At 38.6% G+C, this 70025-nt stretch overlaps 3 protein-coding genes across 6 annotated transcripts in view; 2 read left to right on the top strand and 1 right to left on the bottom strand.

The window, feature by feature from the left end:
• ABCB11 (ATP binding cassette subfamily B member 11) overlaps positions 1–172 on the top strand; it is a 99170-nt gene extending 98998 nt beyond the window's left edge. For all 3 annotated transcript variants that reach the window (XM_056110226.1, XM_056110227.1, XM_056110225.1), the window contains one exon: positions 1–172. This exon is cut by the window's left edge and continues 231 nt beyond it. The gene's annotated coding sequence lies outside the window, so the exon portion shown is untranslated.
• Positions 173–21712: 21540 nt separating this feature from the next.
• G6PC2 (glucose-6-phosphatase catalytic subunit 2) lies at positions 21713–28278 on the bottom strand. 2 transcript variants are annotated; one of them, XM_056110229.1, is made up of 5 exons: positions 28061–28278; positions 27412–27521; positions 25693–25804; positions 23078–23193; positions 21713–22221 (listed from the first exon to the last, which is right to left on the bottom strand). In XM_056110229.1, exons 1-5 carry the CDS (start codon positions 28276–28278, stop codon positions 21713–21715), a joined length of 1065 nt encoding a protein of 354 aa, XP_055966204.1. The 2 variants fall into 2 exon arrangements, with proteins under 2 accessions (XP_055966204.1, XP_055966205.1); XM_056110230.1 differs by lacking the exon at positions 23078–23193 and having other exon boundaries at positions 22197–22221.
• Positions 28279–49833: 21555 nt separating this feature from the next.
• Positions 49834–66603, top strand: SPC25 (SPC25 component of NDC80 kinetochore complex). Its single transcript, XM_056110233.1, has 6 exons — positions 49834–49972; positions 50062–50127; positions 54467–54613; positions 55646–55750; positions 62830–62928; positions 66479–66603. The coding sequence occupies exons 1-6, from the start codon at positions 49834–49836 to the stop codon at positions 66601–66603; spliced, it is 681 nt and encodes a 226-aa protein (XP_055966208.1).
• The last annotated feature ends 3422 nt before the right edge of the window (positions 66604–70025 follow it).

The raw sequence follows: 70025 nt of genomic DNA, 5'->3' as shown, positions 1-70025 counted from the left end.
GTTCCAATTATATGAGTGCTTTCAGTTGTTTTTCTTGAAGTATTGATATTTTGCTTTTAAAGGCATTGTTATATGTTGGAAACAAACTAATTTCTAATGATCCTCAATAAAAACTTAGTTTTAGATTTCTCTATCCAGAAACATGAGCAACTAAATTCAGTGTGAGTGAAAATTTGGTGTCAAACTTGTGTTCAGCCATTGCCCAATTCTTTCTTCATGGAGGAGCCAATTTGAGTTAGTGCATGGTAACCATCAAGAAGTCATGGGGGTAATTAAGACATTGAGCATGGTAACGACAATGTACACAAAACCTGGCCTGTTAGAGATATTTGACAGATGTTTGTTGAATGGGATCAAGGTCCCATGTGAAAAATAATGAAGAGTTAAAGACCAACAGTCTTTCTTAATTTTTTTTTAAATTTTTATTAGTGAAACACCATGAGGTACAGTTGTAGACTCACAAATTTTTGTATTTGGGTTTCGATTATACAATGATCAAATACCCATCCCTCCACCAGTGCCCATTTTCCACCACCATGGATCCCAGTATCCCTCCCACCTCCATCCCCCCCATCCCACACTGCCTCTGTGGCAGGGCATTCCCCTCTGTTCTCTCTCTCCTTTTGGGTGTTGTGGTCTGCAAAAGAGGCACTGAGTGGCAATCATGTTTGGTCCATAGTCTACTTTCAACATGCGTCTCCCATCCTGGGAGGATCCTCCAAACACCCTTTATTTGGTGCTCCCTTCTCTATCTGAGCTGCCCTTTCCCCTAGAGTGCCCGGCTGGCCTCTAAGCCATGAAGTAATCCTCCTGGTACTGAACTCAGCTATTCTTGGGTATTAATCTTCTATTTTGTTACCTTATGTCCCCCAGATGAATGCAATCTTTTTAGGTCTATCCCTCTCTTTCTGACTCATTTCGCTTAGCATGATACTTTCCATGTAGTACTACTTGTATGTAAATTTCACGACTTCATCTTTTCTAACAGCTACATAGTACTCCATTGTGTAGATGTACCAAAGTTTCTTTAACCAGTCATCTGTTCTTGGGCACTCAGATTTTTTCCAGATTCTGGCTATTGTAAAGAGTGCTGCAATGAACAAACAAGTGCAGATGTCACTTCGACTGTATTTTTTTGCCTCTCTGGGATATATTCTCAGGAGTGGTATTGCTGGGTCAAATGGGAGCTCAATTTCTAATTTTTTTAGAATCGTCCATACTCTAACTGTCTTTCTTTTTTTTTAAATGGTATGTTCATATACTTCGCAATGTTTGAAGGTGACTTGAACCTGCAGTTAAGCCCAAAAGAAGAAACTACAGTTAATTTGCAGAAGTGATACTTGAATCAGAAAGGGAAGAGGATATGATTTAGAAGATACTGGGGAAATACAAAAAAAAAAAAAAGCAAGAATAATACTGGGTCAGGTCTAGAGGTACTTTGGTCCAGAGTCAATTCATTTGAGAAATCTTGTTGACCAGAATAAATCTCCAGATAATAGATCAGTTTGAGATAACAGCAGATTCACAGAGAATACCTGTGTTAGAAAAGGAATTGAAGTCTAGGGAGAATGGTTGTGTGTGTGTGTGTGTGTGTGTGTGTGGTTAACTGTGTAAGTGTGTGTGTGTTGCACTACTGTACTTTTTTTAGGTTTATATATATATATTTTATTAGTGAAACACCATGAGATACAGTTATAGACTTACAAATTTTTGTGCTTGGGTTTCAGTTATATAATGAACAAGTACCCATTTCTCCACCAGCGCCCATCCTCCACCGCCATGGGTTCCAGCATCCCTCCCACCCCTCATCCCCCCCATCTCACCCTGCCTCTGTGGCAGGGCATTCCCTTTTGTTCTCTCTCTCTCCTTTTGGGTCCTGGGGTTTGCAAGAGAGGTACTGAGTGGCAATCATGTTTGGTCTATAGTCTACTTTCAGCATGCTTCTCCCATCCTGGAAGGATCCTCCCAACATCCTTTATTTGGTGCTCTCTTCCCTATCTGAGCTTCCTTTTCCCCTAGCATGTATGACTGGCCTCCAAGTCATGGAGCAAAATTCCTGGTACTAATTTCGCCACTCCTGGGTGTTAGTCTCCCATTTTGTTGCTTTTTGTTCCCCAGAAGAATGCAATCTTTCTGTGTCTATCCTGCTTTTTCTGACTCATTTTGCTTAACATACTTTCCATGTAGTACCACTTGTATGTAAATTTCATGACTTCATCTTTTCTAACAGCTACATAGTACTTCATTGTGTAAATGTACCAAAGTATCTTTGACCAGTCATCTGTTCTCAGGCACTCAGGTTTTTTCCAGATTCTGGCTATGGTAAAGAGTACTGCAATGAACAAACAAGTGCAGATGTCACTTTGACTATACTTCTTTGCCTCTCTGGGATATATTCCCAGGAGTGGTATTGCTGGGCCAAATGGGAGATCAAATTCTAATTTTTTGAGAATTGTCCATACTGTTTTCCAAAAGGGTTGGACCAGTCAGCTTTCCCACCAGCAGTGAAGGAGGGTCCCTTTCTCGCCACATCCGCGCCAGCATCAATTGCTTTTGTTCTTTTGGATGTGGGCCAGTCTCTGTGGTGTGAAATGATATCTCATTGTTGTTTTGATCTGCATCTACCTGATGATTAGTGATGTAGAGCATTTTCTCATGTTTTCTATAAAAGAAAGAAAACATGAAGCTTCTCCATGTCCTCTTAAAATACCATTACATTATGTTAATATTTAGTGAAGGCATAAAGTAACAAGAATAAGAAAACCAAATTATAGCAACGATATTACTTGGGAAGCCAGAAGGCAAAATGGACAATAGGTAACGGGTTTCTCCTCCCCTCCCTCCCCTCCCTTCCTCTCCTGTCCCCTCCCCTCTCCTCCCCTCTCCTTCCCTTTGCTCTCCTCTCCTCCCCTCCCCCTCTCCTCACCCCTTCCTTTCCTTCCTTCCTCTCCCATCTCCTCCCCTTCCCTCCCCCCTCCTCTCCCCTCCTATCCTCTTATCTCCTCTCTTCTTTTCTTGTGGTGATGATGGGGTTAAGGCTTGGGCCACACTTAGCAGTGCTCAGGCTGGCTTACTCCTGGCTCTATGCTCAGGGATCACTCCTGGTGGTGCTCAGAGGACCATATAAGGTGCCAGGGATCAAACTGGGATTTGTCCATGTATAAGGTAATGGCAATGGGATTAGAAAACAAAAGCAAATAAAAATGTAATGTATTAGAGCAATCAATTTTTGTACCACAAATGTCCAGAAATTCTCCGATTGTACAGACATTGGGTCTTGCTGATGTGTGGGCATAGGAAAAGGGGGAGGTGAAGATAGATAGACATAAAAACAGAAGGATGGGCTAAAAGCTTATATAGAAACAGAAATATAGGATATCTCTCATGAAACATTGTGACAGCCCTTTCCCAAACACAGCAAGATGTTCCCTCTCTGGGAAAGCTTGTACTGATGGGCACAAATTACTATTGAAGGGAATGGTTAACATAGAAGACAGAAGGAATGAATGTAAAGTTACATATGAACAGAACAGTTCCAAATCCCCCCCCTCCCACCCCCGCTGTTAGAAGATTGCAGTTGGCAGTCATTGGCTTTGCAGCCTTGTCCTTGGATCACCTTGAGGGAAAAGTTAAGCATAAAAAAGCAAAACTGAAAACAAAGAGCATCCAGGAAAAATGGTAACATAAGATAATTGTAAAGATTGGAAAAATGCTTTAAAAGTGCTAATGTATTTACTCAATGAAACGTGAACATATTCCCAACTAATTAAATAAAAACAGAGTCCATCAAAATGAACATACAGAAAGATCTGAAGAGCTCTTGTTACTAAAATGACCCCCCCTTCAAGTTCTTCTTCCATCAAAATTTCTTCTCCCCACTCCATTTTCATCTCAAGCTTGCTTGGTGTATTATTATTTTTTTCTAATTCCCAAGACCAGCAAATGAAATTCTGCCTACCAGTTAAGCCTGAATATAGAATACTGTATACTTATATTCTGATCTGTTTTGTTTGTATCTCTTGTTCAGTGTTTTCTTGAAAAAAAAAACACATAGAAATTTGCAATTAGTCAATAAAGCTGATAGCTATGAAATCATGGAAAAAGAGATTAGAGAAATAAATTCTAGATATTATGAAAAGTGACAATAAGTAAGTTGCAGGATAAAGTGTTAAACTTTTCAGTAAGAATGTTCTCTTGCACACAGGGGATTGCCCTGCCACAGAGGCAGGGGGGGATGGGGGGATGGGGGTGGGGGGATATTATCCATGGTGGTGGAAAATGGGCACTGGTGGAGGGATGGGTATCTGATCATCGTATAATCAAACCCAAACACAAAAGATTGTAAATCTACAATTGTACCTCATGGTGTTTCACTAATAAAAAAAAAAAAAGAATGTTCTCTTGCTGTACTTACTAGTGAAGAAAATAAAATTCCAAAAATCTGGCAAGCTCCCTGTGACGTATGTGATATGCCAAACACAGTAACAACAAGTCTCACGATGGAGACGTTACTGAGCCCGCTCGAACAAATAGATGAACAGCGGGAGGACAGTGCTTGCTTAGGTTTTCACTTCACAGAGGAAAAGCATAAGCATTATGCTAGAAAGGCTGCCAATCCAGGAATGGGTGTATTGGGTATGACAAAGAAATGAATAGAATGAATCTTGCAAAGAATTTCCTTGAAAGTTACTGATGAGAACATGTTTGCCACTCAATGCCTCTTTTGCAGACCACAACACCCAAAAGGAGAGAGAGAACACAGGGGATTGCCCTGCCACAGAGACAGGGGGGATGGGGGGATGGGGGTGGGAGGGATATTATCCATGGTGGTGGAAAATGGGCACTGGTGGAGGGATGGGTATCTGATCATTGTATAATTGAAACCAAAGCACAAAAAATTGTAAATCTACAACTTTAAAAAAAATAAAATAAAATAAAGGGAAAAAAAAATGGCATCCCATAAAAAAAAAAATTGAGGACTGTACGAAATAATGAAGGTAATCAAAGTAGAGAGGGATTAAAGTAGGAATCATCTGCCTCACAGGCATGGGGAAGGGTGGGATGGGGTTCTTGGTGATGGAAAATATGCACTGGTGAAGGGATGGGTGTTTGATCATTGTATGACCAAGACTTAAACCTGAAAGCTTTGTAACTGTTCTCACGGTGGTTCAATAAATAAATTAAAAAAAAAAAAAAGAAAGTTACTGATGAGAAGGAAAACGTTGGCCGAACAAAGCTTGAAATTATTTGGGAAAACAATTGCTTTTTGAACCTTGGTGACAAGGGAGACAATCATACCCTTAAAAGCTTAAAAATAAAGCTGCAAATATCTGTAGCAACACCAGGGAGCGCTAATGTCTCCATTTTCACCCATATCTTGTATCACCAATAAAGATTTGATCTCCACAATTCACAATTATTTATTATAAATGCTCTTTGGATATCTTAGAGACTTATTTAATATGTCTTTCTGACAACAATCTCAAGTCTTTTTGTATCTGCTGATGATTCAGGATGCGTTTATGTTGTGATCCCACTCCCTATAACTCCAGTTAATGATAACAAATACAAAATTGAAAAACAAAATGAGGGAAGTTTTCTAGAAGTAGAAAAGCAGCTATCAGTGAAAATAAAAACAAAAAAACAATTAGAGTAGCAATTTAGAGTAGCAATCGAGGAAGTACAATAATTATCCAATAGCTGTTTATTTTTATTTTTTGAATTTACAGTTTTAGAGCTTTAGAGACACAGAGAGGAAAAAATTATTAAGTCATTCAAAAACATCTTATAATTGATAAATATATGTTTACAACTGGAAATACTTTACAAAATATCAAATCTAATAAATAAATATAGCACTGTAGCACTGTCCTATGTCCGATGTTTACAACTGGAAATACTTTACAAAATATCAAATCTAATAAATAAATATAGCACTGTAGCACTGTCCTATGTCCAATGTCGTTGTTCATTGATTTTACCTCGAGCAGGCACCAGTAATGTCTCCATAGTGAGACTTGTTGTCACTATTTTTGGCATATTGAATATGTCACAGGTAACTTGCTAGGCTCTGCCGTGTGGGCGGGATACTCTCGGTAGCTTTCTGGGCTCTCCGAGAGGAGATAATATAAATATAAATATAACATCGAATGAATCAAATATAATAAATCAAATATAATAAATAAATACTCCACCTGTATATACTATTATGTAATTTTGGAAACGGGAGAAGAGATAATAAAAATTTTCCAAGAGGAAGTAACATGCTGCATATAATAAATTAGTTTTATAAACAACTTTTTGAAAACGTCACTAGAAGTTAGAAGACATACATTTCTATTTAAAATTCTGAAGGACAATTGTTTTTATCCTGGTAGTCTGCATCCAGCTAAATATCCTCAAGAATGAGAATGAATGCTAAAGAAATTCCAAAGTCATGTAAAATCTCAAGTTCTTACTTTATCTTTTCTCAACCAACTACAGGAAGGTTTTCCCAACTACTAGAGTTGACAAAGTAGACATGGAACACAGAAAATAAGACATCAAGCTCAAAAATACAATGATGACCAAAAAAAAATACAATGATGATTTTCCAGGGTAATAGGAAGGGGATTCTAAAATAACAAGATTGATATTGCAGAGAGTCCTGAGTGAAGCAGAAATGGGGTTCCAAGAAAGCATCTTCAAGGAAAATTCGAGACACCTGACATGCCCCCATTAGCAATTTGTGTATAGGAGAGTAGGGAATAGATTCTTAGTTATTAGCTCTGAGGAAAAGAAAACTTTCAAATAAAAGGAATTTATATTATTCTGCTTGAAGCATTTAAGAATGTTATTTATAAACAACACTTGTAAACTTATCAGTATGATATTAATTTTTTGGTTTGTTTTGTTAGGCTTACACCCAACAGGCTAAGGGGTTATTCCCATCATGATGTTCTCTTCCTATCTTGGTGGTGCTCAGGGACCAGACCTGCATGCAGAGCATGTGCTTCAGCCCATAGAGCTATCTCTTAACTTCTAAATATCAGTTTAAATTAAAACTAGAGACCAGTTATGAAAGAAAGTTGGGGGGAGGATTCTGTCAGTACTTTACTTAGATGTATTACTTAGTAATATATTTTAGTTGAGTAATTATTTTGCATTTGCTGTCTTTATAACCCCCCAAAAATTAACCCATTAGGTTAGAGAAGTGACTTTAAATGGAAATATATTTATGAATCACTAATATAAACCATAGGTGTAGTTTATCGTGATAATTCACTTTATTTTATTATATTAAAATTGGATGGATTTAGATTTATTATATTAAAAATTGGATGGATTTAGAGTCATCATATTTCACTCCAGGCTGGCCACATATCAAGTTATCAGTCTCTATATGTGGCCATAGTCTACCATATGAGTTAGAGAGGGATAATGTGTGGATTTCCTGGCCTAACCTTGCACTATTTGAGGTTTACTAGACATTAGCTCAGACTCTCTCCCATAATATGTTGCCTTACACCTTATAATCAAAAACTTTGCAAAATGTCTTTTGATGAAGAACATTGTATTCATTTGAACTAATGAGCCACTTTGGTAGGATCAAACATTTTGTTGTTGTTGTTGTTTTATAGCTACACTCAATGATGCTCAGGAGCTACTACCTACTCAGGGCTCTTGAGCAGTCCTAGTGTGCTTTGAAAAACCATGCCATGCTAGATATCGAACCTGGGACTCCAGCATGCAAAGCACATGCTCCAGCCCCTTCAGCCATTTCTCCAGTTGTTTCCCTAAAAGAAAACTTTAGGTGTTACAAACTTTAAGGAAAAAATTCGTTCAATGAGAACATACTCTGATTATACTAATACATTCATGAATGCAGATAATTTTATAATTATTTTAAAATACAGCACCTGTAATATGTTGATGATGTGTTCTAAAATAAAAAAATACATTGGACCATCATAATTAAGTAACCACATACTTATTTATGAATTTAGTATGTTTTCTTATACTAAAGGAAGAAGGAAGGAAGGAAGGAAGGGAGGGAGGGAGGGAGGGAGGGAGGGAAGGAGGGAGGGAGGGAGGGAGGGAAAGAAGGAGGGAAGGAAGGAAGGAATGGAGGAAGGAAGGAAGGGAGAGAGGAAGGGAGGAAGGAAGGGAGAGAGGAAGGGAGGGAGAGAGAGAAGGAAAGAGGGAGGGAAAGAAGGAGGGGAGGAAGGAGGGGAGGAAGGAGGGAGGAAAGGAAGGAGGGAGGGATGGAAGGAAGGAGCAGGGGGAGGGAGGAAAGGAAGGAGGGAGGGATGGAGGAAGAAGGGAAGGGAGGGAGGAAGGATGGATTTGTATCAGGTTGTTTTAGTATCCCAGTTTATTTTGCCAACAAAGCGTTGGATTTATTAACATCTCTCATATACAGAGTTTCTGTAACCAGTTCATTAAGATATTCTGTCACTGTCACTGTCCTCCCGTTGTTCACTGATTTGCTCGAGTGGACCCAGCAACATTTTCATTGTGACAACTGTTATTGTGTTTGGCATATAGAATAAGTCATGGGTAGCTTGCCAGGCTTTGCTATGCGAGCGAGATACTCTCGGTAGCTTGTTGGGCTCTCCAAGAGGAGTGGAGGAATAGAACTCGGGTCGGCCATGTTGGCCTCTTGCAAGGCAAAAGCCCTATAGCAAACCTGGCTGTTGTTTCTGAACACATTTTGAGATAAATCTACATATGTGTGTGTACTACTGTAAGATAAACATTATGTTCATGTGTATTTGTTCTAAATTTCCAGATCAAGTGAATAATTTTACCTACTTCAAGAGTTAGCAGGTGAAAAGTAACTTAAAAGAAATTTCAAACTGAGTTTTAATCTTGTTCACACTCTGTTCAATTAAATGCCCAATTAATTTAAATGGATAGACTATAAAAGAAGCAGTGCACATGATTATCATCTAATTAGCACTGGGCAACATTATAATGTGCTCATTAGTAAGTTGTATGGTTTCCTAAGACTCATCATGAGTAATCAGGGTCCACATGATTGTCATGTAGCTCTCCGGATATAACTGCTAGACCCAAAAAATCAGTGCCAGGACAAAATGTGCAGCAGCTAAAAGGAAGAAGAAGATATAGCCAGCTCGTAAACTGGCAATTTCCTCCTACCTATAATACAGGTATGACTCCTACTCTCGGATATAAAGAATACCTGGAAATGGAATAGCTGGAAATGGAAAGGAAATTTTTATTCAAGGTGATCCAAAAAATGCTTAAAGAGAGAAAGAAAGTATATTCAACTTATTGATTGAGGGCCAATATTTATAATGCATCAAGTAGCACTATAGCACTATCCTTCCATTTTTCATCGATTTGAACAAGCAGGACCAGTAACATCTCCATTGTGAGATTTGTTGTTACTCTGTTTTGCCATATCGAATACTTCATGGGTAGTTTGCCAGGCTTTGCTGTGAGGGCGAGATACTCTCGGTAGCTTGCTGGGCTCTCCGAGAGAAGCAGACAAATCGAACCTGGGTGGGCCAGGTCGGCCACGTGCAAGGCAACCCACCCTGCTATCATTCCAACCCAATGCATCAAGTATGGAATCAAAATTGGAAGTGAGCAATATTTTAATAAAACTTCTTGAAAGTTGAAAATTCAATAAATTGTTCATATCATCTGATAACATTCACAAAGCATTTTCTATTTAGGAAAGCATTTATTAGTTGTTCATAATGTTCTTGTGTTTCTGTGGAATTATTTAGTAGGTTGCAGGACAGAAATGCAGCTCTAAATTGCACTCATTATTATATACATGAGGAGACACTATGGTAGATGTCCTAGGTTGACTCACCTAACACCCAATCCTTCACCCTTTTCCTTTCTCTATTGCAGAGACTGGAAAGTAAAGAATTCACCTACCTGGATTCTGTTGCAACTAGGAGAAGCCTTGTAAAACTGTTCTGGTCAATGAACTCTAGGCACAAATCCTAGTGTGTGTTGGTATAGATCCAAGGTGCATTATAGGTATAATTTGAAACTGGTTGCCATATATCAAAGGAGCCTGATCTAGTTGGTAGGTATCCATTTTTATGAACAAGGAAACTTTCAAGAAGTTTTCTTGGGTGAACATAAACCATGCCAGATATATCTCAACATTTTTAGAGGTTTCAGCTGATTTCAATAGCATATTAAACCCAAGTAACTTTAGCAATATATAACACACTTGAAGTTGTATCCTTGGAGCATCTTTTCAAGGACAAAGCTATGACAAATGGTCTGAGGGGGAGGGAGGATTACCCTAGGGGCCAGCTCACAGATGAATTCATTTTCTTCCTTTTTCTCCTTCCCCTTCACCACTGTTCCTTTCAGAATAATGTGCATATTTTCTCTCACTTTCTTCTTTACTGAGTCTCAACAGACATGCTAGGACCATTAGAACAAAACCCTAATATGAAGATAGGTTGAACCTGATTTCTGGACATACTTGAGATGCTGCTATAACCTGGTCTATCTACCTCCAATCATCCTATTACATCAGAAGAGGATAATCTCTCACTAGTTTAAGTCACTGGCATAGTTTTATGTAGCTGTTCTTAATTACAAATCAATACAGTTTTATTTATTTGTTTTTATTTAAGTCTTGGTGTTTGGGCCACCACAACTGGCAGTGCTCAGGGGCTTCTTCTGGCTGTACTCAGAGGTTGTTCATGCTGATACTCAGGGAACCATGTGCTACTAGGGACCAACCTGGGTACTAAGGACCAAACCTGTATGCAAAGCAAGTGCTTACCTGTTGAGCTATATCTCTATCCCACAATAGATGCAGTTTGATTGTATTAACAAAAAAATGAAAACATAATAATAATTAAAAATACAATGTTGATGGATGATTTATACTTAACCTTAAAACATGGTCTTTAGGGCCAAAGAGGTAGCTAAATACAATGAAGCACATGCTTTTCCTTCCTGAGACTGGGTTTGATCTTTAACCTCACTTAGTTTCTGAGAACCACCAGAAGTGATACCTGAGAACTTTGATTGTGGCCCGTAAAATAAAACAAAATAAAATATTTATGTCTACAGAATTGCAAAATCATTTATGAAAGAAGGAATTAGTCAGTCTTTTAAATATATCACGGTCACGGTCACGGTCACGGTCCTCCCGTTGTTCATCGATTTGCTCGAGCAGGCCCAGTAATGTCTCCATCATGAGACCTGTTGTTACTGTGTTTGGCATATCGAATACGTTACGGGTAGCTTGCCAGGCTCTGCCGTGCGGGCGAAATACTCTCAGTAGCTTGCCAGGCTCTCCGAGAGGGGCGGAGGAATCGAACTTGGGTCGATCATGTTGGCCACTTGTAAGGCAAACACCCTACCACTGTGCTATCGCTCCAGCCCTTAAATGCATATTATATATGTATATATGTATGTATATATATATATATATATATCACAAGGTTAGCATTCTTACAACTCATTCTAGTGGTTTTCCATCAACATACAATGTACCCTACTTCATTATACTTTAAGTGAAATTGCTTTTTAAGGGACTTGGTGGTTGTGTGTGTGTATGTGTGTGTGTGTGTGTGTGTGTATTCATGCCTTCTCCTTATCTTTCATCATCGAATTATTTTGAGAGTGGGAGTGATCTGAAGTTCATCTCTAGGATACACAATCTGAATTGGAAAAGGAAAAGTGATTCAAGAAGAGGATGAATATGAAGCAGGATGGGTTAGAAAAGTGTATGAATAATTATACCCAGCTAATTTGTAGCACTGCACTGTAGCACTGTCCTCCTGCCATTCATCGATTTGCTTGAGCAGACCCAGTAACGGCTCCATTGCAAGTCTTATTGTTACTGTGTTTGGCATATGGAATATGCCAGGGGTAGCTTGCCAGGCTCTGCCATGTGAGCGAGATACTCTTGGTAGCTTGCTGGGCTCTCGGAGAGGGGTGGAGGAATTGAACCTGGGTCGGCTGGGTCAACCGTGTACAAGGCAAATGCCCTACCACTGTGCTATCACTCATAGAATATAATCTAAATTCAAAATTTCCAAGTCCACGAGCCCTGGAATCCACTAAGTGCTACAACAGATGAGTATAGAACCAACAGGAATTTCCCCAGTGAAAGACTTATCCATATCTCCAGCAAAAGCCAGGTAGGAGGCACAATTTCCCTTTCTTTTGGAATACTCTTGGACTGAATAATCAAATTTATATCAGATAGATTACTAGGATTAAAAATACAGTTTTAATTAAATACATATGGAGAATATAAAGCAAGTGGGGGAAATAGGGTTGTAACTCAGTTAAGAAATAGGATAGAGGAGCCAGAGTGATAGCAAAGGAATTAAGTGCTTGTCTAGCTTGTGATCAACCCTGGTTCAATGCTCAACACTTCATAGAATCCCCTAAACTCTGCTAGAAGTGATCCCTAAGCATACAACTATGAGTTTCCCATTGAGGAAAGTTTCCCCTGCCAGTATTATCTAACCCTTATCCTATCCCTATCCCTGAATTTTTTTCAAAAATAGAAAAAATTGATAGAGTCTGGGACTTTATAGAGAGAGGAAGAATCACATCATGAGGAGAGGTTGATTCATGACAAAGACTCGATACTCCATAATTGATGTTTTACTGCCACATGAATGATTTTTTTCTCATAGAAAATTCTAATTCTTGGCAATACCCCCATTTTCATTCTAGATATTCGAAGAAATGGGGAAGCTACCTTGAGTGGCTGCAGGGTTTTAGTGGACCTCACCTTGAAATTATTGACATACAAAGTGATACATCTTGGGCAGGTCTGCTCTGAAAACCATGGGGAGACCTGCCCTATACATCCAAAAGAACTTAAATAATGGTCAGATATGTTAGTAAAGGAGTTATAAAGAGAGGAACTGTATGGTCATAGGAGTCCCTGTTTTGGAGACTGAGATGATTTAGAAATTTTTGGAACTGGATCTGTAATTTTCTGTATTATTTTAAAAATTGAATCAACATGAGATGCACAGTTACTTGTATGGTTTCAGTCATACAAGTGTTCCAACATCCGTCCCTCACCATTGTCATTTCCCACCAATGTGGAAACCAATATCCCAGTTTCCCTCCTACCAAACTCTCCCCCCCAGCCTGCCTCTATGACAGGTATTTTTATTTTCTCTCTCTCTCTCTCTCTCTCTCTCTCTCTCTCTCTCTCTCTCTCTCTCTGTGTGTGTGTGTGTGTGTCTTTACTTCTGGGTACTATGATTTGCAATACAGGTACTGAAAAATAATCACGTACATCATTGTCATCCTCAAAAGTCTTTACATTATGTCATTTGGTGTAAGAGTTATATTGCAGTTAGGAAGTACTTTTCAACAGTTACAAAGGTCTAAAAAGTGAATTTTAGCTTTTTGTTGTTGAGATGTCCATTACAAAAACAGTTTCAAAGGGCCACTTGCTCCCATACAATGGGTTAAACATCTTTAACTCTCCTTTCCACAAAGCAAATGCTATAACTCAGAGAACTATTAAGTAAATATACTTTGTAATCCTTCTAGAAATAATAAATGTCCAATTATTATATTAAGGAAGGGTGGCTAGAGTTGGTAATTCCAATATTTGGAAGGTAGATGAACATGAATCTACGTAGATTCTTATGTTGATAATTTTTTCCAGTAGACTCAGTTAAATTATTTTATGTTCTCATATTCGATATGCCAGACACAGTAACAACAAAGTCTCCAATGGAGACGTTACTGGGCCCGCTCGAGCAAATCGATGTCCTCATATATCTATTTTCATAATTATAAACATCAGCTCCATCCAGGTTCAACCCCTGGGATTACGTTGTACCCTGAGCATTGCCAGGTGTGACTCAAAAATTTTTAATTTAAATTTAACTTTAAAAATCCAATTGGAACAGAATGTTTCCAGGACTGATGTTACACATACTTCTATAGTTTCTATTAAAATTTCTAGAAAATTTATACAATTTCTATTTATATACATATATTTGAAATACGACACTTTTTTTAGATTGATACTTCTGTTCATTGCATAGAAGTAAACCTTCATGTGCTCTTGTTCATCTTTCAACTCGATTAAATGATGCTGTCAGGGTTACACATTGGCAAAGATAGAATAAACCTTCCATTTTATGTCCACTTTAGTTCTTTTGAAAAATTAGGCACGTGAGACCACCAACATTGAATAGCCCCCATTTAACACAATATAAATGCAACAGTAAATGTGGTTAAACATAGAGGCAGACTAGAATGCAGATCTGATGACCCTGGTTGATGGTACTTGCTACAAACCTCCCCAGCATTTTTTGTCTAGTCACATGTTATTGAATTTGCTAGCACCTGTCCTCCTGCGTTTTCACACCTCTAGGAATCACATGGAGACATGTGGCACTGTATTTTGGCTAGCATAGGCAGAGCATCAACATCCCAACGCTGAAAGAGCTGCATAATATTTTCTCAAAAACTTGGACAGCAGATGGGAACATTTACTTTTCCTTCATTAGGAGTAAATGTAGTCCTAATGTAAATGTAGATGGAGGGTTAGGATGGTATTTATGAAAACAAACATAAGTCTTCCCCAAGATGTTAAAAACAAGTTTCTCCAGGATATATCACTCTTAGGGCAATGATTTTTTTTAAAGCTGAAATAAAATAAGACCCTACAGGCTAAGGATAATCATTTTTTAATTGAATCACCATGAGATGCAGTTACAAAGCTTTCATGATTGAGTGTAAATCATACAATAATCAAACACCCATCCCTTCACCAGCGTACCTTTCCCACGACCAATCTCCACAGTATTTCTCCCTCCACCCCCAGCGCACCCCATTCCCTGACTCTATGACAAGCACTTTCCTTCTTATTCTTTCTCTACTTTGGAATATTATGGTTTACAATACAGATACCGAGAGGACATCATGTTTGGTTCTTTCCCCTCTTTCAGCACATATCTCTTATTGCTCAGAATAATCTTTTCCTTGGCTACCACAAGAATAAAAATTAGGATCATTAACCTAAAATTAGGCTGACTTTTTTTTAACAGAAGAGACCTCTCTTTATATAGGAGAAACTTACCTATACAGCAGGGCAGACATCTATTATATAGAGTACCAGGTCTTTACCATATGAGTTTCCCTCTCCTCGTGAGTTTCCTCCTCTCTTTCTGAAGCCCCCAAATCCCAGTCCTTTTCTTAGATCAGGGTTTATATGCCTAATTTTGTCACTGACCTTGGAATGTACATCCAATTAAATTCCTATATGTATGTAATTCAGTTTAATTTTTTGCCCTCTTACTCTTACTGCTATTTCTGATGTTTGTGTTGTCATCATTTGAGCTGTCCACAAAGAACCCAGAGGAATAGGGGTCAATTTCCTCTCATCGATGACAAAAAGTAGTGACAGGTGAATGGAATGCTCACCTTAAGAAATCCTTTTTTATTAATGGATTGTGACAAGGATAAAAATCTGACCAATACTACTCTTAAAACAGACTAGAACACACAGCTGCTTCCCCTGGAAGGGAGCATAACATGAGCCCCCCACCCCCCCCATAGCCATGCCACCAGACTTCACACCAGGCTGTTTTCACTCAGGGCACCCTGGAGGGGAGCGGTGGAGAGCCCTCCCCACCCCAGGGGACCCAGCCCCAGCAGCCGGCATCCACAACCCAACTGCCGCCACACTCAAGGCCACTCTGCACACGCTCAGGCAGAGCCTCGCACATGAGTGAACATATTCCTGGACCGTGTGGCCACAATTGCGGCTTTACAACACATCATAAGACACTCCCTACTCATTCTCCATAATTACCACACCATATTTGTTGGGGTTCAGACAGTAGGCAACAAATCATAGGGGGAAATAAATATATGCATATGTACATATTTTCAGATATATAAGTATGTATATATACTAAAGCTCACATCACCCGAACTTTAACAACATGTTAGTGATATTCTATAGAATGTCTTAATGGCTCCTGCCAAAATAGAACAATCTTCACACTGTTTCCTATATGAACACTGTTTTGTAAGCATGTTCAGCAGTTCTTCATAACAGACAATACAAAATATATTCTTTTGTTTGTGTTTTGGGACAGGAATTGGTGCTTGGGATGGAAACATTCCGAATATGGTGGTGGGAAGGTATAATGGTAGTGGGATTGGTGTTTGAATATTAAATGTAATCAAATATTGTGAACTAAATTATAAAATAAAAAAATTTTAAAAAGACAGACTGGATCAGAAAGATGTTAATTCTTTGAACACAAGTTTAAGTGTGAATAATGCATTGGTGTGCAACAGTAAAGAAAGCAGGGAGAAGAAATAAATCTTTCACCTTAGTTTGTTTACTGGATTTCTTTTCTAGGTGCACATATGGACTGCTCCTCTGAAGAATAGACAGATATTCCCAGAGATAGTTATCTGCTTTCACTGGGCTATTCCTGAAATGGGCCAAACGACTGCCTGAGCAAGCACTGCTCAGTCTGTACCTGCAACCCCCACAGATGCTGCCTAATGCTCATTACCCTCCCTTGTCCCAGAAGCTTCTGCAGAACATTATGTTCTATGGGGAATACCATGATTTTTGAACTGAAGACAAATTCTTTTCAGAAATCACATGGCAAAATGTTAAAAGAAAAGATTCTGAGAAATGTAAAAATTGAAAATAGAAAATAATCAGTTTTCTACTGGCCCTTATAACCTCAATCTCTAAATTCCCTCCCTCCTTGAGAGCAATCACTTCTGTGCTGCCAAAAAAAATGAGATGTGATTTCTTTCAAGTCATTACTGTGATCTCCAATCAAAGAATAGCAAAGACAGTAATTAGTACTCCCTACCAAAGCATCATCAAATTTGACATAAACTGTACTTGTCCTTTGTAGATTCAAAATGAAACATTTCTAATTCTAAGAATTTTCTCAGGAGCTGCTGTCATCTGGCAGAGTTTTCTGTATTTGTTGCTCCTTATAACCTCTTCCTGCAGCTAACATTCATTTAAAAAATAAAATATAGCTTTTGGAAGAATAAACAAGAAGCACCATATTACTTCCAGAGTGAAATCAGCATGGAAAGCATTAAAAGTAAGGGGAGAATGGAGGCATTTAGAAATGCCACCTTCATTTCCTGGCAACACTGAACAGGTAGGTATTTGTCCAGAAAGCTATGTGCAATTTCCAGGGTCTAGGAGGGTCAGTTGGTAAGACTTGAGTTTGTTTGTGTGTGTGTGTGTGTGTGTGTGTGTGTGTGTTTAAATGCGCTCTGAGTAGCCACAAAATGGTCTCCAGCAAAGTGCAGAAAATCAGGAAAACTTGTTTAGAAAATCAGTTATCTTACCATTCAAAAGGTAGTCATGAATATTGTGTTAAATATCACCTAGTTTGATAGTTTTTAGAGACTAAGGGAGGTTGGTGAATCCAGATCCCCTTATCAGAGACAGGGCAGAAATGAACAAAGAGAATCGCAGCTCTATGGTTCATTTCCCAAAGAAAGGCAGATGACTCTGATGAAAACTTTATTTTCACTTGAGTTTGTTCTGTTCCAGAAATGTTTAGTACTAAATATTACACATGCTGAATCTTTCTTTTAAATACGCAAAGATAACAGCAAATGGGCTATCCTTCATGTCTTACTTTATTAACAATATCTCTTTTTTTTCACCTGGAAAATATAATCTGTGGGCAAAATGGTCCCTGGGCTTAAGGTAAATATACCTTCTCCATATTCTGCTGAAAAATTATGGATTCCTTAGTTTCTTTGTATAAAATAAAGCAATAATACTGACTTGTTTATTTCACAGGAAGGTAGAATAAACGACCAGATAAAATTTTTTCAGGAAGAAGTATTATGGAACTTAATATGTGCCGTCCAATTTAATAGCTACTAGAGACACATGCCCATTTAAATTTGTAGTAAATAAAAAGTTTTGGTGCAAAATTTTGGTTTTATTTGTTGTGTATCAAGAGCTACATGTTTTTGAGGGGAGAAGCACACCTTGCTATGCTCAGGGATTACTCCTGATTTTGTATTCAGGGATCTCTCCTGACAATGCTCAGAAGACCATATGCTGTCCTAGTGATCAAACTAGAGGCAGTAAAGCATTTCTGTACTTAACTTCTGTACTATCTCTCTGGCCCAGCAGCTATCATCTCCAGGAACAGGCTTAAAAAGCATCATTATAATTGTAACAAGTTCAATGAAAGTGTTCTAGCATATATAGTTTATTATGCTTAAGAAGAAATCACATATTAAAAACCAAGTTTTTTGACACTCTATTAAGATTTTTTGTAAGTGAATATACCTATTTGATATTAATATTGTTACAAATTTTAGAAAAATATAAAGTCTTTTGAGAAAAAATCTTTGAGTCTCAGAACATCTTATAATGATTTTTAATATAACCCTTTTGTTATACTCATAGATCTAGAGAAATCAACGATTTAAACTTCTAATGCAGAGATGTCCAATCAATAGCTTGTCAAAGAAAAAGGGAGCACCATTCTCTGGAGCTCACATCAGCATTCATTACTTCCTCTGTACTTCTTTTCACATGTCAGTTTGATTGGACAGCTTCTCATGTCTCTGACTAAGTCTTCTTATCCTGAAAGCTCATGCTACCAGCATTTTTCTCCTGCATATGTAGCTAGGTAGACATTTTGAATATATGAATATAGTTTTTGTAAGTCAAAGGAATGTAATTCTATTTACTTTTGGTAAGTAATTGGAAGCAGAAGAATCTTTCCCATCATTAAAGACAAGCATTTTCTCCAAGGCTGTGAGAAGCTGTTCTTCTTGCTGTATAAGCAGTTTTAATAGCAAAGCAATTTGCCACCTAAGGATCCCTCCCAGGAATATCAACTAGAGGAGAAAAAGTTCTTTTTTTCACATTGGGATGCTTAGGCTTTATGGCAGATAGGATTAGAGCTGTTCGGGATTAATTATATGATCTGAGCCTGTACCTCATCCTATTTCCCTTCTAAAAAACCATATATCAGCCAATAGTCAGCCCTGCTTCTTGAGTAGATAGAGTTTCTCTCTGGAAGTTATTTATGGTGGAATCAAGCACTGTAGCAAATTCCCTGATTATTAATGCCCCAGAAACTTGGTAAGAACAGATTGAGACTTTATTAGTATAAAGGATTCTAAACATTATTCTTCCAAATGAAACATTGACAAAACCTCTTAGACAGGAATGAGATGTTTGACAAGTGCTGAACAGTATGGCATGAGGTAAATGCATAAAAAAATGCTAATGGATTCAAGTGACCTTCTCTGGACAGCCCAGAGGACAGAGGGTTTATACCAACAATAAGGGTTATCACCATAAGAATTATACTACTCTCTTCTCACCTCACCCCCCAAAATCACAGTATGATGAGACAAATTTCACTCTGGTGTTTTTTGTCAGGGCCATACCCAACATTGCTTAGGGCTTACTCCTGGCTCTGCACTCAGGAATCCTCCTAGTGGTGCTCAGGGGACCAAATGGGATGTAAAAGATTGAACCCGATGTGCAAAGCAAACATCCTAGGCACTGTACTATCTCTCTAGCTCAAGACAAATTTCATTCTTAAAATAGTCTTTATCTTCTAGTTTCTAGAATCAACCATTCACAGAAATATTTGTGTGTTTTGTAAAAACGACAACATATATTCTAAATACACTTAGGAAGGGATAATAATTTGATTTTGCAATCTTCAAGTAATAACACTCTATTGACCTATTATGTTTCCACAACTGTTTATGTTTTTAATGGCTAACATGTTAACATCTAAAATAATTCATATATTGATATTCTTGAGAAATTATAGAAAGCATTGTGATGATTTTCAGGTCATTAAACACTACGATGAGTAGAAAAACCTGGAAAAAATGTCTTTGATTGAAATGACAGTTTAAAGCCTAAAAGTATGAGGTCCAATGAGAAAAATCTTGTTTAGATATTCTTAGAATAATATTCCATCAAACAATAATTACCTAAAGTAAAAATGTATATTTTCATCATCGTTCATAGAGATAACCAACTAACTGACACATATATTTAACAGTTTTCCTGTATTGGAGCATAGCCTTGAGAAAGTCAATGATTTCCCTGATTTTGAAAAATTGAGGAGATAAGCCTTTTTAGGTAGATACTTTAAGCATAATATTCTTCAGCTGAATGTTTTGAAATATTGGGAAGGCAGAGGTTAAGACAGAGGCTAAGAGGTTTCACTGGCAGACAGTAGTCTAGCCTGTTTTATTTCTTTTTTCTCTGTCTCTAGATGCTGATCTTGAACCTAACCAGTCACTGCAAAGAAATCATCCTATCTGCTGAACAGCTCTCCAATCTCTGCCCCCAAATTACATTCTTAAAATAATATTTATTTTATTGCTTCTTGCTTAGGAGTTAACTAACCACTGAAAGCTTTGTGTGTTTTGTAAAAGCAACAATATACTCTAAGTACACTGATCCTTCACAATTGGTGTAAGTCAAACATGACTAGTATAGTTATGTTATTTTTGGAAAAATAACGACTTTTATTGCAACCATCATAGTATCTACATAAAGTCATTCATTCTTACAGATTTTTACCTCTTGAAAATGAAGAAATAAAGCATAACATAATGAAAATGTTTTTCATAAGAGAGATTCTAGTTCCTGTCCTGATAGTGGCACAGCCAATACAAAATCTTTTTCTGACGGTGCACAGGGCTTACTCTTGGCTCTGCACTCAGGGTTCACTCCCAGTGGGCTTAGCACTACAGAAAGTAGTAGGAATTGAATCTGGGTCAACCATGTGCAAAGTAAGCGCCCTACCCATTGTACTATTGCTCTAGCCCCACAAAAGCAAATTCTTTTCTGACTAAAACACCATTTACTTATCTTAAAACTGATTAAAATTACCTTTGACTGAGTTCACCTCTAAAATACCCATAGAGGGCTGGAGAGAGTTCAGCGAGTAGAGCACTTGCTTGCCCGCAACTTAACAGGATTTGATTCCCACCATCCCTTATGGTACCCCACACACTGTCAGGAGTAGTTCTTGACTGCAGTCAACAGTGACCCCTGAGTACCACTGGATGTGACCCCCAAACCAAAGAAATACAGTAAGTAAAATGCTCACAAGACCCAAGAGAAGCCTGATCTTTCAAAAATAAAATCTTCTTCTACTGAATCTCCTATATAAGACTGACCAAATGAAAACTGTTTTCTACTGGGGGAGATCAGTCAGCCTTGATCCATTCAATGGGTCCAAAGTAGCACTATAGGTCCAGGTCCCATGTCACCATATTATCAGATTTTTATAGAAAGTCCAGCAATTCCAATTTGGGGTGGGGGTGGGGGTGGGGGCAGCACCCAGCAGTGTTCAGGACTTATTCCTGGCTTTACCCTTAGGGCTCATGCCTGGTGAGGTTGGGGGGACTATATGGGGTGCTGGGGATCAAACTTGGGTCAGCTGCTGGCAAGACAAATGTCCTATCCACTGTATTATTGCTTTGGCTTCAATAACTCAGATTTTTAAAGTTAGATATTCCAGTTTATAATTACTGATAACAATTTTAAAAATAAAAAAAATAGGGCTATGTAAGAGCCAAACTAAACCTATGTGTGAGTGGGATGAGGCCTGTGGCTGCCATTTTATGACTTCTGGTTTTGGAATCCTTCATTCTCTCTTTGCTTCTACAACAGGGTGAAGGAAGAGGGTCATTATGGGACCAAAGAGCATTCATGCTCTCCATAACTCTAATCAATCTTTCCATTTCGTTTAATTAACATATGAATACAGTAGGGAATCAGAGCAACCACAGTTAGTGGGATGGATGCACTTTTACAGAAAGACAACACATAAAATAAATGTTCTGAATGAGTGGGGATCTTGATGAAATGGTAGAGCTGCAGAATGATCAAGGAGGCCACTATGCAGAGCAGCCGGAAGTTCAGCTTGTAGCCGTTTTCCCCACGGCAGCTCCTGAGGAACATATCAGAGTTTATTGCAAGGCCCAATCCAACAAGTACCCCAAGGTTTCTCACAAGTCCAGCAAAAGGCGTGGTATCAATGTGGATCCAGTCAGGATTGGCACACCACTTTTTGGCTATGGGTACAGACCACAGCAGGTCAATGTCAAGCACTCTGAGGATCAAGTAAAAGCAGAGTGTAAACAGGAAGAGAAAGAGGTTGGTCTTCAGGTATGTGCCCAGGCTAGCAGTTTGAATATCTGGTGTGTACTCAAAGGCCTCTGCCACAAGCATGCCTGTGGATTAGAAAGAGACAGTGAAGATAACTAAACCTTTGAGCCCTGTGGGAATCACTTTCCTTTATAGCAAAAACACTTGGTCATGACTGCTAGTGATAAAGTACATTAGATCCCTGTGTTTTGCCCATTTCCTAACATTTTTCATTGTTTGTTAATTTTGGCACCATATCCAGTGATATTTCCAACTCATTGTAGGAGGTCATTCCTGGCATTGCTCAGGGGACAATGTAACAACAGGCATTAAATCAGAGGCTCCTACACACAAAGGTAATAACTAAAAGCATACAGTTGTTCCATACAGTGATCTTTTCACCATCCAACTTAGTATGTAGTTCAGGAGTCTGTGGCATGAAGTGACAGTTCATTATTTTATTGTCTAGGTGCTTTTAATTAGTATTCTAATTGTCATAGTTAACTTAGAGATTTTTTAAAAGATATGTGGGACAGAACTGTGGAAATTCCATCATGGTGAATGCTTCTTTTGGAATGCAAGTCAGCTGCTAAATGAAGTGCATAGTCTTGTAAGAATCACTTTAGGTGTTTCAGACAGTGGATGGTATACTGGTTAGAAGGCCACTAATAAGTTCCCCAAACCCAAACAAAAAGACTGTCTGCATTAGTGGTTTGGGAGTTGAACTAGCTTTAGTAAGGACATCACACTTTTATATTGTCAAGAAAGACATGGATGAATTAGGACTATGTTGAACCATTTAAGCTCCCAATGTAGAATTTAATATCAGTGACTTAATAGAAATACCTGGGACTGGAAAGCTAATTACCATCTGACAACATAAATATACATATATATTGCTAAAGTTTTCAAATGACTCAATTCAAGGTAAGTGATATTTACCACCAATTACTCCAAGAATAACTTGATGAGGAAAATGCGTTGCAATGAATACTCTGGAAATACAGACACTGATTTGAATCAACCAAAAAAGACTCCAAAGAAGTGACCGGGTCAATCTACAATGGAAGAACAGATACAGGTGTATAAAATATCATCATTCATAAAATGAGAGGACCCATACCAGATGATAGTTCTCAGAGGAATCTTCTAGCTACAATATAGGCAAAAATTATTCTAGAGTCTTTTTCTCCTCTGGGGAAAAAGACACATTTCTCCTTTTGGGGGGAAAAATGTATTTCCATATGCTCATAGGACTTAAAAATCTTTAATAAAAAATCTTTTAAAAAGGCATTTCTATATTTATTAATGTATTATAATTAACTAGTGCTATATATCGTGAGATTTTAATAAATGTCATAAAAGAACTTCAGTTTGAGATCCTGATAATTATATTAATGCATAAGGGAAGTTTGAATTTGGGAAATCACTAATATCCCAAATTATCAAGAATAAATAATGAACATTTTTTGTCTGTGTAATATATACAACCTTTTAACCTTCCTCTCTTAGTCTTACTCTGTTTCAAAAAAGTCACTGGAGAGGCATTTTCTCTGATGAAAAGCACACTAGTATGCCACAAAGGGCAATTTTCCTTTGAATTTCATAGACTTTTCTAATCCCTTGTTTTTTCAGACATAGAAAATAAGGAGAAGACTGGCATTTAGGTTACTAATTGATGATTATAAGGAGCAAAGTACTCCAAACACCCATTAAATTATTAAAATTCAAGCAAAGCTCATCATTTTATTTTAAATGACTCAATTATCAATATTGAGTTCTAGGAATCTTTGGGATTTTGCTCCAGATAATAAGACCAAACTTTAGTTATTGAAAGTTTATGATAAAAAAAATTTTAAAAATTTTAAAAGGAAAGTATATGGATGAAAGAAAAATAAATATTTTTTGGCTTTTTTTTGGGGGGGTGGCACACCACGTGATACTAAGGGGTTACTCCTGGTTCTGCACTCAGGAATCACTCATGGCAGTGCTCAGGGGATCATATGGGATGTCAGAGAACAAACTCAGGCTTGCTGCATACAAGACAAGTGCCCTTCCAGCTATGTTATCACTCTGGCCTGAGAAATGAATCTTTCAATTAAGAAGCAAGCAAAGATCATTAATATGAAAAGAGAACAAATTGAAGGATATATTATAATCACACTTAATAATTTTTGTTTCACAATTTTAATTATAATTAATTAAGAATAAGTAATATTAAACATTAAGGTAAGTAGTATACAATTTGTCCATTTTGATGACTGAAGGAAAAGTTTCAGTAATAAAAATCAAAGAAGAGTTAGAGTATTTTTAAAAGTTTTATTTTAGGAAAACTAAGCATTTTTTTCAGGTTTGGAAATTGGAGGGTAAAATAAACTACAAAGAAATGCTGGTGAGACATATAAATTCCTGCTTTGAAAAAGTGTCTATGAATAAAAATGCTATTTTTCCAATTATAACAACTATATACTGTTATTTGCATTGGATAATGGCTATATTAAGGTACACAAGCCACAATCTCATTTAACCAAACTTTAAAGATGTCCAATTTTTTTTGGTATTTGTTTTATATAAAATCCATACTATTCTAAAAAATGCAATGTCATGAATTTTAGAGATTTACTTTGAAAGAACGTTTATATAATGACATAAGTCATAATATTTTTAAAGCAATTAAAATACAAATCTTATCTCAGGCAGCCTAATAATTTCTAATTAAAGTGACAGTTGTGATCAGTTTAATGATAAAGTATTTTAGAAAAGAACAAAAAGGAAAAGACCAGATCCCACAAAATTTATGAGTAATCTTAAATTTGAGAAATTTCTAAATGTTATGAATTTAGGTCTTTCTAAATGTTAATCTACCTACATTCAAATTCAAATTTCCCTCTAAGATAATGTTTTTAACTAAAAACATTGCATGACTTTTAAAGCTAGAAAGTAATTTGTGTCAAAAACGTAGTCTAGGGGCTGGAGTGATAGCACAGCAGGTAGGGCATTTGCCTTGCACGCAGCCAACATGGCCGACACAGGTTCTATTCCCAGCAATCCCATATAGTCCCCCGGGCACCACTAGGAGCAATTCCTGAGTGCATGAGCCAGGAGTAACCCCTGAACATCGCCAGGTGTAACCCAAAAAGCAAAAAAGAAAAAAGCAGTCTAGTCAAAGAAAGAAGCATAACTATACAAAATAAAGTGATATATATGAAAGGAGGAGTTTCAAAATCTAGCCAATATTAAAGTAAGAGACTTCAGATACAGAAATATTTACTTATTTTAGATGATTTATTTATGAATTACAAAAGTGTTTATTATATTAAAGAAACCCAAAGGCACATTTAATAAATTATTAATCAGTTTAAAAGTTCTAACCACAATATGACAACAGCTATGAGCTAATTAGAATATTACCTTAAGGGAAACTACTAATTTTCCATTCATTTTGTCCTTTACTATAGAATAAATAGCAACTAAAACACTGTAAAATAAAATTTTAAAGATTTTATATACTCACAAATGTCTTATTTCAGAGCTAGAAATACTGAAGTAAATCAAACCTGTGCAGAGTGGTAGACCACTTTTCCATTCGGAAGACAGAGGGACTCAAGGCAGCGGTTACCATGACATACCAGACACAGGAAGAACCCATTGCATGGCCTGATGGACTTCCTGCAACAAGAAAATGTTTATGAAGATGAAAATGGCTTAGTAAATTATCAGTGGTCAGAAATGTGCAATAGAATAGCAGTCATGAAAATTTCAAAGGAAATAGAAACAATTAATAAGGTGTGAGGTATATGTAATAGAAAAAGGTAACAATAAAAAAAATTGAGTCAAATTGGGTCTCAAAATTCTTCTTTAAATTCCCCCCCACAAGAATCCTCCCAGGATGGGAGAAGCATTCTGAAAGTAGACTATAGACCAAACATGATTGCCACTCAATGCCTCTTTTGCAAATCACAACACCCAAAAGGAGAGAGAGAGAGAACAAAAGGAAATGCCCTGCCACAAAGGCAGGGTGGGATGGGGGGGATGAGGGGTGGGAGGGATACTGTGGAAAATGGGCACTGGTGGAGGGATGGGTACTTGATCATTGTATAACTGAAACCCAAGCACAAAAATTTGTAAGTCTACAACTGTACCTCATGGTGTTTCACTAATAAAAATTTTTAAAAAATTCCCCCAACATATTTTTAATTCATTAAATTATAGAAATCAAAACTTCAGGGCTGAATTAATCTCCTATAATCCTACTCATTCTTCATACTTAATTGCTTTTTTAATTGATGAGAAAATTAAAGTACTTGGATCTTAAACCAACTTACTTAACAAAGTAAGATCGCAATGGCATCAAAGGCTATCTATCCATCAACACATCCTTCCACTGGTTTCACAGAGATAGTATACGTAACATTCCTAACCAGATGGAATGCATAGTGTATTAGAAGACCATATATGTAAAAAATCATAGTATAGTTCGATCAGAAATATGTCACATGTGTACTTTTGTGGGAACAAATAAAGATATTTATAAAATTCATTATGAGATAATATTCACTATATTCCATTAGCTTCGAAAAAGACTCCTTTGTTGTTTAACAAATTGAGGCAAAGCACAATATAACACCCATAAAGTTAAAATGGTAATGTTATTTTCCTACATACTTACTTCAAAAAGCTTACTCACAGTCTTAAATTCAATTTTCACAGAAAATATTTTATTTTCATATAGGCTCGTATAGCAAAAAGTAAGTGTGCCCAAATTCTGTTACTTATATACTAAACACAAGAAATTTTATAGAAATAGTTCACAAATTAGTGAAAATACCTTCTGGTGATAGTACTAGCAGAGAGTACTTTATTAATGCTAGGAATTCTACCCTCATGCATGAGATTTTCAAAAGACCTATAACTTTGAAAGTTGCTCAGAAATAGATAAATCAACATTTCTAGGAGTTTTACAAAGTTCTTTGGGAATTTGTTTTAGTTGATTGGGTTTTTAAATTTAATATTAAAACATTACATTATTCTTCCTAAATGCCAAATATAAAACAATTTGTGAATTATTCTCCTAACTTATCCTTTTACAAATAACCAAATAAAATTTGATTATTTATCAATTTTTTCCTTATCAGAAAATTTTATACTCATGAACTTTTAGCATTTCTAGTAATGAAGGTCTCTATTTCACACTACATATAAAATGTATTTATTATATTATAATACTCAATGACAATCATAATATCCTTAATCACTTGAGTTTCAAAATTGCTTACCTGGACCTGTTTCACATGTTGCAGGGAACTGTTCAAGGCATGGACTTGAATAATTTGGGTAAATCTGAGTTTCTTGGACCCACCAGTAAGGTCGATGACCAAATAATATCCTGTTAAGGAAATATAATTATGCTCACAGATTTAAATATGAGGAATTAAGTGGACACATGCCATTTTCACCTATGAAATAACTGAAGCATGAGGGAAGTTCATGATTTTGAATGCTAAAATAATTTGGTACTATTCTAACTCTCATTCTGAAGGATGACAAAATCTTTTGGAGATTTTTTTCCAATAGAAACAGGGGCCTTTTTCCATGTGGGGAAGTCCTGAGGGTGCTTTGGTATTTAGACTGAGAATATAAAATTGTTTCCTGGAAACAGAAATCTTTCTGTTCATTGTGGATTTACTCTTTTACCTAACTTCTTGGGCTAATCACAAAATGCATACTCTAGTATTTGACAATTATAAGTCAGGGATGTATTTCTATACTGTTGGGGTAAATCTTACTTTAAAATAAGCATTTTAATTTAACTGATGAATTTGAAGGATTTTCCAAGTAAAACGACGTGCATTTAAAATGTGATCACTAAGCTAATTCTATAAACTTAAGAATAAATTTTAGAAAAATATAAAATAGAAGTCTTACCATTTAAAAATAAGATTGAACCAATCCCCAATGACTGCTACCCATATCATTTTGGTTCCAACTGTCTGATTTAGTTGAAACCAAAGAGGAAAGTAAATAGAGAAAATATTCCGAGGGTCTCCAACATTGGACATAAAATTTAGAAAGTTGTAGTAGGCTCTGTAATCCTTCTGTAAATGCTGAATAATAAGCACTCCATCCCTGTGAAGGAAATCCATCTTGAAACAGAAGCAATTCTAAACATAAAGCAACTAAGCTGTATGTGCTCTGTATTTCATTGTTTTTATATGGTGCATTTGTGGCGTGTTCAGCCATCAATTCAGCATGTGATGCTGACCATCTGGAACGGACAAGTCAGCCCTCCTCTGCTGAAAAGCTTATATGCTTATGATTCACTTGGCTCTAAAGAGGTGAAATACATGCTGATCTGTGGCAAATTGTGAGTAAATTTGGGGAAAAACAAAATAAATTTCTTATACAGCCTCCCTTTTGTGTCAACAGCTGGATGGTGTTTGCTTGAAATTTTTTGCAGTTCATCTCCTTCAAGGGTAGACATTAGCAATTTCTATGCTTGGCTAGAAGATTGCACAAATAATTACTGCATGCCCAATAGCCCTTAAAGTCAGTCATTTTAATTTAAAACAGGCTGACTTTTTGATTATTTTATTGGGTTTTTAGGAAAATGAATGAGTATCTGGGCATAAAATATTAATGTGGTGACATTGTTTTATGATTGAAGACTTTTACACATATTTTATATTTACTAGCAAAAAATGATATATCTGAACCTAGAAGGAAATTTATGGGTTATTTAAACTCTGGAAGGATATGTATTACTTTGTGATTATAAGGCAAGAGCCAAGAAGTGGAGTTAATTGTGCTCAGAAAGCTGTTTTAGGACAAAGTCATATTTTATTAACTAGAAAGTATAATTAAGAGCAACAGGGAATTGTTCCTATGGGAAAAGATAGAAATAGACTTCAAAGGTCTTTTGACTAATCAGAAAAAAGCTATCTTCTGAATACAGTGTGTTCAGTACAAGTGCTCTGAAAATATTGAAACAAATACATAGATCTGAAATAAACAGAAAAACGGCTTAAAGAGACTTCTGGATCCAAGTCAGAAGTGACATGCTGAATGTAGAGGCTAAGTTATGTCTAGAAAGATTCATGAGAAAATCAGTAAGTCCAATCCAGAAACAGAGGGCAGAGGTGGTTAACTTTACATGTTATCTAGGTCTTCACATCATTACCTTCATAGTTTAGTCTCTTTTACTAGGAATATTTATGATCTGTGACTATGACTTCAATTTTCTCTTGGAGTTCTGTCTCATCATGTAGCATCAACACTGCTGTGAGGAATTATATCTTTGATACTCTCTAGCCTATGTTCTCTTCACTGGCAAAAATGCTTTGACTTTCACTATCACTATCACTATCACCCCATTGTTCTTCAGTTCGCTCGAGCAGGCCCAGTAACATCTCCATTTGTCCCTGTCATGTGCAAGTGTAGCCCGATGACATATTGGGGGCTCCTTCAGTGTCAGGGGAATGAGGACCATTCATTGTTACTGTTTTTGACATATCGAGTATGCCACAGGCAGCTTGTCAGGCTCTGCCATGCAGGCGGCATACTCTCAGTAGATTGCCGGGCTCTCCAAGATGGATGGAGGCGTTGGGGGCAGCCTCTAATTACCTTTATAGGTGTTTCTAGTCAGGCATATAGGCGGGTATGATACTCTGAGTCAGTAGCCTGCCGGGTTCTCTGAGAGTGAGAACTAGAGAATAAGAGGTCGTGTGGCCGCGAATTCTTGATTTTATAGTCTTCCAGCAGCTTGGTGCTTTAGTCTCTGGATGACCATTGATGGGGTTATACAGCAGTTGGTGGCTGTAACTGTCTAGCTACTGGAAGGTGGGGGAGCTGGGTGGAGGAGGCCCAGTCCTGAATCAAGCAGGCTTGGAGATCTCATCCAAGTGTGTGGAGAGTGGTCTCAGCATGACTTTGGCTGGATCCCGGAGGCCTTCAGCCGTCAGGGCTCTGCTCAGGGTGGAGAGGGAAACTCAACCCGCCCTCCTCCAGGGGGCCCCGGCGAGGACAGCCAGGAGCGGGGGGAGGAGGCTCTGCCTTGTTCTCTTCCGGGAGCTTGGTTTGACTATCATGAAAATATTTTTTAGTTGTTTTTAAAAAATACTATACTGTACCCTTTTAAAAATATCATACCATTATCCTACCAAAGTGAAATTTCTAGTGATGGGACTTAAGTGTTGGTATTTAAAGAAAAGAAAGTTAATATGCTAAAGTATTACCTATCCTTTTACTATTCTACTTCATCCTCTATCTGAAGTGAAACTAAAAGAAGGTTCAGTGACATTTAATGTGTGTAAATTATCATATTAACTATATTTTTCTGTTAAATTATTTCTCTGTATAGTCCAACTTCTTAAGACATCAGAAAATCTTTAAAATTAAAGAAACCATAATCTAATGAGAAATTATGCAATTGGTGATTGTTTGTATATGATTTTGGTGTTGTGAATCAGAGGAAAGGAAACAATGGTGACAATTCAAATGCTCTCCTTGAGAAATAAGAGAGACCAGTGCAACTTTCCGCATTGATTTTTCTGTGAGCTCATGTGGAAGGATCTTAAAATATAAACTGGCTTCTGTCAGTGAGAAGAATAGTTTGAAAATCACAGGTGGAATTGTAAGTCATATTATGTCATTTTTTAATCCACATTCACACTGAGAGTTTTACCAGTGCCTTTATTATTTCTACAATTTCTGACGGAAAGCATTGGATCTCCTATGTTTCGCTATTTTCCCAGGTTAGGTTTTTCTACTCGTGTGCTGATGTAAGATTTGATATCAAATGATATCAAATGATACCAAGTGATAAAATATTTGGGTAGATTAATAGTACTGAAAACTCTGTTCTAAAGGTTTTGCATTTATGTTCTTCCCCATTATTTTCCTTTAAAATACTATATTTTACAGGAAATTTTAATATCAGCATTCAGTATCCCTCATTTAGCAGTTAGGAAATAGGCAAGGAACTTACTCCAGGTCACTTTAGTGCTAGATCCCTATTTGGAAATGAAATATCATTTCCAGAGCAATCTTTTTCCTGGACTATTCTGTGTCCAGTTTACCAATGTCTAACTCTAATAGTAGTAGAAGCAGCTTCAAGACGAAGATAGATTAATGCCATAATAAACTTTATCAAGTGTTTTCAACTACCAAGACCTCTGATTCACCCATGCCAGCTACAAAGCTTTTCTGTATTGTCTTGAGAGACAAATGATTGACATGGAAACACCTCTGGACAGCTGCCAAATCACTAAGAGACACTATTTCTCACTACTTTAAAGTTCTGTTATATGACTCATCCTATATTTAATATCAGAGACTCAGTGTTTTAGAACTACTGTCACTCCAGGATTACTGTTACCAACTCAGTCTGAGATATTCCCAAAAGATATCAAGTGGCACCAAAATGTGCATGAAGGTAGCTCCTTTTCATGTCTTATTACTGATGGCCCTATTTTGTAGACAGTTTCTTCTCTAGATACAGTTAAGTATGGACATAAGTGAAGAACACCAAATTATAACAAACAGATTGTTATCCTAATATTACTATAGCAAGAGTCAGCAATTAACATTTGCATTTTCCAAGGACTTAAGTGCACTTGGGAGACTAGGAAAATTACAGTGAAATCAAGAAAGATATCAGGTATGTTCTGATTGGAAGTTGTTGGCATGGGCAAGTTGGAAGTGGGTTCACTAGTGAAGAACATTCTATGTGATTGGTTGGAAGAACGCCTATGTATTTTTGTAATTGTTCTTGAACTGAAAGCAGTGACAAACAGGGAAATTATTGGTCATTGACTAAGTCGTAACCACTCTGGGGAGATTGTTTCAGAGATTGTGGGCCACCGTTTTATTATTTGGTTTATCAGATATCTGTTATTTGATCTGATCATTATTATTGGTTTTTATGTTCGGTCTGTCTCAAAACAAACTGAGTAATCCTATGTCAGTAGTAGTATATGTAACATCTAAGCAAGAAATAAAATAATCTTTGGGGCCAGATAGTACAGTGGGTAGGTGCTTGCCTCGCATATGGCTGACCAGGGTTGGATCTCCAGCACTCCATATGGTCCCCGAAGCCCACCAAGAGTGATCTTAGAGCACAGAACCAGAAGTAACTCCTGAGCACTTCTGGGTGTGGCCCCAAAACTAAAAAAAAAATGAATCTTGTGTATCCTGTGATTTCATACTTCTTACTATTCATTGAGTTTAAATGAAGGCATATGCTTGCTTACCATAGATGAATCAATTTATTCAGGCATTACACTATTCCAAAGCTATACTTCTGGCTTTTTTGTTTTGCATATTCAGGGACCATAATTTCCATAATCTCTTTAATGAGCCATAAAGAAGAACATTACTTTGCCTTGTCCTTTTCCCCAGAACTATTTGAGCTATATATTTTACAATATAAATTTTATTCAGAAATGTATTGTCCCTAAATCAGAGATGAATAATATCAATTTTGTCTTATTAAAAATTAATATTCCTGATCATTCAATACTTCAGAGTCTGTGGACTGTGATGAAAGCACCTGCACATTAACTTTTTATTTTAGGTAGTTATAATAGAGGCTCTGATGATCTCCTGAGGAACTAAATAGTACGGTGGACTATGGGGTATTAACCAAAGCAAAAGCACCTTCATTTCTTTTGCCTTCTACCAAGGTCTGTTATATCTCTTTATTAATCGTAGTTCATCATTCTTAGTTTGATCATAACTTAGCATATATCCATTTCTTCAGAAATGCCCTTTTATATCAAAATTTCTTTAACAGTGCTTTCTCTCAAATTGTTCCTTTGGGGAGGTTGGGGAGGTCATTCCGGCCACATTTGGTGAGGCTCAGGGCTTACTCCTGATTTTGCGTTCGGGGGCTACTCCTGGCTGCTTCGGGTACCATTTGTGGTGGTAGGGATCAAACCAGGATAATTGTGAATATTTTTTATCAGAGTAGAGGCAATGCAAAGTGAAAAATGTTACTCTTCTACACTATTCTTCTTCTGCTTCTCTTTTACATATTGACATCTGTCTCTTCCTTCTTTTCTCCTTTCTCTTTTTTCTTGTTCTCCTTTTCCATCTCTATCCCCATCTTTCTTCCTCTCTCCTTCTTATAATGCATACTCAGCTAATGCACTGAATAGGTCTTGACTGTTCCCTTTAGCCCGAGAGAAAGAGAGAGCAAGGAGAGAGCAAGAACAGCATCAAGAGAGCAAAATCATCTCTGATTTTACATTCCATTACAGCTTGGAGTCAAGTCAGATACCGTCAACATGGGGGAAGGTCTTCAAAAAACCGTAGAGCCAACTACTAAAATCTTCAACATGTTTTCTTCTAGCTTTAGAAAAGCTCTTTCAATTTTTATTTTTCCTTCATATTCCATTCAATGTATAAACCTCTTCTGTGCTGGTAAATGCACCTCTAATGAGAAAAAAATCTTTAAGAAATCTTTAACCCAAGTATGCACTTAGGTTGAATTTTAGCCAACTCTCTCCACCACTAAGCCAGATCTAAAGCTAGAATTGGATTTATCTAAAGATCACTAAGTTTCTTAAAATTGTATGCAAAATATTATAGTGCACTTCTTGGAAGAAAGCTACAGATTTCTACAAACTTTCCAGTGTAATCCCTGACCCACACAGATTAAGTGTAGCATAAAATCCAGTTATCCCATCCAGTTTTCATGGAATATTTATCCAGTCTCCCACACGATTTCCTTTCTATAAGTATTTTATTTCCTCTCAATTACTTTTTTATTTTAGGGGCCACAGTCAGTGGTGCTCAGGGGTCCTGGAACCAACTGGAACCACTCCTCAAGATTCTTGGCTATGGCAGTGTGGGTCTGACAGTTTAAAGCTTGGATCCAGGGATCCAGTACTAAGTCTAGTGGAACTCCAGGACCAGCTGGGACACTTCTGTAGGTGCTTTTGTGTGGGGTGGGTGAAGACGGGGAGGAGGGGATCTGGGGAATAGGGAGACATGCAGTGCTGGGGGTCAAATATAGGTCTCACACACATGCTAGACATATCTCTACCATTTGAGCTATATCCCCAACCCTTCTCTTAATAAGCTATTTTAAAATATCTTAATGCTCCAATGTGTCTCCAAATCCAGTGCAATTGCCTTTCTTTTAGTTAATTCCAAAGGCTGATACATTATTCAGAGATGTTTAACTTTAGTTTGTGTTACTGATACAGTAGCAATAAATGGAATTGTCTCTTTTCATGGTCATTATCCTTTTAGCACAAGCTTATCTGCTTCCCTAAAATAAATTGTATTTGAAATCTTTTCAATGTCACCTTGCTATATAAAGTGGATTTATGTCAGACAAAGTTTAGACCTGAGTGACTTTTAGAAAATAATTACCTCTATTCTGGCCAGCATCCCAGGAATATTGGCATTCCATAATGATACTATTTTAAGTGATCCAGCTAGGGCTGTTCCAGGCACCCCCTCCATTAGTTTAATCAAGCCTCCTTCTCTAGAAATGACCGTGAACCACACATGTATCTCCTTTTACTAGGATCCATAAAGGACCCAATCGAATTCCCCATTGAGCAGCGACCTTCATTTTTTTCACAGTAGAGAAAAAAATATTTTATAGCTGAGTTTGTATTTTATGGATGGATTAAAGAGTACCTACTAAGTGAGCCTGTGGCTCCCAGACTTTATTGTTTAATCAAAAATGTCCTGCTAAAACAGGTTATTGGGACCCATTTCTAGTCTTTAATCCAGTAGGATTGAAGAAAGGTTTGAGAAATTACACTTCAGATCAGTATAAAAAAATTGAGGGAGTGAGAAGGGGTGCAAAAGTGATTCATTCCCAAGATTTTCTTATTTGAAATGGAGAAAAATTTTTCCTTTGAACTTTGGGGGACTGAGAAAATCCAACCCAATTTATAACTCCAGCCTCTACTGTAGGCTCTTCAATAAGCTTTCTCAATCACTATATCCTTACATGTTTTTAATTATAAATTATTTGAAATTTTTGTTTTATTTCATGTTATTTATTTATTCATTCATCCATTCATTATTTTTGCAGTGTAAGCATCTATAAGGTTGAATCACTTTATATAGGACACTCTCAGAGATTGCCAGTTGAGGGGCTGGAGTTATAGTACAGCAGTTAGGATGCTATTCTTGCATGCAGACTACCCAGTTTCTATCTCAAGATTCTATATGGTCCTTCATGCCCCACCAGAAGTGATCTCTAAGTGCAGAGCCAGGAGGAAGCCCTGAGTGCTGCTGAGTGTGGTCCCAAAACCAAAAAAAAAAGAAAAATATTACCAGTTTAAATGTCAATATCATTCAAAACATTTTCACAGAGCTCAAAAAACATTAACCAAGTATCTGGCTATAGTGTGACCCAGTCAAGGTGAAAGATAAAATTAACCATCACACCCTATAAAGGAATATTATTCAACCTTAAAAGGGAAATAAATTTTATATGTACTACACCAAAGAAGAAACATAAAAGCATATTTTAATTAAAGAAACAAGTCAGTAATGAAAGGACAGAGACATTATGGCTTTGCCTCTATGAGGCATTATAGTAGTCAATGTTGAAGAGACAGTAGAATAGTGGTGTCGTGAGTGTTGAAGAATGGAGTATAGTTACTGCTCCATGAATATAGTTTCAGTTGTGCAAGTTGAAGAGTTGTGGAGATGAGTGTGGAGCTGGCCATATAACAATGTAGCTGTACTTATTGCCTTTGAACCATACACTTAAAATGACTAAGATGGTTAATTTTGTGTTATACATACAACTATCTTTCTCAGCATTATTGAATGTTTTCTGAGTTATTGGAAAATGTTATTTTCTTCTAAGTCACTGAAAATTTTGACAATTTAAAGTCCTAAAATTCACAACTGTAAATTTGTAAAAGATTTGTAACCTTTTATAATTTGTAAAATTGTAAAAAAATATTCAGTGAACACTACTAAATTTCAAAAACTGTGGAGCCATCACCCCAATCAATTTTCAACATCTCCCTCAACTCTGAAATTACCTTGTGCCTTTGTGTACTTAATGGTTTATTTTCTTTCATAAGCCCAGAAAAACACAAAGCTCTTTTCTAGCTTTATGTCTTTGACTTCTCTAGTATTTTATATAAATTTAATTATAAAATAAGTAGTATTTGTATATGAGTCCATCCATTTGACATGTTTTTAAACAGTTTTTCATGAATAAAAGTTTTTTAGTATTTTCTAACACTTTGATTGATTTTAAAGTCATTAAAATGGTTATTTTTGATAATTTTGTATAATTTATGCTTCTTTTTGGGAAGGAAAGAATTTGGCAATTTTTTAACTCTACCATGCTAAAGGTTTTAAGTTTTTTTTTTTAATTGAGTTTCTGTGAGATGTAGTTACAGAGTTTTCATGTTTGAGTTTCAGTCAAATAATGATCAAAGACCCATCCCTCCACCAGTGTACATTTTCCACCACCAATGCCCCCAAGTATCCGCCCCCCTCATCCTACCCCTCCCCCTGTGTCTATGGCAGAAAATTTGCCCCATACACTCTCACTACTATGGGAAATTATGGTTTGCAATACAGATACTGAGAGGTCATCATGTTTAGTCCTTTATCTACTTTCAGCACACATCTCCCATCCCGAACAATTCCTCCAACCATCACTGACTTAGTGATCCTTTTTCTATTCCACCTGCCTTCTCCCCCAGCTCATGATGCAGATTACCAACCATGGATCAATATTCCTGGTCCTGTCTCTACTATCCTTGAGTGTCAGTCTCATATTGTCAACACTTTTTACGTTTTTTTTTAACTGTGAAGAAAATAAAAGACTCCAAAGACTCCAAGTCAAACCAAGAGCTAAAGGATGATTCCTTTTATGATATACTGCTTTTTTATTAAATCCATTTTGTGACCTAACACCATGCATAAAAATCAGATCAAAATGGATTAAAGATCTCAACATCAGGCCAAAATCCATAAGATACATTGAAGACAAGGTCGGCAAAACCCTCCAGAATATTGAGGCTAGTGGTATCTTCAAAGACGATACTCCACTGACCAACCAAGTGGAAACAGAGATAAACAAATGGGACTATCTTAAATTAAAAAGCTTCTGCACCTCAAAAGAAACAATTACAAGAATACAAAGACAATTGACAGAATGGAAAAGGATATTTACCCAATACGCATCTGATAAAGAGTTGATATCAAGGATATACAAAGCACTGGTTGAACTCTACAAGAAGAAAACATCCAACCCCATCAAAAAATGGGGTGATGAAATGAACAGAAACTTTCCCAAAGAAGAAATTTGAATGGCTAAAAGGCACATGAGAAAATGCTCTACATCATCAGGGAGATACAGATCAAAACAATAATGAGATATCATCTCACACCACAGAGACTGGCCCACATCCAAAAGAACAAAAGCAACTGGTGCTGGTGCGGATGTGGTGAGAAAGGGACCCTCCTTCACTGCTAGGGGGAATGTCTACTGGTTCAGCCCTTTTGGAAAACAGTATGGACGATTCTCCAAAAATTAGAAATTGAGCTCCCATTTGACCCAGCAATACCACTCCTGGGAATATATCCCGGCATGGCAAAAAAAGTATGGTAGAAATGACATCTGCACTTCTATATTCATTGCTGCACTATTTACAATAGCCAAAATCTGGAAAAAAAAACCCCTAGGGCCTGAGAAGAGATGACTGGTTAAAGAAACTTTAGTACATCTACACAATGGAGTACTATGCAGCTGTTAGAAAAGATGAAGTCATGAAATTTACATACAAGTGGTACTACATGGAAAGTATCATGATAAGCGAAATGAGTCAGAAAGAGATGGACAGACATAGAAAGATTGCATTCATCTGGGGAATATAAAGTAACAAATTGGGAGACTAACACCCAAAAATAGCCGAAATAAGTACCAGGAGGTTCACTCCATGGCTTTGAGGCCAGCCGCACATGCTGAGGGAGAAGGCAGCTCAGATAGAGAGGGGAGCACCAAGTAAAGGGTGTTAGGAGGACCCTCCCAGGATGAGAGATGAATGCTGAAAATTGACTATAGACCAAACATGATAGTCACTCAATGCCTCTTTTGCAAACCACAGCACCCAAAGGGAGAGAGAACAAAAGGGAATGCCCTGCCACAGGGGTGGAGTGGGATGGGGGGTGAGGGGGTGGGAGGGATGCTGGGAGCATTGGAGATGGGGAATGGGCACCGTTGGAGGTATGGGTAGTCAATCATTGTATAACTGAAACCCAAGCACAAAAATTTGTAAGTCTATAACTGTACCTCATGGTGTTTCACTAATAAAAATTAAAAAATTTTAAAAAAATAAAATGCATGCAGAAGATTCTGATACTTTGTCTTCCCCTCTTCTATATGGATATTGATATAATTGTTATATATATGTGTATATATATCAAGTCCTACTCTGGTTAATAATAAAAACTCACTTTATTCTCTGCTCCATAAAAAAATGAAAAATAAATCCATTATGTGAAGAACAATTTTCTTGAATTATCTGTTCTGGTACTTCTTTTCTTCCAAAGTCATAATAGTGATGTTGGTGGAGGCATGGTGAATTGGGGCAATAGTATAATAGAGAGAATGTCACTGCCCTCCTGGCTGAACCACCACTGGGGAAGTGCTTATGGTGGAGGAGGGGGATAGGAGGAAAACTGGGGCAGTTAGGACTGATGAAGTTGGCCATGAGCACTTGCCCAAAGTGGACATGTGCATGTAGAGCTCAGAAGAGATCTGACTAGCTCCTTAAGGCAATGTCAAACTGCATTCAAGGCTTCTTGATCTGCAGAACTATAGGAACTGGTCCCCACCACCGAGAGTTGGGGAACCACGGCCTGGGGCAGGAGTGAGCATTTATTCTTTGCAGGAAAAGGGTATTTTGCATTTCTCAAGTAAAATTGTCTACACTTACATTAAAGAATTTCAGAATATCCCGCCTCCCCCAGATGGAACCCCGGTGACCAGAAGCCTCTACAACCACAGCTCGAGTATGCGGGAACTAGGACTTTTCCTCAAATCTCCCGGGACTACACCTCCCAGGTAACCTCTGATTCCGGAAGTCACACCCACAGCCTGCCCCCCAGCGCCATATTTACAGCATTCAGCCAAAGAGAAGGACAACATGGAGGGCGGGATCCACAGATCCCGAAGGAAAAAAAAAAAAAACAGGTTCCAAAAAGAGCCGAGATCATCGGGAAGCCCCAGTTGGGGTAGGTACCGCATCCCGCCTCCCCCAGATGGAACCCCAGTGACCAGAAGCCTCTACAACCACAGCTCGAGTATGCGGGAACTAGGACTTTTCCTCAAATCTCCCGGGACTACACCTCCCAGGTAACCTCTGATTCCGGAAGTCACACCCACAGCCCGCCCCCCAGCGCCATATTTACAGCATTCAGCCAAAGAGAAGGACAACATGGAGGGCGGGATCCACAGATCCCGAAGGAAAAAAAAAAAACAGGTTCCAAAAAGAGCCGAGATCATCGGGAAGCCCCAGATGGGGTAGGTACCGCATCCCGCCTCCCCCAGATGGAACCCTGGTGACCAGAAGCCTCTACAACCACAGCTCGAGTATGCGGGAACTAGGACTTTTTTTCAAAACCGCGCGGCCGCATAAGCGGCCGCGCGATATCTCTCTATACAAAGTGATCCATATATACAAAGTAAACCACCCAACATTTCTCTCTGAAAATCATAGTTAAGTTTGGAGCACGGCCACAGCGCCAGAAACACAAGGACTTAATGCATAACCCAGCAGCTTGGAGCAGAAAAGTGAACGGGCTATGCGTTAATCCAGGCCATCATGACTGTCCAGAGGGGAAAGGGTGTTGCCCCATTCGCCCTCTCCTCTCTGGAAAGAAAGATGGCGGCCACATGGGAGCCTTGTGGACAGCAGGCATGAGCCGGGGGAGTGGGGGCGACTAAAACCTCATGGTAAGGGGGGTGTTCCGGTCCGTCCTTCACGCCCTACCGAGGTCACCAGTTGCCCCCCGCGAGTGGCTCTCCAGCATGGCCACGGCCCCAGAAGCACAAGGACTTAGTGCAGAACCCAGCAGCTTGGAGCAGAAAAGTGAATGGACTATGCGTTAATCCAGGCCATCATGTCTGCCCGGAGGGGAAAGGGTGTTGGTCCCTTCCACGCTCCTCCCTCTGGAAAGAAAGATGGCGGCCACATGGGAGCCTTGTGGACAGCAGGTATGAGCCGGGACTGTGGGGGCAACTAAAACCTCATGGGAAGGGGGGGCGTTCCGGTTCGTCCTTCACGCCCTACCGAGGTCACCAGTTGCCCCCCACGAGCGGTTCTCCAGCACGGCCACGGCCCCAGAAGCACAAGGACTTAATGCAGAACCCGACAGCTTGGAGCAGAAGAGTGAAAGGACTATGCGTTAATCCAGGCCATCATGTCTGCCCGGAGGGGAAAGGGTGTTGGTCCCTTCCACCCTCCTCCCTCTGGAAAGAAAGATGGCGGCCACATGGGAGCCTTGTGGACAGCAGGTATGAGCCGGGGATGTGGGGGCGACTAAAACCTCATGGGAAGGGGGGCGTTCCGGTCCGTCCTTCACGCCCTACCGAGGTCACCAGTTGCTCCCCATGAGCGGCTCTTCAGCACGACCACGGCCCCAGAAGCACAAGGACTTAATGCAGAACCCGGCAGCTTGGAGCAGAAAAGTGAATGGACTATGCGTTAATCCAGGCCATCATGTCTGCCCGGAGGGGAAAGGGTGTTGGTCCCTTCCGACCTCCTCCCTCTGGAAAGAAAGATGGCGGCCACATGGGAGCGTTGTTGACAGCAGGTATGAGCCGGGGATGTGGGGGCGACTAAAACCTCATGGGAAGGGGGGCGTTTCGGTCCACCCTTCACACCCTACCGAGGCCACCAGTTGCCCCCCACGAGCGGCTCTCCAGCACGGCCACAGCCCCAGAAGCACAAGGACTTAATGCAGAACCCAGCAGCTTGGAGCAGAAAAGTGAAAGGATTATGCGTTAATCCAGGCCATCATGTCTGCCCGGAGGGGAAAGGGTGTTGGTCCCTTCCACCCTCCTCCCTCTGGAAAGAAAGATGGCGGCCACATGGGAGCCTTGTGGACAGCAGGTATGAGCCGGGGGTGTAGGGGCGACTAAAACCTCATGGGAAGGGGGGCGTTCCAGTCCGTCCTTCACGCCCCACCGAGGTCACCAGTTGCCCCCCACGAGCGGCTCTCCAGCACGGCCACAGCCCCAGAAGCACAAGGACTTAATGCAGAACCCAACAGCTTGGAGCAGAAGAGTGAAAGGACTATGCGTTAATCCAGGCCATCATGTCTGCCCGGAGGGGAAAGGGTGTTGGTCCCTTCCACCCTCCTCCCTCTGGAAAGAAAGATGGCGGCCACATGGGAGCCTTGTGGACAGCAGGTATGAGCCAGGGGTGTAGGGGCGACTAAAACCTCATGGGAAGGGGGGCGTTCCAGTCCGTCCTTCACGCCCTACCGAGGTCACCAGTTGCTCCCCACGAGCGGCTCTCCAGCACGACCACGGCCCCAGAAGCACAAGGACTTAATGCAGAACCCAACAGCTTGGAGCAGAAGAGTGAAAGGACTATGCGTTAATCCAGGCCATCAGGTCTGCCCGGAGGGGAAAGGGTGTTGGTCCCTTCCGCCCTCCTCCCTCTGGAAAGAAAGATGGCGGCCACATGGGAGCCTTGTGGACAGCAGGTATGAGCCGGGGGTGTAGGGGCGACTAAAACCTCATGGGAAGGGGGGCGTTCCAGTCCATCCTTCACGCCCTACCGAGGTCACCAGTTGCTCCCCACGAGCGGCTCTCCAGCACGACCACGGCCCCAGAAGCACAAGAACTTAATGCAGAACCCGGCAGCTTGGAGCAGAAAAGTGAATGGACTATGCGTTAATCCAGGCCATCAGGTCTGTCCAGAGGGGAAAGGGTGTTGCCCCAGTCGCCTTCTCCTCTCTGGAAAGAAAGATGGCGGCCGCATGGGAGCCTTGTGGACAGCAGGTATGAGCCGGGGTACTGGGGGCGACTAAAACCTCATGGGAAGGGGGGCGTTTCGGTCCACCCTTCACACCCTACCGAGGCCACCAGTTGCCCCCCACTAGTGGCTCTCCAGCACGGCCACGTCTCCAGTGCACAGAAACCAATTTCTTAACTATTTGACTTTCAGTAGAAATACTTCCAGGGTCAATAAGTGAAATAGCAGAAATCCAAAACCAACATTTAATTCTTGAACCCAGCTGTAGAAAGCAAATCACTTCACAATGCTTTTTCAGCATGTCTGATTTGGGGGAGGGGTAAACTCTAAATAATAGTGGTGAATCTTTTATTGAAACAATGAATCTAATCAAAGCAGATAGAGTGTTAACTAGAATTCATCTGCCCCACAGGGACTGGGAGGGGTGGTGGGTGGGGTTTTATTGGGGTTCTTCATGGTAAAAAATAAGTTTTGGTAAAGGGAAATGTGTTTGATATTTGCATGACTGAGACCTAAACCTGAAAGCTTTGTAACCTTTCCCATGGTGATTCAATAAATAAAAAAAAAAAGAATTTCAGAATAAAATGAGTAATGAACTAAAATACTTTTATGGAGGGAGAAAGAGAGAGAGAGAGAGAGAGAGAGAGAGAGAGAGGGTTCAGGGAGGCAGGGAAGAAGAGAAAACAAAGTAAGCAAAGAAAAAGAAGACATTTCAAGTTGAGGTGTGGATGACTGCAAGATAAAATGATTGCTTTGCTTTTGCATAGTTTGTTTTCTTGGGTTTTCCCTAAACTTTCCAGACCTTGGGCTTTGTTAATAAGACTTTTTCTAAGGTGGTGTTGTCAAAGGAACTTTCAGTAGTCTTTTTTGTGCTTTTTAAGACCTTTTGTTACTACTGCATCTCTTCTAAGGAGGCTTAGCCTTCTCTGGGTTAGTGTTGGCACCCCTTAAAGTCTTATCAAATCCTGGACCTGAGTAATAGTACAGCAGATAGGACATTTGTCCTGTGTGCAGCAACCAGGGCTCAATCCCCAGCACCCCATATAGTTTCCTAAGCCGTACCAGGAATGATCCCTGAGTGCAGAGCTTGAAGTAAGCCCTGGGCACAGCGGCGAGGCCCACAAAATAAGCAAACAAGCAAAAAAAAAAAAACTGTAAGTTTTAACAAACCTGAATTCTGCATCTCCAAAGTGTCTTTGGGAATGGTGACAGTAATTTATTTTCTTTAGATCATATACTAGGTTCTGCTTTTGTCTTTTTGGATTTGTGCCAAATCACTCCTGGCAGGCTCAGGGGACCATATGGAATGCCGGGACTAAACCCTAGTCATCTGTATGCAAGGCAAGCAGCCCTACCCACTCTACTAAAACTCCTAATCCTCTTAGTTTTTGCTTCCAGAGAAACTTATTATCAGAGGCTCCTTATCTACCTGCTTCAATAGGCTTTAAAATTTTTAATATTTTCTGTGAATGGATATGAATGTACATGTTCTAATGTGTTGGAGATTTGTGTAAGTAGAACTGTGATAAAGTGATGTTTATACTTCAATAGGGTTGAGAACTTTCAATTCTCACCATCATCATTTTGTTTTCTGTCCCGAGCACTGCTGCCAACATAAAGGATATCTCAACAATCATATGTGCAATAGAGGGCAATGACCTTTACACTGTGTTCTTGGATCCTTCAGAAAGTTAAGAAGAATCACATTTTCAGTGAAGGAGTAATAACTTGCAGTCAGCTTGAGCTCAACTCCTATAATCATCATCTGAAAACACCCCCAGATCGGTGGTGATAAGTGCCATATACCTCGGCCCTGCCTACCCCTACCACCCCTGAAAATGAACCCTGGGTTATAGATTATCACTTCCAGAAGTGCCCAATTTACCACATGGTATATAACAGGTACTCAGTGAAGCTTGGCTGTATTGAGATGAAAAAGACAAGACACATATATGATGATGTGGTGATGATGCTGGTATTTAGGGTTTAGATAGGGTGACTCCTTTCCTCTTTCTAAAGCTAAGAAAGCTTGCTTCTCTGTGCTTGGTTCAAGTTATGCTTGAGAAATCAGACACTGTTGTAGCAAATGCAGACATTAAGGTTCTTGTCCTCAAGCAGTCAAAATTGAAAGTAAGGAAGGGATGGAGACTGAATGGCCAGGTCCAATAAAGGCTCTATTTAGGGTAAGGGTAAAAAAGAAAAGAATGCAGGGAAGCCCCAGATTTTGGGAGGGGTGTACTAATGCAGGATTCCGAAGAAAGACTGAAGTCCTTCACCTTTTGTACCTTTTTAACAAAGGTGAACGAGTGAGCTTTTTTTTTTTTTTCAAATGTTCCAAGAATGCTGGCTCTTACAAAGGGGAGAGGATGCTGAGGACATTATTTTCTGGTGTCTTGGTGTCTAGATCCAGCAGGGTCTCTGTCATCCAGGTTATCAAGCACTACCAGAATCTCCCTTGAGGCCTTCCATACCAGTTGGTAACCTTTTTAAAGGGTCATATTCCTAATCTAGTCCTCCTGTTCTCCTTGTCCCTCTCAAAATCATTTGCCCACTCCTCTAGAAAGGAAAATTTTGACAAATAATGGCAGTTTTTCCCTTACACCATTTTTGAGGATCAGCTCTGTGAAACAATAAAAAGTAATGGACATTTTTGAGGCGCCATAAAGACTACATCAAGTGAGGCAATCATTTCCCCTAGGGAAAAAACCAAAGAAAGACATACTCTCTACTCAACACTCTGATAAAGACTAGTATAAAAAACAGTGAGATAGAGACTAGATTATCAATCTTCTGTGAATCTCATTAAAAATGACATTTATCAACCACAGCTTAAAAATGAGCATTATCACACATTAACTTCAGGGTTGAAATGCCCAATTCATAAACATTTATTTTAAGGTAAATGCTATCAGACGCAAGCTGACTAGAATTTTGACTAATGAAATAAAAAATTCCTGAACAAACACTTCTGGAGTGAAAAGAGACATTACAACAAAGTATATGTCTAAGTTAATTCGTCCCTAGATCAGAAACTTACATTATGAGAAGTTAAATGTAAATAATGATAATAATTTGTTCTGAGTTTATTTGTCTTAATTTAGCTCTTGGATGAAAGTATCCAATACCTGATATACCTGAGCATGTTATTTACACACTTATTTCATTTTTGGTGTTTGGATTCTTAATGTTAATAAAATAAAATAACAATATAGTAAAGCCCTTTTAACCTATAATCAGGGTTTTTGGAAGTCAAAGAAATAATACCTTAAATTTCGTAGTATTTATCATACTTATTTTACATTCCTTATATCATATAACTGCCATATTCTTTTTACATTTTTCTTTAGTTCTTAGACTGACAAGAAGGATTTGAATTGTGAATTAATTTCATCTTGGAATTCCTGACCAAGTGGTTTCCTTACAGTTTTGTTTGTCCTTTGACAAATTTGGGTTCATAGCTTATACTTTCTGATTCTCAAAGAATATAGTAAATTATTTTGACAGGGTTATTAACACTTCTAGCTTAAATTCTATATGATGACAGAATTTTGTTCTAACAAGTTCCCAAAACATACTTAGAACTGGAGGAGTGAGAAAATTAATTTTCTATAAGCACTAAGAATCTATTCTGAGGACTATGTGAATGATTTTGTCACTAATAATTGGACAAATAATGTAACAAAAATAGTGCATTCAAGAGGCCAGAAAAATGAGTCAGCAGCAAGATGTTCACGCTACAGCTATTTTGTGTGTCAGTGGTGAATATCTCTAAACTTCAGCTAATGTAATAAATCATTTGAAATAATTTCTCTCTTTCTTTACCAACTTAGATTTGTTCTTTCAAGGTTCTTATTTACATGCAGTTTAGTATGGCTAGATACTGTATAGGAAGGTAGGGAATTAATCATAAACACAAGAAATCATGTTGAGTACTTATGTTATACAGGCCTGTTCCCAGGAATTTATATTTATTATTTCTTTTAATCTTCACAATAGGAGAAGGTAGCAGTAATAGTTATAGTAGTAGTAATAACTTCACTTTATAGAGTCGGAAACCAGGTTAAAAAGAGCAAGAACTAGGACATCTAATAAATACTTCACAGGACGTCACTCTGCAGCTACCCTGACCTGCAAGGCAGCTTCCAGAAGTATTGCCTGGGTTACAAAAGAACTGAAAGATTCCAGTGAAAAATACATGACAGTTGAAATACATGGCATTTATAGCGGGGTGGAAAGTCTATAAAGGAAAGTGATTTTTAAGAAGATACATCAAGATTTATCCCAGTGTCCCAGAATACTGCTTTCCTTATCTGCTGCTTATATAAATGAACCACTTCCTTCTTGGCCTGTAGTGCATGAAATAGTATTTTAGTATTTTATCATTGTCTACTTATCTACTAAGTGATTAGTTTTTCACTTATGTCCATAAATTTGATACCAGTTTAATCATAATAAAGCAGTAACTTTTGTTACCTATGTATTTTTGAAAGACACACACACATACACAAAAAGCAAGAAATTGTTCAAGGACACATTTGGTAAATGATGGAAATTGGATTTCAAATGAATACAGTCCTTCTGCAAAGATGGAACAACTAGACTTGGTGTTACTGAAGTAGAGAAGTAAATTGCCTAGAAGGCATGCACCCTTGGATCTCCCAATAATATCCTCTGAAATTCAGCATACTAAAACCATAATTCATCAAGCTCCTGCCTCTCTATAACATCCCTCCTCTGACACACCAAATCAACCATTAAGTTGTTTTCTGTTCTGCCAGCAGCATCACTGTTCTTTCAAAATTCTACGCTGGAAGCTTTGAATTAATTTGACTGCTCTGTGCCCTAATTTAAATTCGGGGAATTTCTAATTTAAAACAAACAAACAAACAAGTTTTTAAAAATTTAATCACAGAGATATACACAGTTACAAAGTTTTTTGTGATTGGGTTTCAGTCATATAATGTTCCAACACCCATCCCTTGTACATTTCCCACCACCAGTGTCCCTAGTTTCCCTTCCTCTCTCCCTTTCCCCCCCTATAGCAGGGTCTCTCCCTTTCTCTCTCTCTCTCTCTCTCTCTCTCTCTCTCTCTCTCTCTCTCTCTTTCTCTCTCTCTCTTTCTCTCTCTCTCTCTCTCTCTGCCCTTTCTAAATTTATCTGCAACAATTCATCAGAGCAGACAACTACCAAGACTCTTGGCTAAGAGGAAAAAGCTTAGTGATTCTGAGTTTTTTTTTTCTGGGACTTTTAGCACTCAGTATGGTGTTATTTTCTATTGTTGTTTTGGTGTCTCATGCTCTACCATTGTTTTGGTGTCTCATGCTCTACCGTTCTATTGTTGTTTTGGTGTCTTCTGCCCCCGTGACTGGCTGTTCCTCACCGGGGCCCGTTGGAGGGGAGCGGGTTGAGCTTTCCTCCCCGCCCCGACCAGGGCTCCGGCAGCCAAAGACCTCCAGGACCAGCCACCACCATGCTGAGACCACTCTCCGCACACATGAAGGTACTGGCAGAGGGACAAAGCCACGCAGGTTCCGGGGCCGAAATCTCCAAGCCTACTCGAATTGGAGTCGAGCATCCTCCACCCAGATCCTCCAAATTCCAGTAGGCGGGGATCACACCCACCACCTGGCCCCCTGGCACCGTGAAATCCCATCAACGGCCAAGACTCAGAGACTATAAAATCCAGCTCCGGGAACCGCAAATGCGGCAAATGTGGCTGCGCGACCTCTTATCAGGACATCTTTTTATGACATCTTATTATCTCATTCCTACTTTGGACAAACTTGCAGGCTATCGAATGTAGCCTGCCCACAGGGCAGAGTCTGGCAAACTCCCCGTGGCGTACCAAATATGCCAAATACCAGTAACAATGATGGGTCTCATTCTCCTAAAGAGCCTTGAATATAATCTCAGGGCTAGGATGAAAGAGACGTTACTGGGGCCTGCTCGAGGCAATCGACGAATAACAGGATGATGAAATGAAATGAAATGTTGTTTTGGTGCAACACTAAGGATGCTCAGGACTTAACTCCTGCCTCTGAGTTCAGGGATCACTTCTAGAAAAACTAGGGGGGACCACAGGAGTTGCTGAGAATGAACCAGTGTTGACCTATGTGCAAGGCAAGTGCATATTAACTCTTCAGCTTAATATATAATATATATGATATATATATATATATATTTAACACTCATGTTTTTCTCACATCAAAAACAGAAAACAAGAGGATAAGTGATAGCTCAGCTGTATGGAGCATATGCTTTGCATGCGGAAGAGCAACTGGATTCCTTTCACTGCTTGGTTCCTGGAATACCAAGCAGTGAATAGTTCTTGAACATCATTGTAGAAGGTATGGCATATACAGGAAACAACAACAAAAATATAAAAATTAGAAAATTAGGGGATGGAGAAATAGTACAGAGTGTAAGACGTATGCCTTGCGCTAATCCCACCTGGTTTCGATCTCCAGTATCTCATATGGTTCCCGGAACCTGCCAGGCATGATCCCTGAGTGCAAAGCCAGGAATAAGCCCTGAGCACCACTGGGAGTGGACCAAAAACAAAAGTAGAAAATAAAACAAATTTAGGAAGTGCTTATATTAAAAGTCTATGAACAGTAATATGCCAAGAACTTCCCCATGAAGTTATTCAATGATGAGATACAGAGGGCTTTTGTTGTTGTTGCTGCTGCTGTTGTTATTTCAAATTGGAGCACTAATAAGTTGTAGTCCGACTTAGAGGAAAAACTACAAATCCCAGAATGCCATTCTTCTCCCCCGCTAGCCGCTCGAGGCTATATTAACCAATCCCTGCAAAGAGAGTCGTTATCAGCCAATCCTAACGCGCCCTGGATTCCTGAGGAGGCGGGAGGCGGAAGTCGCTCTAGATTTGAAATACAGAAATTGGCGCGTTTACTGAAACTCCGGAGAGTCTTAGTTTTAAGAGAGTCGCCTGGGATCTTCTGTGGGAAAGCGCAGGGGCTCGGAAGAGGTGAGGAAGATGGTACTGACCTGCCTATCTCGAGGAGCCAGTGTGTTTGGGTCGCGGTGTCTGTTTGGGCCGCTGGGTCTCGCGGGCGGTCAGCGGCGAGGCCGAGTGAGATTGTTATCAGCGGACGGGATGTTTGTGGCCCTTCTGGGAAAATTTGAGGCTATTGGATACACTTACAGTAACAGAACTGTGGGGGTGGGCGTAAGGGGCTGTTGTGTTTCAGGACGTTGTTGGACAGAAGACACAAGCCCGGAAGGTCTACGTGACTTATAGCGGTTCAGAAATCTCCCAACTCTGCTTTGTGTTTTGCGCTGACCGGACTGTGGGTAAGAGGGAGATGCAAAGTACACCTTTGGGATTTACCCTGGGCAGAGGCTGAACCCTGGGACCTGCCCACTCGGGCTGAAGTTGGAAGGGACCATAATATAAACGTCTTCCGTCTTAACCTGTGAAGACGCTGCGCTAGGGTAATATTTTCTCCAGGGTTTAGAGGGGCTCGTGCACTAGCACTACTCTCGGATCCCTATCCCCAACTCTGGCTGCATCTTATCTAGGGTTCAATCCGATGGATTAATTCTGCTCTGAGCGGACCTGGATTTAAGAGTAGTTTGCTAACTATTTTCTAGCAGAAGTCAAACTACCAAAATATACTGCGTTAGAAAGACCAGATTTCAGGAACTTAAAAAAATGTCATGTCGGCGCTTATTGTTTTGTAGCGTTTGCCTTACAAAATGGTAGAGGACGAACTGGCACTATTTGATAAAAGCATAAATGAATTTTGGAATAAATTCAAAAGCACTGCTAATGACACTTCCTGTCTGATGGTGGGACTTAGAGACGCCTACAAGGATTCCTTTAAAGCACTTGCAGGTACCCTAAATTATCATGAAACTTGTTGTTTTTTTGTTACTCCTGTTATTTCAGACTAATTGAAACATCAATTCCACTTTTTCTTTCAGAAAAGCTCAGTGTGAAATTACAAGAAGAAGAACGAATGATTGACACTTTTCTGGAATATCAAAATCGTATGTGACATCCCAAGAGTTAATTTTAAAGACTATACATCTTTATGAAATCTGTCACAAGAGTAAAGCATGTAGTGTGGTTGTACACACATATAATGTGTATTCTATATATAATGAACATTTATTTATCCACATTCTTGGTTAATAAATAGAACATACCATGTTTGCTTTTCTCTTCTCCCATCTTCCAGGACTAGTCTATCAGTATTTTTCTTAGTACTATGTTTTTTTTAAATTTTTTTATTTTTTTTGCTTTTTGGGTCACACCCGGGAATGCACAAGGGTTCTTCCTGGCTCTGCATTCAGGAATCACTCCTGATGGTACTGGGGGGGCCATATGGGATGCTGGGAATCAAACCCAGGTCTGCCGCATGCAAACACCCTCCCCACTGTACTATTGTTCCAGCCTTAGTCCTATGTCTCTCAATGTTATATAAAAGCATCATATAAAAAAATATTCTGTCCTTTTTTTCACTCTGAGTTATACAGACACACCTTAGAGGTATTACACATTCAGTTCCAGACTACTACAATAAAATGTCATCGTGAAACAAGTCACAGTAACTTTGATTTCCATAGCGGTTAGGTTTGCACTGTTTTGCGTATACCTTAAATCATGTGTCATAGAGACATGAAGTAGCATATACTGTTGGAAAAATGGTACTCAGACTTATTCTATGCAGGATTGCTACAAACTTCAAATTTGTAAAAGCAGTGTTTAAGTGCAGTGATAGGAGTTATGCCTCCTGAATTTGTAACATTTATCTATTGTTGATATATAAATGCCTGTATGTTATAAAAACAAATTTATCTTTTTTCCATCAGAACTTCCAGCATGGGGTTTTAAAAGATGGAAGTCTGGAGGTAGTATTAGTGCTCTGACAGTTTTTCTTCTTGTATTTATACTACTGTTTTTGTCTCCTCATTTCTTACCATTTTCCCGTGTACCCAGAGTTAATCATAGCTTTTATTGAATTTTCATAGAGACTAAAGATTTGTGGCCACCAGCCAAATTCTACTGAGGATATTTAGTGGTATAGTGCTTTTAAACACAAACTAGAGTCCTTTTGAGAGGACATGTGTTGCTTAATTTATCACAGTACCAGTAGTTTGTTTTGTTCTGCATTGCCTTATTCACTTTATTCATTGCCTTTTCTTCTGCATGTTACTAAGCAGTAAGGAAAATGACTTTTGTTTGTGTGTTAAGATTGATATTAAATTTGGGCCCTTTAAACAATCTTGATTTGTAGAATCCCTTGGGAACTAGAAAATTGGTAACTTTATTTTAATTTATGAGTTTCAAAATGTATTCTTTTGAGGGTTACAGTTTTATTTTTTAGGCTTTTTAGATCATATCCCAGGATGCTCAGGAGTTACTCCTGGTTCGGCAGTCAGAAATTACTCCGGTGGCACTAGGGGTACCATATGGGATGCTGATGCTGATGTTGATGCTGGGGATTGAAATCAGGTTGATTGCATGCAAGGCAAATGCCCTACAAGCTGTATTATTACTCCAGCCCCCCCACCCCCCAGAGGTTATAGTTTTAAATCGCCTAAAAGCATTATTCCAGTAGCTGCCTTCACAGGGGAATGAGTGCTTAGTGAACATAGAATCTCTAGAGTTTTATTTTTCCGGTGAGGATTGTAGAATATTTAACAGCTAACAATTTATCTTATAATTCGTGTGTCAGGTCCTGTTCTAAGCTCTTTGAACTTGTTTAATAATCAGGACAAGCCTTGGAATATATTTTCAATGTTTTAATCCTACCCTATGAATAAGGACATAGTCATAGAGCTGGTCAAGTAATCTGTTCATGGTTAAATAGCTGGTAATCAGCAGAAACAGGATTTGACTATTCTGCCTCTATTCCAGTCTGGATTATACCACACTCTTCTGGGGAAAGGTTGTGGATCTTCTTTGGATCCAATGCTCTATTTTAGAAGAGGAAACTCTGTAGTCAAGCATCATAAACATGAGAGCTTGTTGAATTCTGAGCTAACTAGGATATTGTGTGGATGGGGAGTAGCAAAGAATTTGGTGGTAAGATGATGTAGTACATTATGTGTTGAGCATCAGTGTCAGGTATAGGATAATTCCCTATTCTGTTAGGATAATAGCCCCCGGTTTTAGACTGTAGGTTAATGATGATACATTTATTAGGTAATGAATTAGAGCACAAGTATGTTTTCGGGCATGGAAGGGAAGTGTAGACGGGTTCAGTGTTAATGTGTTGAGTAAATTTGTGGAAATTGTGCTGTGTGTCTTGCAATAAAAGATAATGTGTTAGACAGGACAAAGCCTTCTGAAGGAAAGTGGTTTGGCTGAAGAGAGATTTGGGAGTTTTCAGTGTACATGGAATTTGTGCTTTGGGACTTGAAGCTGTGGAAGAATGTGTAGTGTGAAAAAGACAAAGCCTAGTAGATTAGTCAGCATTTACTGAGTTTTTTTAAATTTGTTTTTTGTTTGTTTGATACAAGGATCACCTATGTTCTCAGCATTAAATCCCTGAGTCTTTATTACCTGAACTAAACTATTAATCGCTGAAGCTATATTAGGTTTTTACTATATTACCAGGTATTCTGTTAAATTCTTTATGTACATACCTCTTTAATCCTCATAAATTGTTCTTCAAAGCAGATCTCATTATTTCCATTTTCTTGATACGATTATCAGTTCAGGTGATTCTTCTCAGATCATCAGATGACTCAGGAGGAATTATTCCTCATGATATTACTTTGAAATGGAAAGGGTAAACAGGATTAGCAACTGAAGAACAGTGAAAGAGAGATGGTCAAAGAAACTAGGAGAGTAAAGAACTAACACAGCATTATCAACACTGGCTCACAGCTAAGTCCAATATAGTCAACGCTAAAAGGCTCTCTGAATTTAGTCATGTGAGGAGAATGGAGACCAATTTTAATGGAATGTTAAAGACAGAGGTCTCAATAGAATTAAAAGATGAAGTAGTGTAGAATGCTTTCAAGAGATTTAAATGAAAGATTACAGCCATGTGTGGGAACTGAGTGCTTTATTTTTTTAAGTTCCACGAAGTCAAACATTTTATTTATTCATTTTGTTCAATATTGCCCCTTTCAGCACTCAAAACATTGATAAAAGCGTAGTTTAATGCAGTTACCATTTGCCACTATAAAGCAAATGTACCTCATCAGCAAAAATTGGGGCTGGAGCAATAGCACAGCGGGTTGGGCGTTTGCCTTGCACACAGCCAACTCAGGTTCGATTCCCAGCATCCCATATTGTCCCCTGAGCACCATCAGGAGTAATTCCTGAGTACAGAGCCAGAACTAGCCCCCGTACATTGCCGGGTGTTAAAGAAAAAAAAAATTGCCTGAAAGTTTAGGGAAAATTGACTCAGAGACTATGATTTGTTTCTTGATTGTCTACTTGTATGTGTGTTTTTGTTTGTTTTATTTTTATTTTATTTATTTTTGCTTTTAAAAGAAAAGAGCCCAGCAGAACTCTTCGGCTCCTGTTTTATTATTATTTTTTTTAAGTGACATGCAAGATTGCTTAGGAGTTACTCTCAGCTCTGTGCTTGTGATCCGGGAGCTCCGGATCCATTGGTGATCTCTGTGCTCCGGATCCAGAGGTGATCTCGGGACCGTGTGGTGCTGAAGATTGAACTCAGGCCTCCTACACATAAAGCATTGAACTCCTGCCTATTTCACTCTTTTTAGCCCCAGACCAAGTTTTTAAATCTACTCTATTATTTACATCATTAATAATCTGGACAAGTAATCTAATAATTTGTAATGACATGGTCAAAGTACATTAACATGAAGGGAGATCAAGCAGGACCATTACACTCAGAGGCAAATTTATACATTCTAGGAATGCCCTTAGGAACAGGGAGTACATTTTTTAAGTGAAGTGTACTTCCAGGTCCCAGGGATTGAGTACCTTGATTGAGCTTTTCCTTCCCTTTCAGGCTATCCAGTGTAAAACGAACATGATTATTTAGTGCAGGAAAAGCCTGAGATGGAAAGTAAGTGTTGAGAAAGGAAAGAGGGTTATTAGGAAAACAGTAATCTAGATAGTTTGTGACTGAAGAAGAAGCCAAATCATGGTCTGATTTCTACTTCTTAACCTGAATCAGTATTCTCATTTTAGCAAGTATTTGTTTCATCTTTGTTTTCGTAAACAAATATAAAAGAATAGAATTTTTTTCTTTTGGATACTTTACAAATTTTGAATCATTAAATGCATGCCAATGAAGACACTGTTTATTAAATCTTAATGAAAGTCATTATTTTGGTCTTACAAACATGTCAGAAAGGAAAGCATATAGAGTGTGCTAATACTTTGTGCTTCCTACAGAGATCAGCAAGCAAAATAAAGTCATTCAAGAGAAAAAAGATAACTTACTAAAGTTGATTGGTGAAGTTAAAAGCAAAAGGCAGGATTTGGAAGTAATGACTGCAAACATTAAGGATCTTAAGGAGGAATATGCTCGGAAGAAGGAAAGTAAGTTTCAGCTGTACACATACTTAAAACATTACCTTAAATTTTGAAATGCTGATGAACCACAATGGCTATGTATATCTTGCTTTCCCTCCAGTATATTACCAGAAATGAATGGCAAACCTCAGAGGTGTTGCCGACTATGCACTCATTTCTATAAGGTGTCTGTTAAAGTGAGCAAAGTGGATTTTATTTTTTATTTTATTTGAAGGTCCTTTTGATTTCTATTATAACTAGATTAATAATGACATTCCTATGGGAGTTTAATTTAGCATTGTGTGAGACACTTTTGCTCAAGAAGACTTGCCTGTGAGACACTGTGGTGTACATAAATTATGCAGCACATTTATTGATTGCATGTTCTCAGCCAGGAACTCTTGAGTACAGTCTTTATACAGCAAAGTCTCTTTGTCTAAAAACTTTCATATTCAAATGAGTGCTTCCTTTAGAAAGAAGGCTCCTGTGCCTACCAAGCGATAATCAATTCCCAAATCTCTTGAAAGCAGCAGCTTGATTTGTTAATACTTTCTCTTACACAGTTTGTGTGTACTTCTGCATTTTCTCATCTGCTATGTTTTAAGGAATATTGTGCTAACTTTGGAAAAATTCTAAGGTAGAATCAATAAGATACATTTATTTCTTGAGAAATAATTATGTTTAAAGGAGTAGAATGTTTTTTCAGCAAAGCAGTTAGTTTATTGTTGACTAACCCAAATAATCAAAACAGGAGGAGGTCTTTTAATTTCTCAGCTAGCTGTGCAGATCCTTAGTCTACTCATTAATGCCTCTGCATAATAAAACAAAGCAAAATGGATTCCTCTCACTACTTCTACATATTTTTTATGCAGTTTTTCCTTCCAGCTTGAATGAACAGGAGCCCTTTTTGGCTAATTGGTAGAGATAGACACTGAATATACATAAGCAGATTTGTTTGCCTGACATTTTAAAAATTTGTTTTCAAGGTTTTCAAAAATCTTGTAATTATTGGAGTGTTTGAAATCTTTGATTCTACATGTCTGTGTGTTTAAATTATAGCTATTTCCAATGCTAACAAGGCTAATGAAGAGAGGTTGAAAAGGCTGCAGAAGTCCGCAGACTTGTATAAAGATCGACTTGGATTAGAAATTCGAAAAATTTCTGGTAAGTCTATTAACATAAATAAATCGGAGGACATTTAAAAAGTGTATTTTTGTTTAATACAGGAGAATCGGGGTTGAAGGGCTTGGAGGGGGTGGGGGGAAGGAGGGCTAGTTAGGCTGTTGCCAGTATGTGTACCCCAGATTGAACCTAGGCCTTGAGTATAAAAGCCTGGGCTCTACTATTCAGGCACATCCCCACCCCTCAAGAGAATTTTTAAAGTATTTTCAACTAAAAGAATGACTTTTATTAAATTTTTAGAAAATGGAAAAAAGTTATAAAAAGTTTATGATCTCAACAATAATTATTGATGCCTTTAGCACAGTGGGTAGGGCATTTGCCTTGCACGTGGCCGACCTACGTTCAATTCCTCCGCCCTTCTCAGAAAGCCCGGCAAGCTACCGAGAGTATCTTGCCTGCACGGCAAATCCTGGCAAGCTTCCCGTGACATATTCAACATGCCAAAAACAGTAACAATAAGTCTCACAATGGAGACGTTACTGGTGCCTGCTCGAGCAAATTGATGAACAATGGGAGGACAGTGCAGTGCAGTGCTTGTTATTTATCATTCAGCATTTTAATTAACTTACTTTTGGAATGTTGCCAACATGCCAATACTTCTTGTTTCTTATTTTTAATTAGCATTCTGTGAATAGCATTTCTGTAGTTGCTAAGCGTTCAATGGTAATTTTTAAATGGTGGTATAATTATTCATTCCATTAATGTATCACAATTTATTTAGTTTCTTGTCTATTAATTAATACACGTATTCCTTCTAACTTGACATTTGAATTCTGCCAGTTTTTCAGTGTTAGAAATATTGGAGTGAGCATGAATTTCTCCACTTCTTTTTGTATGATTACCATGAAATTCCCAGAGATAAATTAAGAGTTAAGGCATACAAATACTTTTATGACCATTATGTATATGTGCAGCAATTTACAACACTGCCACTATATCTATGTGTGCCAATTCTCAACAGTACAGCTGTAGCAATACCAGTTTATAGCACTACCACTCTAGGAGGCTCCAAAGTGGCCATCAAATTTGATGATTTAGTAGGACTTCTAGGACTCAACAAATGCCAAGATTTATTGTAGTGTAAAGATACAAAGCAATATTACCAGCCTCTGCCCCCCACCCCACCAAATAGATGGCACATACAGCAAAATTCAGAGCATTGTTTTCGAAACTAAGTGGTGCCCCCACCCCCCACCCCCCGCATTGGGGGGAGAGGGAGGTCTAGAATGATATAAGGTTGTGGTAGCCTCAGATATAATTGGGGCTTCTTTGGTATGTTGACTTAAAGAAGGTAGGTTTTCAGGGATGCTGAGAAATTTTTCTTGCTTTTTTTCTGAAAAGGTGGTTATAGGCCAAATAAATTTGGGGACATTTAGAATGGAAACAGTATTTTTAGGCATGAATTTTCAAGAATCCTAATCCCCTAGAATTACAAAGAATATGTTCATTGTCTTCCATATTGAATTATGTCGATTCTGCTCTACCCGGGAAACTCTTTAGAAGGTCTAGAAGCTTTGACTGGTTCTCCCTGGATTGCATCTCTTGCACCTTTCTCCTTTACTGACTTACTCTCCTTTGTATGCAGTAAATCAGAGCCCCGAGTATATCCATGTTTCATTCTATAAGTCCTCCCGTGAATCTTCAAACCCAGGGTGGTTTTGAGGCTTCTACAGAGGAGCAAACTTACAAGTGAACCTTTTATAGATAACTGTCTCCTATACAAATTGTGATTTATTTGTGGCAGTTGACCAGATCATGTTGAAACCTCTGATGTTTTTCTTTGGGCTGTAAAGAAATCTCCATTTACCACCAGGTATAGCCCAAAAACAAACCAAAAAGGGTGTCTTTGCTTACTAAAAGGTGGCCATTTGTTTATTAATTTATGTACTTTTCTTTGGTTTCTTTATCCATATACCTGTGGCTCTTACTTTTCAATCAATTGGAATGAATTTTTAGTAAAAAAGTATTAATCTTTTAAAATCCAATTTTACTGATTTACTGTTCATTTACAATACTATTAAGTTTTTGGAATATGTTTTTAAATCTCTATGTGTAGAAGTTTTATCCACCACCAAAATCCCAGGCTATTAAGTACTATTAAAATGACTTTTTTCTTCCATTCCCTTCCTTCTGATAGTCTTATACTTCACAGACTCTATTCACAGAAGCTATTTTTGTTTTGTCTTGGCAGTTTATTTGCTTTGATTATTTATATTCCACGTGAGTGAAGCCATCCAACAATTCCTTGCTTCTGACTTAGTCCACTCAGCATAATCCCCTTAACTGCCATCTAGTGCTAATGCTGTCTTTAAAAGCTTGACTTCTTTATTGAGGATATGGGGGTGGGGGGTGGGAGTATCATACCTGGCTTTGCTCAGAACTTACTCCTGATTTTGTTCTCTGGTGGACTCATATGGGGTACCCAGGTGGATCACGTGCAAGGCAAATGTCTAATTCTCTATACTTGCTCTTTCGCCGGTGATTTCTTTTTTAGTAGATGAGTACTATTTCGCTGTGTGTATACCACAACTTTGTAATCTCTTATAGCAGTTTCTGCCTTTTTGTGGTGTTAGTTTTAAATACTTTAGTCTTTACTCTGAATCTGTATGACATGAGCTTATATGTGATATATGCATACAAGTTCACTTGATCACTTGACTTCCCGTTAATCGTCGATTTGCTCGAGCGGGAGCCAGTAACATCTCCATTTGTCCCTGTCGCGTGCTAGTGTAGCCCAATGGCCTCTGTTCATTCTAGAAACACGAAGAGCCTCAAACCAATCATTCATGATCTTGATGAAGAAGTCTGACCATCTGGTAGGTGGGCAGCCACGTGGTCTTTTGACATCCCGTGGCATCCAGTCGGTAACGGCTCTAATCCATCGGTCATCTCAAATCTCATTACGTGACCAGCCCATCTGATTTTTGACACCTTGGCAAACGAGACAGCATCCCTGATTCTTGATCATCGACAGAGGTCGAAACTCCGGATTCTTTCTCTCATTTGAGTGAAACGTGATACTCCAAGCATAGCTTTTTCAATTCCTCTTTGGGAGACCAGAATAGCGAATAGTTCTCATCCTGTTTGCGTAGGGCCCAGGTCTCTGAGGCATATGTTAATGCAGGAAGAACAGTGGAATCAAAGAGATGTGCCCGGAGCCAGAGGTTCTTCGTCCTCTTAGCTATTTCTTCGACGTTCTTGAAGGCGTCCCAAGCTGCTCTCTTCCTCCTGCAGAGCTCGGGTGCCAGGTCATTTGTCATGTTGACTTCTTGACCTAGGTACACATAGCTGTTGCATTCGGAGATGGTCATTCCGTTGAGAGCAATTGGGGAGTCAGGAACGAGGCTGTTTCTCATAAACATTGCATACAAGTTAGACCTTGCTTTTATGCCCATACAGCTATTCTGTATCTTTTGATTGGTGACCATTCATATTTAACATGATTACTTAGCTGAGGCTTAATTATTGCCATGTTAATTTTTTTTTCTAGTTTTGTGTTTTTGGTGTTTCTGTTTCCCATAGTTTCAACTGCCCATTTCTTATTTTTCCCTCGTGAGTCTGTTTTCCTTGTGTCTCTGCTCTATATTTTTGTTTGTGCTTACCATTAGATTTGAGTCAGTTTATCTGTATTTAGGGAATACTGTTTGGAATTTTGTAGCCTTAATATCTTTAGTGACATGCCCCCTCTGCTTTTGCATTTCCTTTCTTATTTCATTAATGTTTCATTATGTTGGTGTGTATTTGGTTTATCTTGTTGATTGTCTTCACAATTTTTGATTCATTATTTATGAGACTCTTCCTTTCTATATTGTTAAGATTCATTTCAGAGGAATATCTTTTGTGTCCTTTTGTAACTGAATGTAGCCTTTTATTTATTTTGTTTTTCTAGTAGGAGAAACTGCTACTCTGGGTTTGAAGATTTTTTTTTCAGAGCTGTGAATTTATGAGTAAAGAGGGGTCAATGTGTTGTTGGCAAAGTTCTGCTAATTGCTGCCCGTACTTGGGAGACACAGTGCCCAGTATAACGTCCCTCACTGTCTCCTCTTCTCTGAGACCAACCTGTGCTCTCTCTCAGCTTAATGACTGATCTTAGATCCTTTTTTCTTTCCCTAGGCCCAGCCCATGTGTTTGCTGGGATCCTGGAGAATCTGATGTCTTCCAAAGTCCCTTCCCATGCCTGGTTTGCAGTTTCTACTGCACCAGCTCCTACCACTTTTATCTCCACAGCAGCAAGAGCTTGTCCACTTTCTCCTGAGCTTGCCCAAACCCGTGGGCTTTTAGCCGCTCCCCGACAAAAATGCAGGGTCTTAGATTGCTCAGAAGTTCCCTGGTGACAGATAAACTGGTGCAAGTCATATGAGGGATCTGTTCCTTCTGTGATCTGTTCCTTTGTGATTTGAGGGTATGCAGTTAAATAGAGGAAATGATAAGGTTCAACATGAACTCTTAGTTTATATTCTCTGTCATCTTGAGGTGTTTTCTTGTTCAGTTTTGTTTCAAAACTCATTTCAAAGCTTTAAAATTATTTTTGGATTTTAAAATAGAAATTTGCATAACCCTGAAAGCTAGGAAATACTGTTTTTAAAAGAGACAACCCAAATTAAACCCTTCATTTTCCCTAACTGAATATTTTATGAAATCGGTTTTACTTTGGCAAACATCCTTCTCATTACTATTAAGTCTATAAAAGAATCTGTATGAAAATAGTAATCTGTAAAACATTTAGACATAATTGTTTCATTTTGAATTTGAATGTAAGACAAAATTCTCTTAAAGTTTCTGAAAATTTCTTTGCGTAATTAAAAGATTTTTGTATTTTCTAATTTTTTCAAAAAGTTGCATGTGAATTTCTACTTTGTGGCAGCCATCTTGAATTTCTACCAGTTATTTATATTCCTTTGGGAGAGATCTTTTGGAAAATAGACTTTAAGTCCAGATAGTTGTATCAAAAAGATCAAATTAAATTCGACAATATAATTTAATTGTGATAAAAATACATGAAAGAATTTTTCATTTTACCTTTCTATTATATAATTCAGTGGTGTCTGTTACATTGCAGTGTTATGGAACCATTATTACTATTTCTAAAATTTTCCAGCACTACAAACTTTTTGTTCCTTAAACAATAACTCAGCATTCTTTCTTTTCAGTCCCTGATTACTTCAAACCTACTTTGTATCTTTATGAATTTTCCTGTTCTCATTTAAGTGGAACCAATATTGATTCTTTGTGTCTCACTTTTTCACTTACCACACTGTTTTCTAGGTTCATCCAAATGGTTACATGTATCAGAACTTCATTTCTTTTAATGACTGAGTAATTTTCAGTGTTTATATGACTACCAGATTTTGTTTAATCATTCATCTGTGAGTAGACAGTGGTTTATTCTTTTTGGCTGCTGTGAAATAATATAACTTTGAACATTGATAAACAGTTATCTATTTGAGTCTATTTTAATTTAAGCTTTGAGTGGAATGAATACATTTAGGAATGGTATTACAATTCCCAAACTGTTTTCTACAGCAACTGAGTCATCTTACATTTTTACCACCGTAGAGTGACAGAGCCAATTTCTCCATGTCTTTGTCAAAACTCTTCTTTTTAAATTATAACATTCTAATTTGTGTAAAATAACATCTCATTGTAATTTTGGTTTATACTTCCCTAGGGGCTGGAGCGATAGCAGAGCGGGTAGGGTGTTTGCGTTACACACTGGGCCGACCCAGGTTTGATTCCTCCACCCCTCTCAGAGAGCCCGGCAAGCTACCCCAAGTATCTCGCACAGCAAAGCCTGGCAAGCTCCCTGTGACGTATTCGATATGCCAAACACAGTAACAAGTGTCACAATGGAGACGTTATTGGGCCTGCTCAAGTAGATCGATGAACAATGGAAGGACAGTGCTACTTCCCTAGTGATAGTAATCAGTGATGATAAGCGTCTTTTTATGTGCTTTTTTGGGGGTCCATTTGTGAATATTTCAGTATGTTGTCGAAATGTCTGATTGGACCTTATCCATTTTGAAATGGGTAATTTTTCTTTATGTTCCGTTGTAGGAGTTCCTTATATAGGCTACCTATTAAACTCAAGATATGTGACTTATGGAGGTGCGGAATGGGGGTGGGACTAGCCTGGGAATCAAGCATTCATGACCACAGATACATGATATGAGAATATTTTCTTCCATTCTGTGGGTTGAATTTTTATTTCTCTAAAGTTCTTTGAATAATACTCTTTTTTATTCTGATGGAGTTCTAGTTTGTCTTTTTCTTCCTGGTGTCACATTTAACCCATAATACATTTGGCGGGGGGGGGGGGGGGTTCCTCCCTGGCATTTGGGTGGAGGGGCAGCCGCAAGGGCCATTTATAGAGCAGCAGCCTCTGAGTTCAGTGCCTGGACTCAGCCATTCAGTGCTGCTCCATTCCAGCTCTGAGGGGCCATGTAGTGCCAGGATGGGATCTAAGACCTTGTGTAGGCCAGGCATGAGCTCCTCTACCCCATTGAGCTTCTCCTTGGCCCCATAATAGATTTTATTTATTCTCTTTTATTTATTTTGGTTTGGGGGCACATCCAGTGATGCTCACCTGCTATCACTAGCTCTGCACTCAGGAATTACTTCCACTCAGGGAATCATGGGGTGCCAGCAATCAGATCCAGGTTGCCTACATGCAAGGCAATCCTTATGTGTTGTTCTTCACTCAGTCCCATTATTTTACTTAATGTTTGGGTTTTTGGGCCACACCTGACTGTGTTCAGGGTATATTCCTGGCTCTGTAAGGATCTTTCCTATTAGGGCTTAGGGGAATGTATGTGGGGCTGGAAATTGAGCCCAAGAAGGCTGAATGCAGGACAGGCACCTTACCTGCCTGATCTATCTGGCCCTGCAATAAATTTTTAAACTCATTATAACATGTACATATGGGGACATGAGTTTAATGAATATATTATCCTTAACAGTGTAGGGGTAGACTAGGAATAGAAAGGAATAGAAAGAAGGTTGATCCTTACTGAAAGTTTTGGTATAATAAAACAATCTCATGCTAATAATCTCTTTTTTTTTAGGTGATAAGCTACAGTTTATATTTACTAATATTGACCCGAAGCATCCTGAGAGCCCATTTATGTTTTCCCTACGCTTAAATGAAGAAAGGGATTATGAAGGTAAGGCATTTGGAATTATCTCAAAATGTTATTTGACTCAGATTATGGAGAAAAATAATAGTCCTACCAACTGTTGCATTCTTCTCCAGTCTTTTTGAGGATGTTGTCTTCTAAGGCAAGAGTGAGTGTAGTTTTGATATCTTGATATATCGATGTTTTGATATATAAATAGTATCAAAGGACATTCAGGTTTCTTCACTTCATGACACCTCAGTGCTGGTGACTGAAAAGTGTGCAAGACCAAGATCACTGCTTTTAAGAGTAGATTTTCCTTTGGAGAACTTAAAATGAAGCTAACGGTGGGGCTGGAGAGATAGTCCAGTGGATAGAGTGCTTGCTTTGCACGCATCCACTACAAATTCACTCCCCTCCGTTTCATATGGTACACACCACTCTGTGTGCCCCCACCCCCACAATGAAACTAAAGCTATAAAGGAAGGATATTATTGCTAAGTTTGAAGGTCATGACATCCAAGTAGATGAAGTTAAAATCATCAGTATATGATTTTAATTTTCTCAAAAAAGAAATTTTAAACATACAGTACAGAAAATCCCACATGTTGATAATTTACCTTACTTATTCTGTATTCTGTCACAAGTCAAAGGCCTTTGATTTATGGGAAATTATATATAATTGGTAATAGAGTGAACAAAATGGAAATTTTTTTTCCATTTTGAACAGAATGAAAATATATTTTATCTCAGTGATTCTTATACCCCTTTTAAAGTAGTGCTTAATTTATTGAAATTCTGAGAAATGGTTCGCATCCGTTTATACCTGTGTTCTCAACATAAAACACTTAAAAGCAGCGACACTGAGACATTCTGAGTTGGTTCCTAATGTGCACCACTGGTTCAATTTCTATTCTAATGGGATTTATATTATAGAAATGTAATTCAGGCACAAATGTCAATTTTTTTTTTTAAGTAAAGCAAGATAGTTTTATTGAAACTTACTTAGAAAGATGTGAGGAGAGAAATAGAAGGAGCATGTGCCCAAGAGAGAACATGGGCTTCTCCAGAGTGGAAAAATGCCACAGATGTAATTTTTGTGTCTCTAGCTGGTTATCTCCTAATTTATTAAGTACTAAGCTTTTTAAAAGGCTAACCCAAAAGCTGCTCTTAGTTTTTCAATTTTCTTTGATTTACTCTTTATTACTACATAGTATTTGATAGTATATTTAGATTGAATCTACAGTACACATTTTGGTCCAAATGATTATCTTTGCTACCCTTTCTTTAACTGTGGGGATATGTTTTCCAGGCATCCTCTGGAAAAGAGCTGTAAGCTTGATAAGGCTGCACAAAGGATGAGATTGATGATAGAGAAAGCAGGATCGTTCCTGTCCTTTATTGCGGACTTGCTCCCACTATACCAAACTGGAACAAGTAGCATCTGGCACAACTACGTGTGGGGGCTGTACTATTGTCTGTTAACTTGAATCTCATTTGATTATTGGCCTTATAGTTTCTGATGTGACCACATTTTCTTAAGACTTCATTCACTTGAGGTGTCTAAAGTGAACGAAAGTCCTGTTGAATAACATTGGTCAGTTCTTTCTCCTCAAGGAGCTTAGGTTTACTGAGTAGCACCCCTCACAATGTTCCTGTACTCCCATTCATCTTTAACTTCTCCTTTGTGCTCTGCTTCCCTTATCTGTCAGTCACTTATTTCCCCTAATCATACCCTGTGACTTGTAAATCAGATTCCTCAGAGGATTCTGGATTTTGTATTTGTAAGTGTAATATTACTTTTCTCTTTCCTTTATGTCCTTTACATTAGAGTTTACATTAGAGCAATGTCCTTTTTGTATAGACACAGGAAGATAGTTGATGCTGTGCTTTTGTTACTTGAGAGTTATTTGACTGAATAATATTTATACCTAGGCATCTGTCATATTTACTCACCTTAAGCCTCAGTTGCCCTTAGTTCTTAGCACCTCAAAAGGAGGGTCCCAGTGAAGGGATTTAATGGATCCTGGGATTTGATGGATCCCGGGCAAGCTGTAAGCTACCCTGGCATCAAAAAGGGACAGATCAAAAACCATAAAACTAGTAATAAGTTAAGAACACAGTTATGTACAAACTCTGTCATGACCTAAAAAGAAGTAACTGGACAAAGACTCTGCTGGGGTTAGGAAGGATTAATCTGGCCTGAGGACTGTAGTCTGGATATATAACAAGGTGTGCCCAGGAGAGCCACCCTTTAAGCTTGGTAAATCTCTCACTGTGTCCATACAAAATGACTAGAAATATTATTTAGAAATAAATTTAAGATGACTGTTTAAATGCATACTGGCTAAGAAAAGGGGAAAGTAATAGCACCTTAGATGGGATCCCACCCTTGTGTAGATCTCCTAGCAGAATGAGATATTGGTTCTTAGTTTGGTGGTTTTGTTTTGTTTTGTTGCCTTTTGGGTCACACTCGAAGATGCACAGGGGTTACTCCTGGCTCTGCACTCAGAAATTGCTCCTGGTGGTGCTAAGGGGACCATATGGGATGCTGGGAATTTAACCCGGGTCAGCCAAGGGCACGGCAAATGCCATACCTGCTGTACTATAGCTCCAGACCCCTTAATTTGGTTCTTAACTAAGGCTGTGAGACAGGGCGCAAGAAAATGGAAATGAGGGGCAGAGGGAGACTCAAATGGGGCACACAGTGAGACTGGAAGATGAGCAGAGAGTAAGACTAAAATATGACAGAGATTGGAATAAACAGCAACTGATCACCAGCTAGCTTGGCTTCTCTGTTTCCTCCTTCATGCCTCTGTTGGTTGCAGAAGCTCACTGGGGTGGGGAGACAGCTCGTGGCCACCCAATGCAGGTGGCACGTGCCCACACATTTTGAACACACAAGTCCAATTGTTACTGAAGTAACACTTCAGGGCTAGAGAGATAGTATAATGGGTAGGACACTTGCCTTACATGTGGCCAACCCATGTTCTATCCCCCAAGGCCTGTCAAGAGTGATCCCTGAGCATAGAGCAGGAATAATCCCTGAGTATCCCTAGGTATGGATCAAAAATAAAAGAAAAGAAAAAAATTTCAATAAGTAAATCCATAATTTTAAGTTATTAATAGTTGGCATTGAAAGTTTTTTTTTTCCTCTATTTTTTCTTTAAATCCAGTGGCCTACAAAAAGAAGTCAGGTCAAAGTTTTGCAGTCAAAAATAAGAAAAAACCCTGACTTAACAGTAAAAAAAAGAAAAAAAACTGAGTAGCTTAAATAGTTGAAATACATAGATCTAAGATGATAAGCAATGACATTCAGCATTCTGTTCTACAGCCCTAAGCTCTTTATTCCCTTGACTACCATCTGTTTAAATTTAAAGTAAGATTGTAGTATTTAAGATAAGAATATTTCGAAATTAAACAAAGTGTCCAATGATAGTTAAGATATGAAAATCAAGTGTTTCTATCACTGTGCTAACTGCATTTTAATAAAATCCAATTGAACTGAAATTGTTCTAATCAGGTGAGAACATCTAATTTAGAAATACTTCTCATCCATAAAAGCATCTCATTCAAATTATCCTTTTTTTCCTTCCAGTGTCAGATAGTGATCCTCACCTTGAGTGCCTAGCAGAGTTTCAAGAGAATGTAAGGAAGACCAACAATTTTTCAGCTTTTCTTGCCAACGTACGAAAAGCTTTTACTGCTCTGGTTTATAATTAATGAATGAGTAGTTTATAAAAACTTTTTTCTTCCCTGTATCTCATTAGAATTCTCATTATCCATTCTATGCTTGTAATTCTTTTCTATTTTTGTAACATTTCTCCTACGTGCCATATCTCTTTAAATTACTTTAATTAAATCTCAGAAAGAAAATTGTACAAAGTGAAATGTGTTCTTTTTTAAATGACAGTAAGTATATATTTTAAATGCTAGGAATGGCTAGTTTGTGGCTAGGATGGAAATGGAGATTTGTACCTCAACTTGTATCACATCACCAAAAGTATCCTGCCCGCATGGCAGAGTCTGGCAAACTTCCCATGTCGTACTCAATATGCCAAATACCAGTAACAATGATGGGTCTCATCCTCCTAATTCTGAAAGAGGATTGAAATGGCTCTTTTAAAATCTCAGGCTAAGAATCTGGAAAAAACCTGAGTGCCCGAGAACAGATGACTGGTTAAAGAAACTTTGGTACATTTACACAGTGGAGTACTATGTAGCTGTTAGAAAAGATGAAGTCATGAAATTTACATACAAGTGGTACTACATGGAAAGTATCATGTCAAGCAAAATGACTCAGAAAGAAAGGGATAGACATGGAAAGATTGCATTCATCTGGGGAACATAAAGTAACAAAATAGGAGACTAACACCCAAGAACGGCCGAGATTAGTATTAGGAATTTTACTCCATGGCTTGGAGGCCAGCCACACATGCTAGGGGAAAAGGGAGCTCAGATAGAGAAGGGAACACCAAATAGAGTTGTTGGGAGGATCCTCCCAGGATGGGAGAAGCATGCTGAAAGTAGACTATAGACCAAACATGATCGTCATCCATTGCCTCTTTTGCAAACCACAACACCCAATAAGAGAGAACAAAAGGGAATGCCCTGCCACAGAGGCAGGGTGGGATGGGGGGATGGGGGGTGGGAAGGATACTTGGATCCGTGGTGGTGGGAAATGGGCACTGGTGGAGGGATGGGTATTTCATCATTGTATAATTGAAACCCAAGCACAAAAATTTGTAAGTCTACAACTGTACCTCATGATGTCTCACTAATAAAAAAATAAAATAAAATCTCAGGGCTAGGTAGAAGGAGACGTTACTGGTGCCTGCTCGAGACAATCGATGAACAACAGGATGATCGTGATGGTGAGATATTTATATATATATACATATATATATATATATATATATATTCGGGAAGTGGCCCAACCCATCTTAGTAAATTGGTAAATTTTTCATTGGCAAAACAAAACAAATATTATCCTGATATCATGAGGATTATTTTTATCTCACACCAAGAGGAGCCTATAGTTAAAATGCAAACCTTGCAACAAAAGATGGATGGCAACATTCTGCCGACATTTTATTAAGATATCCAAAAAAGAGATATTTTTGAGAATCTATATGTAAAATATTTACAAGCAGTTTCTGTTTTGTTATATTTATACTGTTTAGTTATGGTTCAAATAAAAGTTTTCTATTTTTGTAGTCTATTCAGCACAGATTAAAATTCAAATGTCAACTTATTCTAGGATTCTCTGTCATTGTTCTTTCCATGCAAATTTTGTTGTACTTGGATACCCCATCTGTAATGGAAGTCATGCTGTACTGTTTCACGATCTCTTTGGTATACCTTCAAACCACAGATCCAGGCATCAAGTTTCTTTTGCTTCTCATTAAAGTGTGGGTTAAGAAACTGAAGAGGTAGCCCAGTGGGCTCAGGCGTGAGCTTTCTTCTGCCAGGAGGCACTGCCAAGCACCAAGCCAGGAGTTGCTCTTGATCACTATGTTTAGCCCAAAAACTAAGATGTGTAGTCAGTAGGAATAGGAAGGAGTTTTCAGAATTCTTGTTTGCCACACATGCCTAGCACTTGACTCAGACACTTTTTAACATTATGTAGCAGTACAACTTATCTGAGAAGGCTGTGGACTGGTGGAGTCATTCCACACTTCCCCAGAGTGCTGATTAGTTGAAGATACCACTGGGTGGCATTGACTCTACAGGAATGAAAGGCAAATAAGTTACTCTAGATAATAGACTATGTGCTGTTAACAATAGTTTTATCTGTTTCAGCATGGACTGGAGCAGTAGCACAGCGGGTAGGGCGTTTGCCTTGCAAACCAACGACCCTGCCAACCCGAGTTCGATTCTTCCGCCTTCAATTCCTCTGCCCCTCTCGGAGAGCCCGGCAAGCTACCGAGAGTATCTCGCCCGCATGGCAAAGCCTAGCAAGCTACCCGTGACGTATTCGATATGCCAAACACAGTAACAACAAGTCTCACAATGTTACTGGGCCCGCTTGAGCAAATTGATGAACAACGGGAGGACAGTGACAGTGATAGTTTCAGCTTGAAGATAACCTAGAGGGGATATTTTAGCTGTATAGTGAATTTTAGCAAGTACTGTTTTAGCAGGTACAGTGAATATAGCTTTTTCCTAAGCAGACCTTCATATTTCACTTTATATAGGCTTACATTTAAGGACATATATAAAATTATATGAAATCCACTTTGGTTTTTATGGCCCTAGTTTAATTTGGAGTTCAAATGATATTATCAGAATCCATCTCCTAGCATTCCTTTTAGGTTGACCTCCTGGTGGATTTTCAAGCTCAACATAATACCTAAACTAATCACTGTGTGTCAGGTAAAATACCTGCATTGGATCAGCCTACATCCTTCCTGCAATGTGCATGTGGGGCCAGAATAACCTCAATAATGAACTAAAACTAGCATGTTTTAGTTCTCCAAAAATAAAGAGACTGAACACTTGGTATAAAAAATATCAGATGACTGCTATAGTAAGTATTTATTTATTAGATTACTTTGCTTAAAATGTATCCTCAAGGAGCAAACGTAAAACTTTCAGGAGAGATCAAGCATTGAAACTAGAGAAAGACCATGTGTCACACCACAAACTTTAGTTTCATTCCCTGTTACTATCCCACTGTGTTTTTCTTTGTGATAATTAGGGTTATTTTGTATACATGTGGTTTGTGGGTGCTTAAATGCTCAGTTGCAGAACTCCTGGGGCTCACACATTTTATTTGCTAATTGCAGTACTCTAGAAGGGAATACACATTGTGTCTCTGAGGATCCTACTTTTAGTGTCACTAGGCTTGTGTTCAACAAGTGGGATTGTACTTGGGATCAGGTTTCATATCTGTAAGAAATTGCTCTACCAGGTCTGATAATTTGACCAACCAGGCTGGCAGTTCAGTGTTAGAGCCCTATGATGCCAGGGTACATGGGCTATGTCAGTGGTGCTGGAGACCTCTCAGGCCATACCTGGCAGTACTGGAGACCCCCAGAGCTATATTGGTAATGATCACATGGCACTCAGAATTGAACCTCGGTTGATCACAGGCTAGGTGTGTAACCTAACTGCGATATTATTACTGGCCCCAATAATAAAAT

This window comes from Sorex fumeus, unplaced genomic scaffold, assembly GCF_029834395.1.
Source record: "Sorex fumeus unplaced genomic scaffold, SorFum_2.1 ptg000009l, whole genome shotgun sequence".
Taxonomy (NCBI): Eukaryota; Metazoa; Chordata; class Mammalia; order Eulipotyphla; family Soricidae; genus Sorex; species Sorex fumeus.
The sequence above is the reverse complement of the archived record's forward strand: the minus strand, read 5'-3'. Positions and strand labels throughout refer to the sequence as shown.

Coding starts and splice junctions, on each gene's coding strand:
- G6PC2 (XM_056110229.1), bottom strand. CDS start 28,278: ATGGATTTCCTTCACAGGGATGGAGTGCTTATTATTCAGCATTTACAG. Junction 27,522..28,060: donor TTCAATCTTATTTTTAAATG/GTAAGACTTCTA, acceptor TTTCCTTAACAG/GATATTATTTGGTCATCGAC. Junction 22,222..23,077: donor TATTCTTGGAGTAATTGGTG/GTAAATATCACT, acceptor TCTAATCCACAG/GCATGCTTGTGGCAGAGGCC.
- SPC25 (XM_056110233.1), top strand. CDS start 49,834: ATGGTAGAGGACGAACTGGCACTATTTGATAAAAGCATAAATGAATTT. Junction 50,128..54,466: donor TTTTCTGGAATATCAAAATC/GTATGTGACATC, acceptor TGCTTCCTACAG/AGATCAGCAAGCAAAATAAA. Junction 55,751..62,829: donor AGAAATTCGAAAAATTTCTG/GTAAGTCTATTA, acceptor CTTTTTTTTTAG/GTGATAAGCTACAGTTTATA.